This window comes from Callithrix jacchus, chromosome 10 (genome assembly GCF_049354715.1).
Source record: "Callithrix jacchus isolate 240 chromosome 10, calJac240_pri, whole genome shotgun sequence".
Taxonomy (NCBI): domain Eukaryota; kingdom Metazoa; phylum Chordata; class Mammalia; order Primates; family Cebidae; genus Callithrix; species Callithrix jacchus.
The window spans coordinates 15,774,208-15,846,296 of NC_133511.1; the positions used below are offsets into that span (position 1 = coordinate 15,774,208).

A 72,089-nucleotide genomic window follows, 5' to 3' on the forward strand; every position below is an offset into this window, starting at 1 on the left:
CACAAGGTGATAACTCAGCCTTCAGGCAGTCTGGGAAAAGGTCAGCAGGCCAGTCAGGGACTCTCTTTATTACACAAAAAGCTCCCAAGAATAGCTGGACCCATTTGGAACAGGCCTGCAGGCCTCCAACTCTATATTCCTCTGTGGCAGGGCTGCTGAGCTCAGCCTGGCAAATGAATGATGATAGTTAAAGAAAAGGGACATGCAACTCTTCACAGCTTCTTTACTACCTTGCCTTTCCTGGAAGCAGCTCTGTGGTTCATTATCACTCACCTCGAGCAAGGGTTTCTGGTTCATTTATTCACCATCCACTGGACACTTGCTATAAACCTGGCACTGAGCTGGGCACAGCAGACAGCACCAAATGATTGTTATACCATCATTGACCTCAATCCACTTACAACTTCAAAGAGGTGGCTTATCTCCAGTTAGAGTCAAATCAGGAGGTGCAAGAAGCCAAAAATTCTCACCTGAGATCAGTGATGGCTTTTCAGAGACACTTGAAACACAGGTTAAATGTCCATGGGCAAAGAAGAGAAGATAATCAGATACAGTCAAGGCCATGGCAGCAAAGGACAATGCCTGGCATGCTCAAGTACTGGAGGATTCAGTGGGGTGGGCAGAGCCCAAGGTGTGCAGACGGGGGAGGATTCAGTGGGGTGGGCAGAGACCAAGGTGTGCAGAGGGATGTTACAGAATGTGAGACTTGAAAGGTAGGTTGAGGCCAATTCTGAGATGACCCGAGAAAGCCACACCAAAGGGTCTCAACTTATCCTTTAGCCCTTTGAGAGGTATTGAAAGATTTGGGGGAAGGTGAATTACTTAGCTCGTATTTTTTGAAGCTTACCTTGAGAGCAGTAAGGGAGGAGGCCGAGCGCCCAGCCTGCAAGTCCACAGGTGGGCCCAGTCACCTCAGTGGGAGGTCCTGAGGGCCTGAGCAAAGACAGAAGTAAGCCCCACACTGGAGATCCAGTGGATGTTGGGACTGGCTGTTCCATTCTCCCTGTGATGTTTCCAGCTCAGCCTGTTCCCCACAATGATCTGATGGAGACTCTGCCATCTGCATTCTTGGTATTTTCATCTAAGACTCAAGAGGCATTCCAGCACCTTCCATCCATTCCTCACTTTGCTTCCTCTTATCCGGACCTGCTTCAGGTCCTTCACTCTCTCTGACCTGTCCACAGTCAGACTTTTGGGTAAATGCAGCCACGCATCTGGACACAGCCTGGGTGCTATTTGGGTTCCAATGCCCTTTTCAATGTCATCTCTGTGACAGCTGAGCATTGGAACCATGACCTCAGGGGGGTCCCCTCCACCCCTGTCTTCCATCCTTCCCCACCTTTGTCACAGCTCTGACTCCCCAGCGCTCCTGCTATCAGGGCATGTAGACTTTGGAGCCATGGTGGCATGTTGCTACCGCTGGGGCCCGAGTGGCATTTGCGGCAAAAAGCCATGAAGCCAAGAACTGAACTTTCACAGCCCTTCAGTCTCTTGTCATTTTCCTACTCGGCAAAGGATTGTGAGTCCAGTTGAATGATGGCGAGTGTGCAATTAGAGCAAAGGTTACTGCAGAGAAGAAGTTTTGCCATTGTTAAGTGAAGAGACAGGACAGCCAGGGCCTCCAAGAACCTTTTCCTTGGGAGCTTAACCCCTAACTAACCAAGTTGTTTATATACCAAATTTCAGTAAAGCCCTGAATTTTCTTCCTCATAGGCCTTAAGAATTATCTTGCAAGAAAAGAACTAAGCCTGGCAACCTCCCTGACCTCATGCCCTACCAAATCCCCAGGAGCCAGGCACAGTCCAAACCAAGGGAGAGGGAACCAAGCAGAGAAGAGAACCAGAGAGTTAAGAACAACCAGTTTGGGCCAGGCACAGTGGCTCATGCCTATAATCCCAACACTTTGGGAGGCTGAGGTGGGTGGATCATGAGGTCAAAAGATTGGGACTATCCTGGTCAACAAGGTGAAACACCGTCTCTACTAAAAATACAAAAGTTAGCTGGGCATGGTGGCGCGTGCCTGTAATCCCAGCTACTCGGGAGGCTGAGGCAGGAGAATTGCCTGAACCCAGGAGGAGGAGGTTGCGGTGAGCCAAGATCACGCCATTGCACTCCAGCCTGGGTAACAGGAGCGAAACTCCGTCTCAAAAAAAAAAAAAACAACCAGTTTGTTTTATCTTTCAGGTAGTTATCTGATTTTCTGGAATCCTCAGCCCTGCATTTCTTATTTGTAGAAAACAGCTCCATGCTGTCTGATATGGAGAAAGAGGAAAGGACCGCAATGAATTGAGCCATCCAGTTCGCTGGCTGGAGGCAGCTCTGGGCCATGGTAGGGACAAGGAGGAAGGCAGAGCAATGACAGCACCTCCACTTTTTCCAAGATAGCCTTGGTTGCATGTAAGGGTGGAACTGAATATTAGTGAAATGTCATTTAGCGTACATCTCCTTGTGTCCTCAGCATAGAGAGACTCTGTGTTAAACATTACTCTACTTAACGCACTTTTCAAATATTTGTTGTAACGATGTTACCCCCTAGACTCTGGCCTAGTAAAGATTAGACACTGTATCATATTCACCTTTGATTGTCAGTATCTAGCAGAGTGCTGACAGATATGGTTAGTTCCTAGTTAATATTTATTGAATCAATCAGTAAATAAACAGAAAGATAAAGAAAACAGAGGAACAATTTTGTGCACGTATTCTGTACCAGGTAGTAGCATAGGCATTTATTACTCATGAGTCTTACACTAATTCTGTTAACTAGATAGCACCATCTTAGTCTCAGGAAGAAATTAAGCTCCAAGAAATTTAAGACATTTGCCCACATCAGATGGGTATTTGAACCAGTATCCGTTTGGCCCTGAAGTCCATTTTTGAATTGTCTGTTCAAGAAAGAGGTTATAATCTGAAAGTTTTCCCAGCTCCTGAGTATTACTAGTTCCTGCTTCTTTTAGTAACAACAGCACAACTTTTCTTTCCGGAGACACCTTTCCCCGCTATCAGTTCTAGTGCTTCAAATGCAATTGACTCAGTTCCCAGCTTCAAGGGGTCTTGTGACTGGGAGACCTCTGAAGCATGGGAAGTCTCAGCCCAGAGCTTTCTTCAGGAATAGTCACCTAAGCCAGGCAAAGCCAAGAAAACACAATCAACCCTTTGCAAGAGAACTAGTGAGAGAGGGGCTAACTGTTGATACTCAGTACTGTCCCCACCATTGTCAGCTCTTTCCTGATACGTAGGGCAGACAGCCAGGAAATTATCTTTCCCAGATGCCCTTGACAGCCTGGTCCCTTTAAGGGTCCACCAAGAAGATGCACTTGTTCAATATATAAAAGGTGGAAGAGAAGAATAAGCCATTTTTTTTTCTCCAGCCACATGAAGATTTGCAAGCTTCCAGGCATTCTCCTGTGAATCACTCACTTAGGCACTACGGGCACCTGAGATCAGACTCCTGCATCCACATTTCCCGGAAGTTGGCAGCTGCCTTCCTCGTCTTTGTTCCCCCAGTCCTTCCAATGCTTGTGTAGGTTTAACTTCCTGTATTGAATTCATTCCTCCTCCAGAGACCTAAAGTGGCTTTTGGTCTCCTCGCCAAACCTTGCTGATATATTCAGGAGTGCTCTTCTGCTATCACCAGGACTGCTAGCATCAAGGAAGATCTTACGGTTGTCCCGCTAGGAGGCATCCTGAGGAGTCTGACAATGAATTCTAGAAGGCAGAGTGGAGGGATAGAAAAGGACTGAGACTTGGCATCATTTGAGTCCCTGAATCTAGCTTTGCCTAAGCCAGTGCCAACCCAAGCCTTCTCAGTTCCTGACCCTAACTGGATTCCCTTTGCAATTGCTTAAGCCCATTTCCTCTTGCATTTGGCCAAGAGTATCTGCGGCTGAAGATTCTAATGGAATCATCCTTCAGCCTTCAGCTCTTTGGCAGATCCTTAAGGCTTCCTCTGCAGATGCTGGTTCCAGCTTAGAATCACCTCTCAGGCTCCTCCCTAGACCTGCAGACCACCTAAAGCTTCTCCAAATTCCAAAGACCCAAATGCAACGGTTCTTTTACTCCAAGCCTGCAGACCTGAGTCCCACCTTCCCAGCCCTCCTTTCTCCTGATTGGGATTTCATCCTTTTTAGATCAGTTTAGAACAAAATGAGTTTATGCCTGTGTATCATGATTTCAAAAGCAGGGAAAATTATCTCTTTTCCTGCCTGCTATTCATTAAAGAAAACAAAATTTTCTCCTCTTCCCCAATGCTCTACCTGCCATTGCCCATTTTCACCTATCCTCATAGGTAACATTTTAAGATTCTATGATTAGGTAACCTTAGTTTTGTGCATTAATGTAGGATCTCTGGCCACCATTAAAATGCAAATCCCTTGTAAGAGACAACAGAATAATGTTTAGTAGTCAGCACCTCTAATGTAAAGAACAGGATTTCTAGACTCAAATAATGCAAGTTTGGCTTCTACCTAGTGGCCTCAGGCTAATTTCTTTGAGCCTCAGTTTCTCCACTGACAAAATGGGAACAACAGATCTCCCCTCACAGGCTCTTTGTGAGGGCTGAGTAGGATAGCGCCTTTGCTCATTGTGAGATTCTGTTGCTCTGATTGTCATCATAGGTGACTGAATTATTGTGGCCTTGACTGAGAGCTTACTATGTGCTAGGTACCAGTAGCTCCAAGTAGGGCTCTAATTGTCTATGACAGGGTTCAAGATACACTACCTCAAAATATAGCACCTTGGCATTTGAGAAAACAGAAGAGGAATATCATTCCCAAACACCTCCTTCCTCCACCAGTGCCCTTCTTCCTTGAAGCAGCCCATAAAACCTAGAAATAATTTTCTGACCTTCCCCTGAAGTAGATCATAAAACCCTCATGTGAGAGGTGCCCTCTCTACAGCTAAAGAAAAGGAAGATCCTTAACTCTGACGACACAGGGATGCATGAAAATGCAAAGAAGAACACAGATAATAATTTGAGCACACAGGCCTTGCTAAGTTCCAGTTTATTACCCTTAGCTCACACCCGCCTTGCCCAGTCCTACTTCTCCATGATGATTTAATTCTTCATCAAATTTAGCATAAAATATACAAGTTTCTTTATTTCTTTTAGTCTTCATTTCTGAAGGCTCCTATGTCATGTAAAACTTACATTAAATAAATTTGTATGCCTTTCATGTATTAATCTGTCTTTTGTCATAGGAGCCTCAGCCATGAACCTGAAATAGAAAGAAAAGTTCTTTCTTTCTCCTACATCTGCCTATTACACATATGGAAACTGCAACATGGAGAGGTTGATCTACTTTACCAAATAGGAGAGTGAGACAGTATTTGAACCCAAGCAGTCTGATACCGAAAACCCACACTCCTAATCTTTAATGTACATGGTGGCCTGGTAAAATATTTTACTGAAATACTTTGTATATTTTAGAATGCAAAAAAACACATGGTCCCTGGGAAACAGGAAAGGGGGCTTGGTTGAGGAGAGAAGGTGCTGGGAGGTTGGGCCAGTAAGATGAGCTATCCCAGGCCTACCTCCTGGCTCTGCTTAGCCCAGCCCAGTGGGCTTCTATATTATTTCTTTTCCCAATTGAATTAAGTGAAGGTTTATTGAGCAACCACTGCCCTAGATTTTTGGAGAGACACAAATATATAGTCATATAAAGTAGAAGAAAGGTTACTAATAAGAATTTTTTTAGAAAAAGAAACTATTTCTACCACATATGTTCAATAGCTGCTAATTCATTGTGCGTGTGTGTGTGTGTGTGTGTGCATGAAATTGTAAAGTAGCTCATACAAACAATAAAGTATGTATTATATATGGACAATCCCCTGCAGTTTTGACCTGATTCTGAGGGGCAGCCTTCGGAGTAGACAGGGCTGCATGGGAGGAAAAAGCCTGATTGCTGTTAGCTGTGGGGTTGGGCAAGCCAGCCTTCCTGCCCTGCCCCTGGCCCAGCTTTCTCACTAAAGGGCAGGGGCCAGTCCAGGAGGCTTCAGGGACTCTGCCTCCTTCCTTTCATTTCTGGGCTAGTAATAATTTCCGGCCTCTTCATTTGCATCCATAATTGACAGCTCCTTAGCAGCTCATTAGGAAAGTAGGGCTCTTTGTGACGAACAAAAGAGGGGAACAAATCCCTGGGGTGGGGGTGTCCTTGAGAAAACTGTTTGAAACTCTGAAAAGGACAGCAGGCAGATTCTCAGGGACCAACAGTGCCAAGGAGCTTACTGATCACCCCTGGCTGTGAGCTTCAGCTTTTCAGCATACTGCGGTGAGCCTAGAACCTGTACCTGTGGCTGTGCTGGAGTCAGGGAAAGTAGGGACCGTGGTCTGGAAACTGTGGGGCCCTGTAGTTCTGCACACTAAGGGAAGTCAGCTATGATCTCGCCCCTGTCTCCCTCAGGCCCAGTTTGAGTCTTGGGTCCCCATGGCATGGGAAGCAGTGCCTGACCCCTTACCCTCTCTGAAACCCCTTACTGGGGAGACACTGATGGGAGGAGAAAACCATGCATTTGTTCTATAAACATTTATTGGTCACCAACTATTTAATAGCCACATCTTATGCACTAGGTTGTCTTAATCCTCACAATAGGATTATGACACAATAACACTTTATATTCATTTTACAATAAAAGGACATCATAGCACAAAAAGGTTTATTAACGTGCTGAAAGTTAAGTGGGCTCTGAAGCCAGATCTTACCAGCCCAGTAACCTTTTCCCCACAGCAGCGCAATGAACAACCCAAGAGTAGGGTGCTACATGGAAGGAGATGCATGGACAATAAATTCTACGGAAATTCAAGGGAGGTAGAGGCCACTCCGAAAGGGGGAAGCCAGAGTAGGCTTTCTAGAGGAGGTGGGGCTTGAGTTAGATCTCAAAGAATGAGTAGAATTCGGAAAGACAGATGGAGGAAAACAGACATGTGATAAGGGTTGGGGGCAAAGGGTGGGCCAAGCGGTGGTTCCCCAGGAGGAAGGCTCCACATAACCTGGAAGCCAGTAAAGGCTAGAGTACCTGCAGCAGAGGATGTGATGAGTAAGAGCAGAAGGCAAAGCTCCCGTGTGTGCTGTGACCTGAGCCGAGGGAACAGAATTGCTGGGTTAAGAACTGAAGACCACAGCTTCTGGGAGCTGGGAGCCATATAAGATGCTCAAGAAAAAATATGGTGCTTCAGAAATATGATTCCTTACAAGATGGGGATCTTATTCACTTGGGTCTAGGCAGCCTAACGAGGGTTGGCACCAGCTCTGACATTCAGGAAAGGGACAAGCTCCTCTGGGCCACTTCAACCAATTCACTGCTCTCTCAAAGCCCTGCAAGCTTTAGTTCCCTTTGCCTGACAGTGCCCGCTTCAGCTGCCATCTTCTCCTCCAAACCCTCCTTTCAGATGTGCAATGCCCAGCACTGTGCCCCAACATACCCACCCCATGCCAGAGCCTGGCTTTGTACACAATATTCCCTCACGGGATGTGCTCCCCTGCCTGCCTCTGCAGAAAACATGTCACCCATTTCCCTCACCACGGACATCCTCCCTTCCCTAAAGATTTCCTCTTGAAACCCTGGCTATCATCACCCCCTAAAGTTGGATCTTTCTCTCTTCCCCCACTAGAATTTGTGTGTGGCTCTATTCACATTTCCTGACATATTTATTGGTATAAATTATTCCATCATTTTTCATGAATGTCTTCTCTCGCCAAGTAGATTATCTGCCTGGCACAAGCAGGGGCTGATTGCTCTTTTCCCTGCCAATCCTCTTCTGACAACCCCATCCATGGGCCTCTTTCCTTCCTTAGTCCCCACTGCTCATTTGGACACTAAGCAAGCTGTCATGGATATCTGTTTCCCATTCATTCCTTCACTCATTCGCTCACTTATTCTGTGGGGGTAGCAATGATTACAGAGGACATAGACCTATATCTCACTATCTTGAGCAAGTCACACCAGACTACAGTTGCCCCATTTGTAGGATATAGACAAAAGGGAAAAATCTGCCAGGAAATTTTCCAGATATTAAGTAAGCTAAGGTTTATGAATATGTGTAGCACACTCCCAGTTACCAAAGCCAATTGATAAGCATCCAGTGACTAAATTAGTGAATTTCCCTAACCAGCATTCTCTGAGAATCCACACAGCCCCTACGTTTTAAAGGACAGCAGAAAACTCATAAGCCCTGGTACTTACCATATCCCACCCGCTTTTTAATCCCTTTGTCACCCTATTCCCTTTTACAACTGCGAGACCTAGCGCACTGTCATGTACAGAACAAGCTTCAGTGAACATCGGTCACCTTCGTGGAAGTGAGTTTGCATTCCCAGAGCACTTCCCAGGGCACTGATTCCACATTGGCAATGGTGGAGGTAGGAGAGGCACCGGATGTTCTGACCCAGTTCTCCTTCTCAATGGTCATTTCCACTCACTGACAGATCTGTAATCACAGGACAGGATGTGGTTGCAGGAAGGCAGTGATGGGCCATCTTGGCTGGACCCTTGCTTTCACTGCCAGCCTCACTGGCCAGTAGGAACACCACTGCCCCTTCTGTGGGGCTGTGGCATTGGTGCTCAGGCACTCACCGAACATCTCACTTGTCAGATGGCCTTACTATCAGCCCCAAGCTCTTTCTCCTGTGGGGTCTGCAAAAGTTCAGGTGAGCTCAGGCCTGCCTCCCTCCCTCCTCCATGAAGCTGTTTGTGCCCAAAGCCATTTGGAGAACTTGGTCATGATTGGTTTCAGGAGTCCAACCCAACACTCTGAAATTAATATTGGTTGCAAAGAGGAAAAAGCACAGAACTGGGACACCAGCTCTAAGCTCCAGGCCCTGTTCTGCTGATAACTAGCTGAGCAACTATGGGCAAGTTAATTCTCTTACCAAGATTCCTTCTTCTCTGCAAGCTGCAAGGCCATACTGACTGCCCTCTGAGCTATCTTCCAAGTTCAAGGGTGAGTGATGCTGGTATGCTAGAAATATCAGGGTGTTTTTTCAATCAGCTTCAGCCAGAAAGTCCTTCTGAACCAGAACACTTCTTCCTAAAAATTGAATTTACTTTTTTCTGATATCCTCTAGGTTAAAAGCAAATTGTAATTGTATTTATCTCTTATTCTAGTGTTTTTGGCGAGAATAAAAGTGGGGAGTTTGAATCAACTCAGAACTAACATGGATATTAGAATTAGCCCACAATAATATTAAGCCGGTTATTATCGCTGTATTTTATATGTTGAAAAACTAAACAGAGATGGAGAAGTTACCAAAAAATTTTTAAATTGAACTTGTAGAGATAAAAATTTCAATATGTGCAATGAAAAATACACAAGGTAGGATTGATGGCAGATTAGACATTGCAGTAGAGAAGATTAGTGAAATTGAACTGGATCAGAAAAGAAAAAGAAGGCAGCTTAATATAGCCGGCTTCTTCCATCTTTCAGGACACAGACTAAATGTCACCTCCACAGGAAGGCCTTTCCTGACCACTCAATCCAAACTGGGTCCCCCCAACACTGTCAGATACATCCATTATTCTCTATGAGTGCACCATTCGTACTCTATTTATTTCATCTGTAGCAACGAGCACTACCTGTAATTTATTATTTATTTGTTTAATATTTGACTCCATATTGGTTTTCTATTGTTGCTATAACAAATTACCATAAACTTAGTGTCTTAAAACAACATACATTTATTCCCTTGGGATCTTGAAGATCAAAAGTCTGAAATCAATTTTGTGCTAAAATTAATGCCTGCATTCCTTCTGGAAGCTCTAGGGAAGGTTTGTTTCCTTGCCTTTTCCACCTCCTGGAGGCTGCCTGCATTCCTTGGCTCATGGTCCCATCCTCTATCTTCAAGCCAACAGTATGTCATCTTTAAATCCCACTCTCTCAGACTCTGCCCCCTGCTTCCATTGTCACATCACCTCTACCTCTGCTTCCTGCTTCCCTCTTATAAGTACCCTTGTGATTACACTGGGCCAACCTGGATAATCTAGAATAACGTACCCATCTCACAATCCTCGACTGCATCTATAAAGTCCCTTTTGCCATGTGAGGTACCATATTCCTATGTTCTGGGATTAGAATGTGGACATCTATTCAGACTTCACTACACAATAAGATAGGTAAATTATAAAAATTTATCCATCTTATTTCTTATGGAATTCTCAGTGCCTCAGTGCATAAACACTATAAAAGAACAAAAGAATGAAGAAAGAAAAGAGAAAAATACATTTGGTAAAGAGGAAAATAATGGTTTTCGCCTCTGTCATTAACTAAGGCAAACAGAGCAGATCAGTTTAAGTTTCTTTGCTCTTCTTATCCCCCAAACAAGAAGCCATTATGCCACAGAAAATATGGCCTTGACAATGAAGTACGACAGAGAAAGAGAATTCTTGGAGGGAGCAAGCCACCGTGCAGCACTGCTGAATGAACCCTAGGCATCCTCAGAAGACCAGCCCAACATACTCTCCTACTGTAACCTGAGAAGATGTGCTAATGCCCAGCTCTGCTCCTCCTGAAGCCCCAACTGCTGGTGGCATTTCAAAGGATAAAGTAGGACCTCCTCTTCTAGCCAAGATGAAGTAACAAGGAATTTTTCCTGTTGACTATTTCTTTCTGTTTACTATTGGATACAAAAATATCCAATAATCAACAGGAGAAATTCTTAACCTGGAGTCCAAAAAAACATTGAATGCAAAAGAGCAGAAAAATACCACCCATAAGGGGAAGCAAAAGCAATCCACTAGAATCAACACCAATATTAGAATTAGCACACAATAATATTAAGCCAGTTATTTTCATTGTTGAAAAAACTAAACAAAGGTGTAGAAGTTATCAAAAAATATTTAAATTGAACTTGTAGCAATAAAAATTTTAATATGTACAATGAAAAATATACAAAGTAGGATTGATGGCAAGTTAGACATTGCAGAAGAGAAGATTAGTGAACTTGAAGACATAGCAATAAAAACAAACCAGAATGAAACACAGAAAGAAAAGATAATTGTTTTAATGTACAGAGCATCAGTAAGCTGTAGAACAACTTCAAATACCCTAATATATGTGTAATTGGAGTCTCCGGGAAAAGAGACAGAAAAACATATTTGAATCATGGACAATAATTTCCCAAATATAATGAGAACTATACATTGACAGACCCAAGAAGTTCAAAGAACCCCAAGCGTAAGAAATACTTTTTTAAATGACAGCAAGTCACATCAAAATCAAACTGCTCAAACTCAGTAACAAAGAGAAAAATCAATAGTAGCCAGAAAAAAAAATCATTTTATGTACAAAGGAGCAAAGATAAAGATGACAGTAGATTTTTCAGCAAGTGAGAAGACTGGAGTGAGAAACATCATTTAACTGAAAGAAAAAATGCTCCCCCAGATTCTGTACCTAGCAAAAATATCTTTCAAACACAAAAGCAATTTCGACGTAAAGAAACTAAAACAATTTGTGAGTAGCAGATCCACACTACAAGAAATATTGAAGGACAGTCTTTAGATGGAAGGAAACTGATACCAGAAGGAAATATGGATCTGCACAAAGAAATGAAAAACATCAGAAATAATAACTATATAGGTAGATATGTACTTTTTCTTACTGTTTAGATATCTTTATGTAGTAATTGACTAAACAAAACTAATAGCGATCAAGCCTAGGATTTATAACCTAGGTAAAATGTGTGACAATAATGGCACAGAAGTAGGACAAAGTGAAAGTATACTGTTGTTAGTTTCTTATACTGTATCTTAATGGCGTAATGGCCTTTAAATGTCAACTGTGATGAGGTAAGGGTGTGAGAAATCCTAAAGTAACCAACAAAAAGTAAAATAGCCAGGCACCGTGGCTCACACCTGTAATCCTAGCACTTTGGGAGGCCAAGGCGGGTGGATTGCCTGAGCTCAGGAGTTTGAGATCAGCCTGGGCAACACGGTGAAACTCGTCTCTACTAAAATACAAAAAATTATCCAGGCATGGTGGTGTGTGCCTACAATCCCAGCTACTGGGTAGGCTGAGGCAGGAGAATTGCTTGAACCAGGGAGGCAGAGGTGGCAGTGAGCTGAGATCACACCACCACACTCCGGGCTGAGTGACAGAGTGAGAGACACCATCTCAAATAAATAAATAAATAAAGGTTTCTCTGATAAGATAATAAAATTGAATTATAGAAAATAATAAAACAGACTGAAAAAAATAAGCAGAGCCTTCGAGACCTGTGGAACTATAACAACAGACCTGATATTTGTATTATCAGAGACTCCTCAAAAGTAGAGAAGAAGGGAAGGGTGAAGAAACACTCCAAGAAATCATGACTGAAAACTTTCCAAATTTGTCAGCAGAACTAAACCTATAGATTCAAGAAGCTGAGAAAATTTCCCTCTTCAAAACTCAAAGAAATTAGTGCCAGGCCACACCATAATTAAAATTCTGCAGAGTAAAGACAAAGGAAAATTCTTGAAAGCAGTCAAAGAAAATGTCACCTTACCTATGGTAGAGAAACAATTCAAAATACAGCAAGGTTTTGTTTCTTGTCACTGTTGCTATCAGAAACCATGCAGGCCAGATGGAAACGGCACAATATATTTCAAGTGCTAAGTGAAATATATTTTCACCATCCTCCAAATCCTATTGCCCAGCAATATATATCTGTATATTTTGCCCTGTATCTGGCAAAATCATCTTTCAGGCATGAAAAGGAAATAAAGATGTTTTAAGAAAAAACAAAACTAAGAAAATTTTTTGCCACCAGACCTAATCTAAAAGAGTGACCAAAGGAAGCCCTCTATGCAGAAAGGAAATAATAAAACGAAGGGACCTTGGAATATCAGGAAATAAAAAAGGAACACAGCAAGCAAAAATACAGATAAATTCAATGGGCTTTCCTTCTCTTGTGTTCTAAATTACATTTAACAGTTGAAGCAAAAATTATAATATTGCCTGATGTTCTGAATGAATGTAGAAGACCTATATAAGGTAATTATTCCACATATAGGGAAAGGCAGAGAGGTGTAAAGGGAGGTAAGTGACACGATACAGAGCCGGGTAAGAGAAGTTCTGGGAAGGAGAGGGTGTGGTCCCTTTAAATGATACGGAAGTGGGGAAGGGAAGTGCTGGGTAGAGGAGCCCACCCCCAGGCCTGTGCCCAGGGACCTAGGTGAGGACAGGCATTTTTGTTTTTCTGCCCAAATGGTGTATTTCCACCCTGGCCTGCCATGCCCCCATCCAGTGCCTGTAAAAACCCCAAGACCCCAGCAGGCAGACACACAGGTGGCTGGACGTTGAAAGGAGCAAATCAGTGGAGGACCACACAGGTGGCTGGACATCGAGAGGAGCACATCACTAGGCACTGGCACCGCGGCAGGCCTCCGACCAGCAGAACAAAGTGGAGTTTGGCCAGGACAGTCAGAAGAGAGCCTGGGCTGCCAACAGCGCCATTCCAGGGGAAAACCATCCCCTTCCTGGCTTCCCCCATCTGCTGAGAGCTACTTCCACTCAATAAAACCCTGCACTCCAAGCCCACATGTGATCTGATTCTTCCGGTACACCAAGGCAAGAAACTTGGGATACAGAAAGCCCTCTGTCCTTTCGTTAAGGCAGGAGTCTAACTGAGCTAATACAAGCCGCCTACAGACAGCAAAACTAAAAAAGCACCCTGTAACACACTGGTGCTTCAGCTGTAAACATTCATCCCTAGACACTGTGGAGTTGGAGCTCCACGGCCTGCCCGTCTGTGTGCTCCCCTAGAGGTTTGAGCAGCCAGGCACTGAACTCCTCCAATGTACACCCTGTGCGGGGGACAAGGGAACTTTTCCTGTTTCAACTGGGGGCTAGTCCAGAAGCCTTTTTGCCCCTTTAACTGTTTTTCTCTCCCCCCACCGCCTTAAGTGAGAGAGCTCCCCCTCCCAGCTCTATTTCTGATAGAGAAGGAACAACCCCTGCTGGCTGAGAACTGCAAAGTCAGCAGGACACATCTGAGACACACTAAACAGATACAAACAACCTCTAAAATACCTTTTCAGTCCCCAACTCAACTGTAAGCTCCAGGCTGAGGCTCTAGAAAGAAACACCAAGTCTGAGGGAAGCCAGGCAGCAGGCACAATGTAAATGGGCAGGACCAATTCCTGCAGACTGAACTCCACCCCATGGAAGGAGGCCACACTTCATGGCATAAACAGTCCCAGGAAACTCAAAGTTTGCCAACAACAGAAGAAAGGGAGGTGTAGGTGAGGGCGGGTTATTCTTATCCTTCAGATATTCCCTGCTTCATGAGTACATAGCATACTGGCACCTATGATTGGCACCTGCCATCTCAGGCAAGGCTGCAAGGAGCAAGCCCAGGGAATTGATAGAAGCCCCAGAGGCATCCCCAGCAGAGGAGCCAGCTCCATCCAGCCTTGCTCCTCCTGGTCCACCCCAACCTCCCTATCCAGCTTCAGCTTGACATTTGCTCCCCCCTAGAAATCCTCAACCTAAACAAGCCCCAGTCTCACTCTTGCCCCTCCAACAGATGTCTAGTGAATTTGCGCCCAGTAAGGTCCAGGTCTCCTTCTCCCTACAGGACTTAAAGCAAATTAAGAGGGATCTTGGCAAGTTTTCAGATGACCCTGATATATAGAGGCTTTCCAGAATTTCACTCAAATATTTGAACTCTCCTGGAGAGATGTCATGCTACTTTTGAATCAGACCCTGACAGACACTGAGAAACAGGCTGATCTGCAAGCAGCAGAGATTTGGGGCTGAACTTTGCATCACAGATAGCATCAGGGAAGGGGGTGATATTATCCAACTGATAGAGAAGCAGTACCAGTGAATGACCCTAAGTGGGATCCCAGTGATGAGATGGAAGCCTGGAAGAGGAGGCACTTTCAGGTTCGCATAATGGAGGGCTTACATAGGACTAGGACCAAGCCTCTCAATTATACTAAGTTGTCCATGATTGACCAGGGATTGGATGAAAATCCCACTGCCTTCCTGGAAAGGCTAAGAGAGCCCTTGGTAAAGCACTCCTCTCTGTCTCCTGATTCCATAAACTAATCCTAAAGGATAAATTTATTACTCGGGCAGCTTCTGACATCAGGAGGAAGTCGCAGAAACAGTCCCTGAGACCAGATAGTACCATAGAGGACCTCCTCAAAGTGGCCACCTTGGTGTTTTATAACAGAGACAAGGAGGCCCAGAAAGAGAAAGGAAATAAAGGAAAGAGGCAAAAGTTTTAACGGTCATGATGCAAGCCCACAAACCCCAGATCCGTTAACTGTTAAAGATAGGGCAAGAACAGTTCTCTCTTCTAATGTTTATCCGCGCCCATATACAGTTTAATTTCTTTCACCTGCGTGAAACAGCTCAAGGTACGATGCTGTTGCTTCTATATTTCACTTCTTTTCTCTGCAATCTTTCGCACTAAATTCTTTCCTTGTATAATGCACGTTTAACCCGTGCATACTTAACCTTATAAAACTTGTTTTTTTTTCTTGCATGCCTAGAAGCCATCAAACTCCAAATAGCCAGGCAGTCAGAGCCTCAAACGATGGCTCTCTTTTGCTAGGAACCCTTAGGCAGACTTCTGGGAGGACTCTGACTGCCGTTTCCCCCAAAACAACATCCCCTGTCAGCAGGAAGCAGCTAAATCATCATCTAACTGTAGTTAGATGTACCTCTTCAGAGGGAGGAAATGATACAGAAGTGCTGGAAAGGGAAGGGTGTGGTACCTTTAAATGATATGGAAGTGGGGAAAGGAAGGGTGTGCTTTTTGGTTAGGGCTCCACCCCCGGGGCCTGTGCCCACGAACATTTTTGTTTTCCTGTCCAAATAATGCATTTCCCAAGACCACCCTGGTCTGCCACACCCCCATCCTGTGCCTATAAAAACCTCCAATGCCCTAGCAGGCAGACACACAGGTGGCTGGATGTAAAGAGGAGCACATCAGTGGAGGAATACACGGTGGCTAGACATCAAGAGGAACACATCGGCAGAAGAAGACACAAGCAGCTGGATGTTGAAAGGATGTCAAGGGGAGCATATTGGCAGATGTCAGCAGGCCAGCAGGCCACTGACCAGCAGAATGACATAGAGTTTGGCTGGGGCAGTTGGAGGAGAGCCCAGGCCACTGAGCGGCCCAACTCCAGGGGAAAACCTTCCCACTCCATCCCCTTCTGGCTCTCCCATCTACTGAGAGCTGCCTCCACTCAATGAAACCTTGCACTCATTCTCCAGGCCCAGGTGTGATCCGATTCTTCCAGTATGTCAAGGTAAGAACCCGGGATACAGAAAGCCCTTCATCCTTGCGACAAGGTAGAGGATCTAATTGAACTGGTTAACACAAGTCACCTACATATAGCAAAACTAAAAGAGCACACAGTAGCACATACCCACTGGAGCTGTAAACATTCATCCCCCAGACACTGCTGTAAGGTCAGAGCCCCACTTATGCTCCCCTAGAGGTTTGAGCAGCAGGGCACTGAAGAAGCCAGTCACACCCCCATCACACACCTTGAGAAGAGGACATGGGAATTTTTTCCACTTCAACATCAGTAGGCAGTATGTTATGTATAAATGATATAATACCTAGAACAATCACTTGAAAAGCTATACAAACAAATAAACTAAAAAACACTGTTAATAAATAGAAGTAGAATTTTAAAAAAATTTCAAGTAATCCAAATGAAAGCAGGAAAAGTAAACAGGGAAAGAAAAAACAAAGAGACCAAATAGAAAATAAAAATAAAGTAGCATACTTAAACCTCGACATATCAATAATCACATTAAATATAAATGGTATATAAGTACACAAATTAAAAGAATGGGTTAAAAAACATGACCTAACTATACGCTATCTTCAAGAAACTCATTTTAAATATAATTATATGGGACATTGAAAGTAAAGGAATGAAAAATGATATATAAGCAAACATTAATCCATTGAAAGCAGAAGTAGCTGTATTTTGGGTTTTACTATTTTTTAGAGACAGGGTTTTACTCTGTCACTCTGGCTGTAATTGTGGCTGTACCACCTGCAGCCTCATACTCTTGGGTTCAAGGATCCTCCTGCCTTAGCTTCCCCAGTAGCTGAGACTATAGTGTGTCCTTCCATACCTGGCCAAGAAAGGAGCTATATTAATATTAGACAAAGTATATTTCAGAGCAAAGAATATTACCAGAGACATAAAGGGGCGTTATGTAGTGAGAGCAGAGTTAATTTACTAAGAAGACATGCCAATCCTAAAAGGGGTGACCCAAACAAAAGAGAAAAAAAAATGAAGCCAGACTGGTAGTGCTGGAAGGAGAAATCGAAAAAAAAACACACAATTTTATTTGAGGACTTCAACATTCCACTCTCAGCAATTGGTAGAATAAGAGAAAACCAGCAAGGATATAGGAGAACTGAACAACATCAAATAATGGGATCTAATTGGCATTTCTAGAACACTTCACCCAACAACAGCAGAATATATATTCTTTCCATGTGTCCATAGAACATATATGAAAATAGACCATGTCCTGGGTCATAAAAAAAAAAACCTCAAAAAAGTTAAAATAAACTGTGATCTCTGACCACAATGAAATCAACTAGAAATCAATAACAGAAATAGAGAAATTTGTAATCAGGTATGTATCAGAAATATAAATACAAATATGTGCAGACACAGATGCACACACACACACATATATATATATATACTTTGCTCTGAAGTATACTTTATCTGATATTTTATGTAGATAGATGATTGATGGATACAGACATATGTATAGATATAGATATAGGTAACCTGGCATGTATGCATGTACACCAGAAATATAAAAATCACCATGCACTTGGAAACAAATAAGACATTTCTAAATAATCTGTGAGTCAAAGAAGAAGTCTCCAGTGAAATCTTTAAAAATTCTATTAAACTGGGTGAAAATAAAACTGTAAGATAAAATTTGTGAGACACAGCTATAGCAGTGTTGGTAGGGAAATTTATAGCACTAAATACATGCTTCAGAAAAGGAGAAAATTCTCCAATTAATAATCTGAGTTTCCACCTCAAGAACCTAAAAATGGAAGCACAAATTAAACTTAAAGAAAACGGGAGAATATAGTAAAGATAAGAGGAGAAATAAATGAAATTAAAAGCAGAATTAAAAAATGAATAACTGGGTTGTTTGGAAAGATCAATATAAGTAACAAATCTCTAGCAAGACTAACAAAATATAAAAGACACAAATTACCTGTAACAGAAATGAAACAGAGGATATCACTGCAAACTCTGAAGACATTAAAAATATAATAATGGAATGCTATAAACAACAAACAACCCTGCATACAGACATGTGATAAACAAAATGAATGCATTTCTAGGATATTACAGAGTACCACACTCATCTAATACAAAATAGATCTTTTGAATAGCCCCATAACTATTAATAAAATTAAACTTGTTCTAAAAACTTTTCTAAAAATGAAATCTTCAGCCCTAGATGGTTTCACTGGACAATTTTATCAAATAGAATTAACATCAGTTTTACACAGTCTCATTCAGAAAACAGAAAAGGAGAAAATACTTTTTAATATATTTTATGCAATTACTCTGATACCAAACCAGATTAAGATGGTAGAAAAAGAAAATTATAGACCAACATTTCCTAAGAATTAAACACAAAATTCTTTAAAAAATATTAGCAGATAAAATTCAGCCACATATTAAAATAATTATACACCATGATCAAGTGGAGTTTATTCCAGGGATGCCAGATTGGTTCAATAATCAGAAATTAATCAGTGTAATCTACCATATTAACAGGCTAAAGAAGAAGACCGATGATCCTGTTAATCAATGCAGAAAAAGCATTTAACAAAATTCAATGTCCTTAATTATAAAAACACTTAGAGAAATAGGAATAGAGAACTTCCTCAACTAGATAAAGAATACAAAAAAACCTACAGCCAGCCAGCTACCACTATACTAAATGGTGTGCTACTGAATGCTTTCTCCTTATACAAGGGAATACTATCTACTCTCACTCCTCTTATTTAACCAAGTGCGAGGTGTTCTAGCCAGTGTAATAAGGCAAGAAAAAGGAAATAAAATGGATACAATTGGAAAATAAAGAAATAAAACTGCCCATATTTGTAGATGGCATAACTGCCTACATAGAAATCTCAAGGAATTTACAGAAACTTCTAGAATGAGTAAGTTCAGCAAGGTAGAAGGACACAAGATAAACATATACAAATCAAGTCTATTTCTCTATACTAGAAATGAACACACGGAAATCAAAATTTAAAATATAGTATCATTGACAATCACTCATGGAAAAACTTCTCAGATGTAGATCTAACAAAACATGTATGGTGCTTGTATGCCAAAAGCTACACAATGTTAATGAAAGAACTCTTAGATCTCAATACATGGAGAGACATCAGTGTTCATGGACTGGAAGACTCAACAAGATGAATAGAGATGTTAATTCTCCCAAAATTTTAATATACAGTTTTAATGGTATGAATTCCTATCAAAATCCTAGCCATATTTTTGTAGATATAGATAAAATTATTCTAAAATTTATATGGAAAGGTAAAGAAACTACAGTAGCTAAATCAGTTTTGAAAAAAAGAATAAAGTGGAAGAAATAAGCCTACTTGATTTTTAAGGTTTATATAGCTACAATAATCAAGACTGTGTGGTATTGGAAGAGAGACAGACACAAAGATAAATGGAACAGAATAGAGAATCCAGAAATAGACCCATACAAATATGCCAAATTGATTTATGACAAAGGTACGAAAGCAATTCAATGGAAGAAAATTTCCCTTTTCAACAAATTGTGTTGGAGCAATTGGACATCCAAAGACAAAAGAAAAGAAACTCAACTGAAATCTTACACCTATACGAAAAGCAATGTAAATGGATCACAGAATTAACTGTAAAATGCAAAACCATAAGACATTTAGAAAAAAATAGGAGAAAACCTAGGGCTAGGAGAAGAGTTCTTAGACCTGATATTACAGCAAGGTTAAAAAAGAAAAATATGTCAAATTAGATTTCATGAAAATAAAATACTTTTGTTCTGTAAAAGATCTTGTGAAAAGGTTAAGACAAGTTACAAAGTGAGAAAATATTTGCAAACCACATATGCAACAAAGAACAACATTTAGAATATATAAAGAACTCAAAAACCTTAAAAGCAAAAAAAAAAAAAATTATTAGAAAATGGGCAAAATACCTAAAGAGACATTTCACCAATGATGATATAGAGATAGAAATTAAACACATGAAAAGATAATCAATATCATTAATTTTAGGCAAATTAAAACTACAGTGAAATATCACTACATATCCATCAAAATGGCTAAAATTTTAAAAAATAGTGACAATATTTTTTATGATTTGAATGTCTGACCCTCCAGATCTCATGTTGATATGTGATTCCCATGTTGGAGGTGGAACCTGGTGGGATGTGATTGGATCATGAATGATTTAACACCATCCCCTTGAGGATAAGTGAGTTCTCACTCTATTAATTCATGAGAGAGCTGATTGTTTAAAAACCTGGGCCTGCTCGCCCTCCTTTTCCACCACAATTGTAAGCTTCCTGAGGTCCTCACCAGATGCAGATGCTGATATCACACTTCCTGTACACGCTGCAGAACCAAGAGCCAATTAAACCTCTTTTCTTTATAAATTACCCAATCTTTCGTATTCCTTTACAGTAATGCAAATGGACTAATACAACATAAATGCTGGTGCGAATGTAGAAATGCCAGACCACTTGTACACTACTGATGGGTATGTAAAAAGGTACCAACACTCAGGAAAGCTGTTTAGCAGTGTTTTGAAAAACCAACTTGCAATTACCATACAGCCCAGCAAGTGAACCTTCTGAGTATTTATCCCAGAGAAATAAAGACTTATACTCACACAAAAACCTATACATGAATGTGTATAGCAACCTTATTCACAATAGCCCAAAATCAGAATGAACCAAGATGTCCTCCAATGGATATACAGTTAAACTGTTGTATATTCATATCATAGAATATTAATCTGGAATTAAAAAAAAAAAAAAACAAGACAATTCCTACATGCAACAACCTGCATGTATCTCCAAAGAATTAAAGTGAGTGAAAAAATTCTAATCCTAAAATGTTACACACTGCATAATTTTGTTTATATAATATTCTTGAGGTGACAGAATTGTTGAAATGGAGAAGAGATTTGTGGTTGCCAAAGATTAAGGAAAGATGGGATGGGAACGGACATGGCCACCAAAGGGTCCTTCACTGCATGAAGGATCCTCGTGGTGATGAAGATTTCTGTATGTTGATTGCATTAATGTACACAGCCTGATTGTGATAGTGTACTAATGCTTTGCAAGATGCTATCATTGGGGAAAACTGGTTAAAGGGTACATGTGATCTGTCTATACTATTTCTTACAAATATATATGAATCTACAATTATGTTAAAATTAAAATTTTAATTAAAAAATAATGTTTAAAACCCCAAATACAAACACCACATTCTGTATGATTCTATTTATATGAAATGTCCAGAATAGGCAAATGAATATAAATTGAAAATGACTGCCTAAGACTGAGGGTGGGAAGAGAAGTGAATTGGGGTGAATGTCTTTGGGTGATAGTGAAAATGTCCTAATATTAGATAATGGTGATTAGATATCTACACAACTCTGTAGATATGTTAAATATTGAATTGTACACTTGAAATGTGTGAATTTAGGCTGTACAACATGTGTCAATGAAGCTGTGATAAAGAAAGAAAGCTAGAGTGATTATATTATATTAGACAAAGTAGATTTCAGTGCAAAAAAATATTACCCGGGCTACTTTCCTGTAAGTTTATTTCATAATGAAAAGGAGGTCAATTCACTAAGAGAACCCAATAATCCTAAATGTTTACGTACCTAATAACAAAGTTCCAAATGACATAAAGCAAAAACTGATAAAACCACAGGGAGTACCAGGAAAATCCATAGAGTCCAATATTCAAATATTTCTTTCTCAGTACTTGATAGAAAAAGTAGACAGAAAAATCACAAAATGTATAGAATATTTGAGAAGCATTATCAAACAAATGGACCCAGTTGACACTATAGAACATTCTACCCAACAATAGCAGAATGCAATTTTTTTCAGGTGCAAGATTGTTTCATAAGATAAAACATATTCTGTACCAAAAACAAGTATCAATAAATATAAAAAAGCTCAAGTCATACAAAATACATTTTCTCAATTTAATTGGATTAAATTAAAAATTAACAACAGAAATATCTCCAGAACGTTCCCCAAATATTTTTAAACTAAATAACACACTTCTATATAACCTGTGAGTTACAGGTAACTCAGAAAGGAAATTAGAAAATACTTTGAACTGAATAAAAGTAAAACAGAATCTAACTAAAACTGTGGGAAACCATTAAAGCAATACTTGGTGGTGGTGGAGGGAGAACGTATAATATTTATAGTACTAAATGCCTACATTAAGAAAGAAGGAAAAATTAAAGTATCAAATCAGAGAACTTAGCTTTCACCTTAAGAAACTTAGAGTAAATTCAATCCAAAGTAAGCAGTAGAAAAAAAAAACTATTAATAAAAATCAGAAATCAATAAAATAGAAAACAGAAAAATGACAGAGAGAATCAATAAACCAAGATTTGCTTATTTAAGAATATCAATAAAAATTGATAAATATTTAACCAGGCTGATTAATAAAAATAGAGATAAGACATATTAATGATATAAATAATGAGAGACATTGCAACTGCACAAATTCCACACTGGTTACAGAGTAATAAAGGCATATTATAAACAAGTACATGCCAATAAATGTCAATAAATTTAAGAATTTAGATAAAGTAGATAAACTAAAAATTTTTTATTATTAACTCTCTCTAAAGAAGAAATAGATAACCTGAATTTCAATCTATTTTAAAAACTGAATGTGTAGTTAGAATCTTCTGACAAATACAAATTCAGCAGCAGATAGGTTCATTGGTGACTTTTACTAAATAGTTAAAGAAAAATAATACAAATTTTATACCTTCTTCTAGGTCACTGAAGAGGAGAATATACTTTCCAACTCATTCTATAAAGTCATTGTTACCAAGTTACCAAAATCAGACAAAGATATTACAAGAAAAGAAAGTTTCAGATTAATATCACAGATTAAACAAATTTTTGGAAAGTTGAATTCAACAATATGCAGCCATAAAAAACGATGAGTTCATGTCCTTTGTAGGGACATGGATGAATCTGGAAACCATCATTCTCAGCAAACTGACACAAGAACAGAAAATCAAACACCACATGTTCTCACTCTTAGGTGGGTGTTGAACAATGAGAATACACACTGGGGTCTGTTGGGGAGGACTAGAGGAGGGACAGCCACGGACAGGGAGTTAGGGAGGGATAACATGGGGAGAAATCCCAGATATAGGTGATGGGGATGGAGGCAGCAAACCACATTGCCATGTATGTACCTATGCAACAGTCCTGCATGTTCTGCACATACACCCTAGAACCTAAAGTGCAATGAAATATATATATTTTTATAAAGGTAATAATTACAACTAGGTGGAATTTAATCCAGGAATTCAAGGTTGATTTAATGTCTAAAATTTATTAGGGTAATTTACCATAGAAACACATTTTGAAGAAAAGTCATATGATCTATATAGATGCAATAAAGAATTCAACAAAATCCAACAATCACTCAGGACAAAAATTCACAGCAAAATAAGAATGAAGAAACTTTCTCAACCTGATGAAGGGCATCTATAAAAAGATGAATGCTTTCTCACATGACACATCACCAAGACCAAAAACAGCAGCACAAGAATGTTCTCTTCCATTCAGCATTGTTCTGAAGGTTCTAGCCAGTGTAATAAAAATAGGAAAAATAAATAAATGAAAAGGAATCAAGACTGAAAAAGGAGTAAAACTGTCTTCATATATACCCAGCATGATTGTTTATGTAGAAAATCCAGTGAAATCTATGAAAAGCCACTGGAACTAACAAATGAGTTTATCAAGGTTGAAAGACACAAGGTAAATATACAAAATTCAATTTTAATATACTAATGGTAATAATAATCAAAAATTAAAATTGAGAAAACAGTATTATTTACAAGAACATCAGAAAATATAAAATATTTAGGGAAAGATATGCAAAAGTTGTGAAAGATATGTACACCAAAGACCCTAAAATAGTACTTAAAGAAATTTTTAAACACCCAAATAAAGGGAAATGTACATACTATGTTCATGAATTGGAAGCCTCAATATTGTTAAAAGTAAAATGTCAGTACCCTCCAAATTCATCAATAGATTCAATGCCATCCCATTTAACATCTCACCATGCTTTTTAGTAGAAAGTTTTAAACTAATTCTAAAATATTTCTAGAAATTCAAAGAACCTGAAATAGACAACACAACTTTGAAAAAAAAAAAAAAGAGCAAGTTTAGAGGATTAGCATTACCTGTTTTTATGAGTTATAAAATTGTAGTATATGAATAGTGAGGTATTGGTGTAAACATCAATGTAACAGAATGGAGGCCAGAAATAGACGCAAACATATATCTTTATATATATAGCTGAGTTTTGACAAGCTTATAAAAGCAAGTAAAGGGAAGAAGTTTAAAACTTTTCAACTAATGGTATTAGGACAATTGGATATTCACATGTAAAACTACATATTTTTGATCCATTCTGTGCACCACATACAAAAATCAACTCAAAAGGGTAATAGATCTAAATATAAAACCTAAAACTTTAACACTTCTAGAAGAAAACATAAGACAAAAGCTTTATGACCTTGGATTAAGTAAAGGCATCTTAGACATAACTGCATAAAAAAACAACTTGTAAATAGAACTTCATCAAAATCCAAAATTGCTTTTCAAAGACACAGTTAAGAGAATAAAAAGACAAGCTGTTAAGAGAATAAAAGACAAGGCACAGAATGAGAAAATATTTTCAAACCATGTATTTGGTCAAAGATGTGTATCTATAATATATAAATAACCTTCAAAAATAAATAATAAGAACATAAACAATGTTATTTAGAAACAGACAAAAGATTTGCCTTCACCAAAGAAAATATACAGAAAGCAGAGAAACATATGAAAAAAAGAAACAACATTATTACTTGTTAGGGAAATGCAAATTAAAGCCACAATGAGATACCCCTGTACTCCTATTAAAATGGCTAAAATTAAGAAGCCTGAACATACCAAGTATTGCCAAAAATGTGAAGCCATTGGAATTCTCATATACTGCTGAGAGAATGTAAAGTGGTACAACTAATTTTGAAAGCAGCATGGCAGTTTCTCAAAAATTTAAACAACCACCTACTATATGATCCAGTCATTCTCCTCTTAGGTATTTACCCAAGAGAAGTGTAAGTGTATATGGATGCCAAAGCTTCTACGCAAATGCTCGCAGAAGCATTATTTGTAACAGCCAAAAAATGAAAACATCCAAATGTCCATCAATGGGAGAAGAGACAAGCTGTGGTATATTCATATAATGAAATACTATCAGAAATGAACTATTGATATATACTACAACACAGATGGATCTCAAAATAATTATGCTGAGTGAAGGAAGGCAGACAAAATGTGTGCATATTGTAGCTTCCATTTATATAATTGTAGGAAATGCAAATGAATCTATAGTGACAGAAAGCAGATCAGTGTTTGCCTAGGGATTGGGGGTGGGGAGTGCAGGAGAGAGGGATTTCAAAGGGGCACAAAGAAACTTACGGAAATGATGGATATGTTCATTATCTCAAATATACATATGTCAAAACTCATCAAATGGTATACTTTAAATATGTTCAGAATATTGTATGTCAATTATATTTTAATAAAACTTAAAAATAAAAGGTAAGGCATCCATGAAGAGATACAGGAGCAGCAGGGAAGATTGCTTCGTCTCTTCCCTTCTCACAGTCTTCTTTCCCAGTCACAGCCTGGGATGGTGAAGGAAGAGAAAGAGTGAAGATGTGGGGATACTGGGGCTTGGGCCAACCCCAGGAAAGCCACAGCTTCCCTGTTCCTCCTACCTGCTACCCTGCTCACTTCCACAGCCTGTTTCTTAAATCGATGTGTGAGAGCTGGCAGGGACCTGAGAGATGATAAAGTCATATGCAATAGTCAGCAAATGTTTGTCAAACACAGTATTGGTCAAAGAAACAGAACTGATTGCAAATATAGATACAGATAGAACTATATATATATGACTATTTATATAACTCTCTATATATGACTACATATATTTAGTCATATGTTGCATAATAATGTTTCAGTCAACAATTGCCTACATATACGAGAGTGATTCCGTAAGTTATAATGGATATTTTATACTCTACTCTTACTGTACATTTTCTATGTTTAGATATACAAATAATTAGCATTGTGTTACACCTACCTGCGGTACTCAGTACAGTAACACGCTGTACAAGTTTGTAGACTAGGAGCAACAGAGCATACCATATAGCCTAGGTATATAATAGGCTATACAACCTAGGTTTGTGTACGTACACTCTCTGATATGTCCACAATGACAAAATTGCCTAACAACGCATTTCTCAAAAGGTAACTCCGTTGTTGAGTGACACATGACTATAGACACACACACACATACACATACATATATATGAAGAGAAAGACAGAGAGAGAGAGCGATGTTTATTAAAGCATCAGTACATGCAATTATGGAGGCTGACAAGTCCCAGTATCTGCAGCTGGCAAGCTAGAGATCCAAACGAGTTGATGGTGTTAAGTTTCAGCCAAAGGGCAAAGGGCTTGTTCCTTCTCCAGGCATTCAGGCGGAAGTGGTCTCTTACTCAATTTTTCTGTTTTGTTCAGGTCTCCAACTTATTGGATGAGACCCACCCACATTAAGGAGGGCAGCCTTCTTTACTAATCCACTGATTCAAATGTTAATTTCACACAGAAACACTCTCAGAGACACACCAGAATAATATTTGACCAAATGTCTGGGCACCCTGTGGCCCAAGCAAGTTGGCATAGAAAATAATCCAACATGCTCACTGTGGTGACTCTTGTTGAAGATGTGGGCAGGGCTGAGTAGAAGTGACAAGGGATAGCGCAGCACTGTGGGACTAATAATATAAAGGAGATACTGCCACTCTGAGGCTAGGACCTGATGGGGAGCAGCTACCAGCACCTGGACTCAGTATCTACAGGAGGCGAATGTGAAACTGGGGTAGTGGCCTTTTACAGAGAGATGCAGACAATCCACTGACCAGTACCGTGAGAGCAAGGGAAGTCTGTATCTTAACCTTACTCTTCTTCTGCCCCAGTTTCTGTACTGGTACTTTACTTTAGCCAAGACAGAGGGAAAACAAGTCCACTGAGGCAGTTCATACAAATCAGCCTCCTGGGGCCCAGAGCAGGGCAAAGAAGACTCAAAAGTGGCTCAGGAGGGGTCAATGAGAAATATACAGTGCACCCCATTACCAGTGAGGCCATTAAGGCTCAGAACAGTTAATTTCATAAGGAACAATTAGCAGAGCCAGAACCAAACTGGCTTTTCTAACACTGAGTCCAAAATTCTCCCTAATTCTTCCTGCTGGCAGTCTGCTTTTTTCTTCCTCTAAAATGAGTCAAGGGGCTTCTTTGGGTCTCACGACCTAGATATTAAAGGACTTCCAGCTTGATCTGCAGATGTGATTGGGACCCTGGGATCTGCATTTCCCTATTATCCTAAGACCTCCCACTCCTGACCTCTGCCTACTTCACCAAACACCTTTTTTTAAATTTTGTTGAGACAGAGTTTCACTCTTGTCACCCATGCTGGAGTGCAGTGATGCAATCTCAGCTTACTACAACCTTCATCTCCCAGGTTCAAGCAATTCTCCTGTCTCAGCCTCCTAGTAGCTGGGATTACAGGCACGTGTCACCATGCCAGGCTAATTTTTGTATCTTTAGAAGAGATGGGGTTTCATCATGTTGGCCAGACTAGTCTCAAACTCCTGACCTCAAGTAATCCACCCCCCTTAGCCTCCCAAAATGCTAGGATTACAGGTGTGAGCCACCGTACCTGGCTTCACCAAACACCTCTTGTCCCTTTAGTCACTTCAGCTGCTTGTCTTCTTCCAGTCCCACAAAGGCACCAGCCTTTCTCCTGCTTCTGAGCCTTTGAACACACACTTCCCTGTGCCAGTAATGCCCTTCCTCTCACTGTTCTCCTAACTCAGTCCTCTCCTTCCTCCTCTTGCAGAGATACTTCCATTACCCACCCACCTGCCATTTGAGTTCAGCCACCTTTCTATTCACTCTTATTGCCCCCTGTTCATTTTCTTTAAACTCTTATAGAATGTGTAATTATATTTATATTCAGAAATGCTAACGATTATTTCATAACTGTCACTCCCACTGGCTTTGAAGTTCCATTGGGGCAGGAACTGTGACTGTTTGCTTACTCCTGTAAACTCAATGATTTGCACAGTGCCTGGCATACAGTAGATGCTCAGTAAATATTTGTTAAATGAATTAAGCAACTAGCTGTGTAACAAATCTTAAATCCCAGCAAAAGAGAGAATCCATGAGAGGCACTAGCCATCAAGGCGGGTTCCCAGACTCAGGGCTTCCCTTATGAGGAAGCTATCACTTTCCAGTAGAGATTTTGGGAGCACCCCTCTGTTTTATGACAGGCTTATAAAATGCCCCCATTAAAGCACCAAACCTTTAGTTTAAGAAAACTTAGGCATTTTATTCCCTTAAGAAAATGGTAATCCCTTGAGGAGGAATAGAGATTTTAAGCTCATCAGTCACTTATACCTCAGGGTAGATATTTACTGAGTCCTTTGCTCCTTTAAAAGAAAAGTACCATCGAAAGAATGCCGGGAGAGACATGGAAGAAGGACCCCAGAAAAAGGAAGGATAGAGAGTGAGGAGGCTAAGGCAGGCCCTGCCTAGATTCAGATTCATTTGACCATTTGTTGAGCATAAACTATGTGGCAGGCATGTGCCTGGTGCTTTGCAGACATTCTTTCTAACCCTCACGAGCTCCAAGAGAAGCAAGAACACCACCCCCATCTTATCCATGAGGCCATTAAGGCTCATGAAGGTAAAATAACTTGCCCAAGACCACACAGTATGCAAGTAGGGGAAGTGGGATTTTAATCTTGATCTGCCTGGCTCCAAAATGCATGGTTTTTCCCTCTAACTTGACAAGTTTCTCCAAAAATCATGGGATAATCTAGGGAGAATGTCAAAATTTAACCCTCCCTGTGGCAGAAGGCCTGGATAGACTCAGGCAGATATTCCCACCCAGAGCAATAGAAGCCACAGCTGAGATTCTCATGTATTTAATGAGAACAATCACAACAACAGTAATAGTAATAATAATAACTAATAGCAAGTGCTTATGAAGCCCTGTGGCCAGAACCATATTAATGAGACCCTCTCATATATCCCTCACCTCAACCTCAGGAGAAGGGTGCCTTCATGAGCCTCATTTTACAGAGAAGGAAGCTGAGGTTTAGTGGGGTTAAGTTATTTGCCCAAAGTTACACAGCGAATAAGCCAGGAGGCAGGCCCCAGAGTTCCAGCTCTGACTGCTCTACCCCATTCAAGGAGTACAGCTCTTAAACTCTTCATTGGGGTGCTGTGATTTTTCAGAGGGGGGAACTTCCTTCCTAAACAACTGCCACTGTTTGGGCACCTGGGGCACACCATGCCTCTCCCTTCTTCCGTGCACCACCCCACAGCCATGTGGGCAAACACCCTGCCTCTCCCAGGCAGGGGATGCCCAATTTGCATAACTTAATTAAATTCTGCATTCTCGTTTTCGGAGGAGCAGGCCTATGAAGGATGCTGAGTGCATGGTCTTAAGGCAAATCAACACGGATGATGAAAGAGCCTATTTCGGTTAAGCAAATTATGAGGAGGCGGGCGATGTCCTCACTCTAATAATTTCCCGTGAATTATTTATATGGAAACTGCAATTACATCAGGCAAAACAGTGTTGTGTGCATAAAGCTCACTTAATTACCCAACCACCTGTTGGGACACAGGGTCCTCCGCCAGCCCATTTCTTCCCCAACAGGTCCTTTCTTTGGAAGGGCAGGGAAACCAGGGGACCTGAGGCAGGCGGAGCTGGGAGGAAAACTGCGGCTGCAAGACCAGGAGGCGCGACCTCCACTCAGCACTCAGCCCCCAGACACCCAGCCCTGCTGCCTCTGGTCCAGCCTGAAGCGACACTCCCCATTCTCTAGGGCCTGGGCAGCACCCGGACCTTCAGTGCCTCTATCTCATCCCTGAATAACAAGACAGGAAAGTGAGGAGTAAGAAAGGGAAAAACAAGAGAGGAAGAAACACGCTCCACACCCTTCCCAGCAAACCCTGTAACCAAAGCAAACGAGACTCCTTTCATCAGTGCCCGGTTGTTTAACTGGAAATGAGGGTTGCCATGGCAACCATCCTGTCACATAGTATTTCTTACCACTTGCCAGCGGGAGAGGCGTTGATGTGGAGCGGAGAACTCCGACTGGGTGAGGAAGGCCAGAGAGGTGGGGGTTGGATTGTTTGTGATCCATTTGTTAAAACACAAGGTCACACAGGCCTGTCCCTAACCCAGAGCATCTCAGGTTCCTCTTCGTTTCCAGGATCATGTGGGTGGGGCATGGGAAAACAGCTCCTTCTACTCACTCCCTGGGGGAAAAAAAACATTGTAAATGTCAGAAATGTGATGGAACTGTCAAAAATACATGACATCGGTAATACAATAAATGGTGAAACATATATTCTTCTTTACTCTGTGACTGTAAAAATCACAAAATTTTCTCCGAGTAAAAGTAAAAGCAAAGAAAATGTATGACCACCGGGAGAGGATGGACAGGAATCAAGAGTACGGGTCGCAAGACAGGGGCAAGAAGCCCTCCTTCATTCCCGAATTTTAATCACAATATGTCCAGGGCCCAGGCAGTAGATATGGGTCTGATTAAAGGTGGGCAGAAGGTCAGGTCAGTCATGTATGCGCTAGACTTGTGGAGAGGTAGGGTTTGGAGATCAGGGCTGCCTCCTAACTGCTGGTTACTGAACGTTGCTGGAGATCAAGAATCCTGACTTCTAACCCTGATCTATTGCTTACTGCTACACAAGCTTAAGAAACTGATTAACGGGGGAAAAAAAAAACTGATTAACAGAAAGATCTTTTAGTTAGCTCTGAAGATCAGATACAATGACTGCAGCACCCTGCTTCACGTCACAATTAATGATGCACATAACAAGTGGATAAAATAATAAGTGTATTTAGTAGCTTAAAATAATGATAATAGTTGACATGCATGGAACACCACATATATGTCAGCACTATACTGAGCTTCATATCCATTTATCATAAATCCCATCTCAGAGACTGAAAAACAGAGACAGAGAGGATAAGCCATGGGCCCCACCTACAAAGTCAGGACGTGACAAAGCTGACCTGGAAACCCAGAGCTCTCCGACTCAAAACTCACGCTCTTCTTGGTAGGAGGAAGTCTGGAGATCCTAATCCAAGTTTTCCGACAGTCAAGCTCCCAGCCCACGTCTCTACTGCAGTTGGTCTCAATCCAGTCTAGGACCGGCTGCTTAAGGGATGAAATGGAGTGTTTTTTCTCCTTTAAAGATTTACCATGTATAAATGTATGAGAATATTAAAGGCAACAATTAACTTTATTGGAAACCTTATATTCTCCAGCCTCATTAGAGCTGCCAACAAGATCTATTATTAGTATTACTATGCAGATACTGTAATAAAAAGGGTATTTAAAGTGGATGGTTTGGCAATGAAATAAAATAGCTTTTCTCTCTCTTTCTTTTCCTTTTCAAGATATATGTGTGTATCAGAGATGGTCTGGAGCAAGGCAAAAGCCCATGAGACCTGAGGACTGAAGAGCTCATAAAATTTCCCTTTGCCACCATTGCAGACAACTGGTGCAGTCAGGTGGGGGCAGGAGCTAGAGGTCATCGGAGCCCTCTTAGCCTCTCAGCAGGCTCACCCCCCATGCCAGTTGGAAGAGAAGGATTTCTGCCGGAGAGAAGGTCCTGTTTATTCGAGCAGAAATGTGCTGTAGGGTCCAACTGCTGTCTCTGTACAGTTGAGGGCATCTAACCAAATCCTTCTTGGTAGCTTTGGCTTCTTTCATCTCATCCACTCATCACAAAGATGGGAAGTGATTCCCCTCACCCCTTCTCCTCTCTCTTCCTCTATTTACCCCACATCCCTGCCCTGGGTTATGGAAAGTCAAGAAGAAGGAGAGCCTGCCTCCTTGCCTTCTATACCCTGGCTTGCCTCCCCTCCTAGCTCAATTCTTTCTTCTCAACTCAAAGCCTCCCTGGATGAGGTGAGAATTTCTCCCAGGTCTGGCTCAGGAACACAGGAAGCACGGGTTGCTTGAGCTTCCCCACTCCTCAGCCTGCTAGCTTCCATAACACAGAGAAGATGCTGCCCTCCCTCCCAAGGCCACCTGTCCCTCCTCCCTGAGCAGTGGCTGCCTTAATCCCCACTGAGCATCCAGTGATGCCCTTTACTAAGAACCTGGGATGGGTGACAGAAGGGGCAGCTGGCCTCTGACCTCTGACTCCCTGGAAGCACCCCTGACCGCTGGATGGAAAAGTCTCAGCTTCACTGGAGGCTCAGTTCTCCTGTGAAGCCTCATAGAGCTGAGCCCACACTTGTGATGACTACCCTTTTTATTAATGCTAATAGTTACTATTTACTGCATGCCAAATACCGACTCATTTACTCTCCATGGCCACCCTGTAAGGGAAGTACTCTTGTTATGTTCATTTTTTGAATAGGGCAAGTAAGTTTCAGAGAGAAGATATAATATACTCGGCCTTCGTCAGTGCTCACCTGGACCTTCACAGTAGACTTCTCACCGGTTTCCTTACTGCCACTCCTGATGATCTGCAGTTCATTCTCCAGTACAGCAACACCCTGTAAATCTACTGAATGTGTCAGTGTGCCTCAGGGCCTTTGCACTGGTTGTTTCCCCTGTCTCAGTAGAATGTTCTTCCTCCGTATTACCTCTTTATCATCATTCAGACTTCAACTCAAGGAGACCTCACCTGACCACCTTCACAAGCACGCACCTGCCGGGTTTATTCTCCACATATCACCACATGTCCAGTACATAGCATAGTATGTGGCACATAGTAGGTGCTCAGTAAATACTTCTTAAGCGAATATCGATGAACTTATCCAAAGTTACATACTAATCAGTTAGAGCAGAGAGTCAAATGCAGGACTGTCTGATCCTTAACCACATCGCACATATGTGTGTGGTTTGGGTGTTCAGGAGAAAGAAGAGTGGGATGGGGGCTTCCTCGGGCCACTCAAAGACAACTCACCAAGAGTCTAAGCTCCTTTATAGGACCGAACTAGAAGCTAAGCAGTGGGAAGGCCAGGTGAGGACATTAAAGCCAAGGGAGGAGGGAAGGAAGAAGGGTTAAGCATGCAGTCCCGGGGCACTGATGGAGAGGAGACAGGGGCTTTAGATTGGAGGCCAGGGTCACAAGTGAGCACTGCTTGGATATGTGATCCCCACTCCAGGCTACCAAGACCCATTAATCCTAGATGACAATCACTGGCTTTTACTTGCCCCTCTGAAAGAGAGAAGACAGGACTGTGCGAGAAGCTGTGGGAAGCCCCAGGACCAAGTGTCATGGGCTGGGTACCTGGCTTGAAGGACATACTTTATGAATTCTCCAGTTCTGACTTCCCTTAGTGAAGTCCATTTTACCCTGAAACAGCAGTCAAGCTACCTGGAGCAGGCGGGGCTGGGAGGCTCTTCTGTGCCACCATCCCAGTAAGATTTCACACACCCACCTACACCCAGGCAAAACCAGTGGTCAGTTGTGCTTCCTACCTGTGACCCAGGGAAGGCTATTCTATACCTCACTCTTAACTTAGAACAAAGTGTCTAACATGCCCAACAGTAATCACTGAGCTCGGACTATTGAATATCATTTTGAGCTCTGGGAAGATGGAAAGAATGCAGAAAACACTCTCTCTTTTGGGAGATCTATAGTTTAACTGGGAGAAGGACACACACACACACACACACACACACACACACACACACACAAGGCATACTACTTAACTGCTTAAGAGCACGGACTACATCAGGCCAGACAGACTCACATCCAAGTCATCACTCAGCCACTTCCTATTTGGGCAATTGTTTCCAGCTATGTAAGTCTCAGGCTTCCCGTGTGTGCATACACAACAGTGCACGCATCCCTCACACACTATTGTGGAAGCGAATAGCAAAGCACTTCGTGAGCTGTCTGCCACCCACGCGCTCAATAAGTGAGAGGAGTTGTTGTCATTGTCATTGTTGTTACAGGAAACAGCCCACAGGTCACATATTAAGAAGTACAAATTAATTCATTCATTCCAGGCGAATGCAGCTCATAACTGCTGAGAAGACCCTGAAGAAGAAATATCATTGAACGATGCTGTGGGGGCGGGCAGACTTCTTGGAATAGGCAAGTTTTGAAGCTAGGAGATGACTCAGAATATTAGCATATCAAGAATGATTTCTAGGGCTTCTCAACTTTTCCTTTTTTACATTATAGCACACAGATAAAATGGCAATATTTGTTCTGCATGCTGGAGTCAATAGCACAGGCTACTTGCAGTTAGAGGAGACCTTGTTAGGGGCTATCCTGACCCACCAAGGCATCTCAAGGGCCGAGGGACTTGCCCCCTCAACACACAGGTAACTTAGTTGTGACTCAGCAATGTGGCACAGCAACCTAGTGCAGAGCTCTGGTTTAGAACAAGCACATCAACTGACAGATGACCAAACAGACTTGGGGAGCAGAAGTGACTTGGCTGAGGTCACTCTGGACCAGCACCAAGCAGAGAACCAAAGGTCCTATATTATATTGTCTCTTCGCAAAAGATAGGAGGACATCAGATCATGTGAGAAGGTCAAGTAGCTCAGCCCAGGGCAAAGGAGTGGGGCTAAATAGCATTAATGGAAGAGACCTGACCCAGTAAATAGTAAATCTATCAGCAGCTAAACCAGGCATCCGGGGTCTCTGGCACTGTGCTAAGTGCTTGGCATGCCTTATCTTGTTCATGGTAATGGCCCCATGAGAGGTCGCTGTGTTAATCAAATTGTGATGTCAGCTTTGATGGTCACCAGAGGGGAAAAACCAGGGGCGGGGGCTGCCTCCAGGGCCATGCTAGTCACACTTACCTGGAGCAGGAAGCAGGCTGATCCTTTAGCTTCAGACCTCCACAGCCAGGGTCAGAGAAGACAGCCCAGAGAAGAATGGCAGACCTTGCTTCACTTGAGCTGAAGGAAGACCCCCCACCCCACCCCCTCATTCTCCTCCTCTACCTTCCTTACCTGCTGCATCCATGGGAGCAACATGCTTGCCCCCTGTCACCTTGCCATATGTGTCTTCAGCAGCCCCTCTCCCAGGTGAGAAGTGTGTCAGCATGACACGCACTCCACCACTATTTAGAACCGACCAGCCAGGACTTCTGAGGGCACCAGCTGCATCCAGGGAAGTAACCCACAGACACTCAGCTTAATCAAGGATACGCTTGGCTCAGCCTGAGGCCCAAGTCTGGCTTCTTCCATCTGGATCTGTTAAGGCCCTGGCTGGTTAGACAATGCCTCTTGGCCTCAATCCTTGGATATACTTAATCCTTTCTGGACAAACCACCCTCTCGGTTGCCACCTGACAGCCTTGGTGCCAGTCTCAAAGGTCTTCCTCCAAGGCTTCTTTGCTTGTGTCCCCTCAGTGTCCCCTCCCTTGGCTGAAGGCAGCTCTATGCATCCTATGTCCAACCCTTGTCTTCAGAAGCCCTCTCCTTCTCATGCTAAGTCCCTGCATTTACAGGCTGTGTCCTGCTCCTGGCCTTCCCTGACACTGTGCCGCCTAAACACACACAGCTACGACTTTTGGACAGCATGGCAGAAATGGGAATGAAATTGGCATTCTTCCACTTGACTCAGGGAGGTCTGCTGCATGACCTTGCCCTTGCCTCACCTTCACCCTTATCTCCTCTCGCACCCTACTCAACCACGCTGATGTTGGTGGCGGATGGCTGTTTCTTCCATGACACCAAACTCTCCTCCTGCAGGGGCTTTGTGCATGCGGCTCCCTCTGCCTGGAACACACTTGACCTGACCCCTGCTGATCCTGCTTATCTAAGCTCAATATTATCGCTTATTCAGATGAGCCTTTTCATACCACCCTCTCTAGAGACTAAGGCCCCACTCTGCTTTTGTCTCTTGTGTCATCACCCAGATATTTTCCTTTGTACCACTTGTAAAAATCGAGGATGATATGTTCATCTCCCGCACTCCGAGGCAAACTCCTTGAATGCAGACCATGTCTTCTCACTCTCCGTTTTCCCCTTGGCTGGCATCATTCTTGGTACATACTGGGCATTTATTTTAAATGTATGGAATGAAGGATTGAATGAGTTATATATCCTAAATTTCAATTCCAACCTCGCTGCTGACTAGCTGTGTGAACTTGGCAAGTCGCTTCCTTCTTTGGTACCTCAATGTCTCCTCTGTCGATGGGGATAGAGAGGGAGATGGTTGAAGTTATCCCAAAGTTCTTCTGGCTCCGCTCCTGCTACAGCCAGGTGGTAACCTAGAAACTAGCCTTCAGAGCACAAAGCACACCTCATCCAAGGAAAGATCTCACTTCCCCATGCTCAAAGTAAAGAACCAGTAGGCAAAGGGTACGAAAAATACTTCCATTATAGGAGAAGTAGCTTGCACCAGCATGAACAGCCTGAAATGGAGGCACCCCTGGGGCTGGTAGGCCTTGGCAGAGGCCCCAAGACCCAGTGGGCCACAGTGTGGGAAAAGATGGGGGCTTGCAGGAAAAGTGCCCCAGGCCTTGTCCAGAGCTGGCTGGCGAACAGAGGAAGCCTCTTAGCCTGGGTCCCTGCATTCAACAGAGCTCTGAACCTCTATGAGGGAGCTCCCTGGGACCCAGGATAGGCACAGTACTTGTCATCAGAAAAAGGAAGCTGTTTAATCTGTGTTTTAAATTTTAAATGATTCCACCTGAGACTTACTGCTCCTGACCTCTCTCATCTCCCAACCCAGCTCTCAATACTTCATTCAAATTCCATTACAGTGCTGACACCCTCCTGGAGTTGAGTTCGTTGCAAGGAGTCCCCCACTTTTATTTCCATATAAGCCTCCCACTCTCCATCTCTGCAAAGTTCCTTGACCCAAAGGCAGCTCCAGAAGCCATGCTGGGATAACTCACTCACTGTCTAATAGGGATGCTGGGCATTCAACAGGTGAACTCCAACCTGTTGGAGTAAAGTATCTGAGAGGCTCTGAGCTTCTCAGGGCTCCTGAAATTTGAGATCTAATGGCACATACACTGTTTTGTGTCCTCCTCCTACAGCCCAACTCTTAGAATTCTTTTATCATGCTGAAGTTTGGGGCAGACATCAACTGTAGGGTTGTGTGTTGGGCCTAGGGTACTGCAAAATCTCACAGACAAGCCTCTTCTACATTAGTTCTCTAAGCTTCAAGTGTGTGTCCAACCTCGCCACACGGTCTTGAGCCTTCAGTGGCTCTGTGGGTGGTTTCGCCAGCCACCATGGTGTCAAAAGGCTCTGAGACTTGGGTAGCTTTGACTTTCCAAAGATCTTCCTTTCTCTTTTCATATTTGATCCCCACAGCACCCCCAGCAGCAGCCTGCTCTGGTCAAAAAACCAGGATGAGGAGTTAAGGGCCTGATTCTGCCCTTCACAGCCATGAGATCAGGCAGGTTACAGCCTCTGCTCCTCCCTCCATCAGGTGAAAAGTGGGCCAAGTGAAGATTAGATCTCTTGGTTCTAATATTGTAGAGAAGCAGAGCAAGTTTTAACAAGAAAAAATGAAACTGGGGTTCAAATCACAGATATGATTTGCCTGAGATCCCAGGATGGTTGGCTTAAGAACCAACCCTAGAATTCCTTTCCCGACTCCCATTCTTATTATCTCCAGGGGACCACAGGAAGTTCATGGCTACTGCACTTCCTGTGGTCAGCAAAGATAGAGAACATGTCCATCAAGGCAGAAGGTACAAAGAGTGCCCGTTTGGAAATCATCTACATATGCCTTCCTCCCCTCAGTTAGATGGTTCTCCTGAAGGGCAAGAACCTTAGTCTCCTCATCTTAATGCCTCCAGTGCCTAGCCTTGTGCTTGGTATCACAAGTGCTCTAACATACATATCAGATGGAGCTGTTTGCTGGCAGAAAGCCTCACCACCCAGCTAGGAGCTGGTTCTCAAGCTCAGCCTAGGGAACACTGCTGGAGAGTGGGGTCTGTATGGGATGGAGCATCCCCATCCTCGGATGGGGTAGCCAGGAGCCTGGGTGCTGGACAAGAGGCCTCACTAATCTATCTGCATTCTACAAGGACAGGTGAAGAGAGCACCTGGTACCAAGGGGGATCCCAGGTGGAAGGGAGCAGACACCACCCATAAAGGAAGCCAGCAGAGGGCGCCACTTCCTCCACCTACATAGACAGTCCCAGCTGGGTAGCTGCCTCGTTAGCACCAGGAGGCAATCCTGCTAATTACCAAACCCAAACTCAGGATTTGTATTTTTCTGAAATGCTCACCCAGGAGGCAAATCTTCTGCCTTAAAAAAAAAAAAAGTCAAGATGGATAGGGGGAGAAAAAGCTCATACCAGTACATACTAATTCAATCTAATCTTGGTCATTTCAGTTTCTATAAGAGAGTGCTTTCATAAAGCTACAAAGCTAACATCCATAACTCTCCAGTTTCCCCAGATAGGATACCTCTGCATTAAGTTTCCCATTTATCTTCGGAGATGGCAAATCATCCATTTATAATGGGATCTAATAAAGCGAGCTCCCATTGCAGTCCCAGCTGCAGGAATGCACCTCAGATCCAGAGACACTGCTTCGGAGCCCGTGATGGCTTCACCTTCTAGGTGTCTGAGCGCAGCTGGGGCATCAGCATATGACTTAATTATGGTGCCATGTGTGTGTTTTGGGGGAGGGTGTGGTCTGCAGGAAGCAGCTACCCTACTCTCACCAGCCAGCCCATAGATCCTCCCTGCCAAGACCAATGGAGGAGCTGGGCTGGGCTTGAGACTAGCTCTTTAAGGTAGGCAGAGCTTCCTGTAGGGATGACAATTTGGAAAGGAATAGAGTTTGGCAGGCTGACGCAGAGGCTTAGCTGAGTAGGTGGGGACGATGTCCCACTGTCACAGGTCAGGTTGCCTGAGAGCAGCCCCTGAGATGGAGTTTTGCCAGCGGGGTGTTTAATAAGAAGTGGCATGGGACCCACAGCAGCGGTCATGCAGGGTAAGAAGTGAGCCTGGGCAGAGGGAGGAATCCAGCTTTTATGCAGCCCAAAGGCAGCTTTGGCACACCCCACAAGGAGTTATGGAGCTGAGAAGGGCCCTTGGGGGCCATCCTGAATCCAGCCAAGATGGCCAGGTCTTTCTATTCCCATATCAATCTGTCAGTGGTTGTGGGCCACCCCAGAGGGGCACAACCCCGGCACGAGGCTGTCTGCAGCTGAAGTGATCTCTGTAGAGACCGATCGTGGAAGCCTGTCTGCTGACTTTCCCAGCTGGTCAACATGTTCTTCATTGTCAGGAGATCTGGGCTGGGCTGCGTATGATAGTGTCCACCACACCTGCTGAACAACCTGTGTTCCTCTCCTCTCCACCCAAAAATGTGGTTTTTATTGTCTGTACCTGTGACCTATGGTGCCAGGTCTTGGGCAGTAGCAGACAATGAGCCCAGCTTGATACTCACTCAGTTCTATGCCCTGAACTTTCTCTGGACAGGTGTCATAATAAAGCCCATAGACCAGCCCTGATTGGCTCCTGGCTCAACATCTGTGGGAAGCAGAAGTACCTTGGCAGTGAAGGTGTTGAGGGCCCAGCCCTGGCTAGCACTGGCACAGGCTAAGGGGATGCAAAGATCAGGCAGAGCCACATCAACAAACTTTGATGAAGGGTTCTGGGTTCAGAAGATACAGCTCTGCTCTGATGGAGCACAGCAGTCTGCTAAACCCCTTTTGGGGTAATCCCAAAAGGGGCTTAGCAGACTTCTGTCAGGGGGCTTACCCCAAAAGGGGCTTAGTGGACTGCTGTCAGGGAACCTCCTGACCTGGTAAGGAGGCAGGTTTGGCATCCTCTGCTGTCTCATATGAGTAGGAAATGTTCTCTGCCCAATCCCCAAGCTGGGACAGGGAGTTCTGGGTTGAATCTGGTGCCATTTCCAAAGCCCAGTAGGAGTTTGGCAGTTATCAAGTGTTAGAACTGGAAGGAGGGAATCCTCAGAGGTCCCAGAACCCATACAGAGCAGGGGTCCCCTTGTCTTCCTTTGGGGTCTCCCAGAAGCAGACATGGAGATGAAGATCCAAATGCAAATCATCATTTTGGAGGTGTAATCAGGAAACGTCAGAAAGGAAGTGGGGAAGAGGTACGGGGCAGGAAGGCAGCCAGTGAAGGATTCCTTATCCAGCAAGTTTACACTGTGGGGAACCCCTGCTTAATCCTGCCGGGAAATCTGAGAAACAGTGGAAAACATTTGCCTTGGTGTGAACCCATCCAAGGGACATGGGAACTGGGACATTTGTGTACCAGCTCCAGTCAGTCATCACTTGAGGGCTCCTTTCCCAGGGAAAGGGTGTGGGCATTAATTCCCTCGCATTTCCAGTTGATGAGTGGGCAGCAAAATAGACTCTGGGGGCAGAGAAGCCTCTCAGGCAGAGAAATGCAGGTGCTGGCTGCAAAAAGCTGGCCAGTGCGCACTGCAGAAATAAGGGAAGGGGATATGGGCAGCCATAGGATCTGCTCCCCCTCCTCTGCATCCCCAGGTATGCTCATGTTGCCTCTGATCAAACTCTTCCTGGAACAGGGAGCTGACTACCTCACACGACCACACATGACACTGCTGGACAGTTCTAGTTCTCAGAAAGTCATTTCTTAGGTTTAGCAAAAATCTGCTCACTGGTCAGTCTTGGTCCAATGCCTTCCACTAGAACCAGGGTAGGAATTTAAGTCTCCGTGTTTCACGGCTGTCTCCCCAGCATCTATAAAAAACACCTGGCACGTATTAGGTTTCATCAGCCCCCTGCCTCTTAGGAGTCTGTGACTCTTTCCTGTTTCTGGTTTGCTTTTCCACTTATACCCACATGTTTAAGCACACAGCACCATGGCTGGAACAAAGCTGATCTCCAGTGCTGGTACTCACCCATTCGACAAGCAGTTGGTGAACTCCTACTACGTGGCAAGCACTCTTCCCAAGTGCTCTGGGTTCTGGCTCTCTGGGACATAAAGTATTAAGACAGAGGTAGAAGGAAAAACAAAAAACACACTGGGGATTATGCTTTTAGGAAAGATGGGAGGTGTTGAGTTCATCAGGCACGAGTCAAGGCATACACGGATACGCCCCCCGCTCACAGCTCACTACATATTCCTTTTAACAAAGCTGACTTTCCCAGTGTGGCCACTGAGGCCCGGCCAGCCCTTAAAACACAGTCTTCGGGAAAATCAGCCCTTCAGCTCTCCCACCAAACCCTTCAGGAGAAGGCATGAAGAATGGTTTTCCTCACAGTCGCCAGGACGCACTTTCTGTTGCCCATTAGGTCTGGGGAGCTTGGCTCTCAGAGCCCCTCCCAGAAGGAGCCACAGCTCCCTTTGCCATTTGTGTTTCCTTTGAAATGTCTCTGTGTGTGCAGTTGGGTGGGGGGGCGGATTAGCTCCCCTGACTGAAATATGGCTCGGATGCCAGGAAGAGCAAGCTCGAAGCAGCACGGCGAGTTAAGCTTTTTGCCTCTAGCCGAGGGCTTAGCGGTGCAGATTACAACAGCAGGTGATGAGCGACGTTAGCCGCTGCTGTGGAGACTGTGAAAATCCTGTTACAGGGCAAAGGCGTTTTAGCTACAGCTCCAAATTTCAAAGAATGATTGAGTTGGAAAGTGGCAGGCAGGAGGCAACTAGGGACCAAAATTATTTGACTTAAACTGAGAACCAGGCCTAAGGGGGCCGCTGGGGTAAAGAATTCTGGAGAGGGACATGGGTGTACTGCCCCCTGCCCACCACCCCCTGGGTAAAGACTTGCTCCTCTCTCCCCAACAGCATGCCCCCACTCCTCCTTTCCCCCTCCCCCGTCCTTCCCTCCCCTCCCCTTCCCTCCCTTCCCTTCTCCTCCCCTCCCTTCCGCTCCAGTCTGCTCCTCTACCATCCATAAGCATAAGGAGCTTTTTCATCTGCCTTGAATCCTGTCTTCCTCACCAATCTATAAGCCTCTGGAGACCAGAGCCCATGTCTTCAGCCCTGTGGAGTTCAGCACAGCTCCTGGCACATATAAGTGCTCAATAAAGTTTATCAAATGATCAATTGGTTACTGCCTAAAGGTGTATCTTCCTCGCCTTGTTCCACCTTACCACATACCCCACACACACACCCGGCATACACACTGAGCACTCCTGGGAACCCTCGTCTTTACACAGCCACCCCTGTTTCCTTGAAAAAGAAACAGCACCTGGCTGCAGACCAGAATCCAACTGCAAATGACTCACTTAGGGCAAGGGAGCAAGGGAAAGATTTGTGAAACCAGTAAAAGAATGAGGCTTGAGTATTTGCTTTACCCTGTGTAGTGGGAAAACGATAAAGTCACAGGATTTAAGAGTCTTTTCGGGACAGGCGCGGTGGCTCACGCCTGTAATCCCAGCACTTTGGGAGGCCGAGGCAGGCAGATCACGAGGTCAAGAGATCGAGACCATCCTGGCCAACATGGTGAAACCCTGTCTCTGCTAAAAATACAAAAAAGTTAGCTAGGCATGGTGGCGCGTGCCTGTGATCCCAGCTACTCGGGAGGCTGAGGCGGAAGAATCACTTGAACCCAGGAGGCAGAGGTTGCAGTGAACCAAGATTGCACCACTGGACTCTAGCCTGGTGATAGAGCAAGATTCTGTCTTTAAAAAAAAAAAAAAAAAAAAAGACTCTTTTATGCTGGGTGCAGTGGCTCACACCTGTAATCCTAGCACTTTAGAAGGCCGAGGCAGGTGGATCACGAGGTCAGAAGTTCAAGACCAACCTGGCCAATATGGTAAAACCCCATCTCTACTAAAAATACAAAAATTAGCCAGATGCGGTGACGCACGCCTGTAATCTCAGCTACTTGGGAGGCTGAGGCAGGGGAATCACTTGAACCTGGGAGGCAGAGGTTGCAGTGTGCCAAGATCGCACCACTGTACTCCAGTCTGGGGGATAGAGCAAGATTCCATCTCAAAAAAGAAAAAAAAAGTCTTTTCCAGAGTCTTTGAGTCCAACACCCATCACCATGACCACATCGACCCTTCTACTCCTGCATGACCCATATTGGCCTTAAGGGAAAGTAGCTTGAAGTGGAGAGAAGATTATTTGGGCTTGGAGACCATTGGGAACCTAGGTTCAAATTCTAGTTTTTCAAGTCACTTAACCTTTCCAAACCTCTGTTTCATCATCACCAAACTGCCCACCTTATAAACTATACCCTGAAACAACGTCTGTAAAGAAATGACTCAGCAGTTAACACACAGTAGACATTAATCCAATGATAATGGCATTATTATTTCGGGAATCCTGATTCCCCATATGCTAAACCTCTATTCCTAAGGAAACCCAGTTTACAGAGGACATGAGGTCCCTTGATCTGATTTTATCCTCACAACAACCCTATATGAAGGGAGTGATGATTATTCCCTCTTACAGAGTGGAAACTGGGGCTCATAGAAATAGCTTCCCCAAGCTTGCTGGGTTCGAAAATACAAAGGCCCAACTGGAACCCAGTTAGTGAGGCTAAAGCCCAGAGCTGTTTTCTATGCCAGAGTACCTGCCAGACAGGAGCAACAGACTGCCACAGGGAACCCTTATCTGGGTGGGACCTATTGTCTGGCAGACAAAGATGTTGAGGACAAGTCTTTCCTCCCTCCCTCCTCCCTCCCTTCCTTACTTCCTTCTTTCCACCATGCAGTGATTAAGCGCTTGCCATCTGCTCAGCCGCTAGTAGTGAATATGTGGGTAGAGACGGTCTGGTCCCCGCTGAAGGCAGCTAGCAATCCAGCTGAGGAAATGAAACAACAATTACAAGTAATCACAGAGCACTGGGTCACATTCCCAGAGGACTATCATGGCGCTTCACGTCAAATGCACATGTGGGGTCAGAGGAAAAGAGGAATGGTCAGCAGTGCCACAAAGCAATGACAAGAAACACTACAGGGCTCCGAAGACCCTGGAATGATGAACAGAAGATCCTAGGAGACTGCTGGCCTAGGAAGGAGCTGTGCAAAGATGAAATGAGCTGCCTTGGAAGACAGTGAGTTTCCCGTCTCCACAGGTATTCAAGGAGTGTCTGAGTGATTCACTTTGGATCCCTCCAGCCCAAGACTCTCCATATTGATAACAGTGCCTGTTAAAGAGTCCATTATAAGAGGAGCAAGGGGATCCAGAAAGGTCAGCTCACACTCCCTCCAGAGAAGCCGGAGCTTCTCTGAGCAGGGCGCAAGTCAATCACTTCACAGCTCAGCTTAACACGACTTCAGTCTCCTCATCTCACATAAGCCATTGCCCCTCCAGCTTCCTGTGCCTGACTCCTCCAGACCAACATTTAGAAGACCCACAGCCGCTGCTGCTTCCCGTAAGAGAAAACAAAGGAGAAAGCAGCAAAGACCATCCGAAAATCCCCTTGTTTGCCCTCCTCTTTGGAGTCTCTGCAGAACACAGGCTAGCTATGTCCCAAGCAAACAGGAGGCTGGGCTCCACTTCTGCTGTGCCCTTTGCAAAGGCTCCTGTCTACATCACCTCTGCCAGCAAGATCTTGCCCTCCCATAACTGGGGGAGGGACTGCAGACCGTGAGACTCTGGGGCAGCAGGCCTCTCATTCCTCTACCTCTCCCTTTCCTTGATGCTGCAAAAATGAGGTGCCTCGGGCTACCTGCTCTGGAGATCCTCCTGCGTCATGTCTAGGATCCCAGACCTGGAAAAGATGGCCTTCAGTAGCCATGTCCCCCAGTTTCTTCATTCATTAGCTACTGAAGATGACACAGCAATGTCAAACCTGCAGTGACCCCCCCCCCCCATGCTGGCTACTAGCTGGGCAGAGCTAAATTGTTATTGTTAGAATTATGTTGAAACTGATTATTGCCCTTCTACCTTTAGGCAGAATAGATCATAGAGCCTGCACAGGCACATAACAACCCAAGATGTAGCAGAAAAAGGAGGGTTTGGAATAGATCAGTGCTGGATTCAAATCCTGGCAGTTTGCAGCTATTTGACTCTGTGCTTGTGACATCAACTCTCCATGCATTAGTGTCCTTGTGGTTAAAATAGAGCTGAGACTGACTGGCCCATGCTAGGTGTTTGTGTAGCTTACAGGATATGATATGCTTAAGCCTCTGGCATCTAGTAGGTAGCCCTCTTCCCCCGATCTTTGAGGCCCCTACTAGTGACTCTTAGGGACAGGGAACAGAGACAGAAATGAGCCTTCTTACTTCCTTCCTCCAAAGATCAGTCCCAGGATTCTTATTGACCTCAATCACTGTGACTTCTGTGATTTACCAAGAATGGAGAAGAGCCCTCCTCCCTCAGTCATTTGTTTTTAGATCCAGGCAGAGGCCAACCAGCATCACCCTCTCTGGCCACAGCACCCTGATGTGTGCCAGCCAAGCGCCACACCTGGATGTGCTGGGGGAGGGAGGGCAGGGCAGATGGCCCCTCTGGTCCAGCTGAGGTAAGGGGAGCCAGCCACTGCCCTATGGGGAGAGGCAACTGAATGGAAATTGAGGCATCTTCCAGCTGGGGCACCCAGGCCTCCTCCTAGGAGCAGTGGGCTGAGCTGGACACTGGGGCCCCTTGAGGGCTAGCCCTCCCTAGAAGACCAGATAAGGAAGACTAGGCTAACTGGGGAGCAACAGAAAGAAAGGGTGGTGGTTAATTTTATGTGTCAACTTGGCTGAGTCACAAGGTGCCCAAATATTTGGTTCAACGTGATTCTGGGTGTTTCTGTGGAGAGTGTTTAGGGATGAGATTAACATTAGAGTCAGCAGCCAGTCAAAACAGATTCCCTCCCCAACGGGAGTGGCCTCACCCAATCAGCTAAAGGCCTGAATAAAGCAAAGTCAGCAGCCAGTCAAAGCAGATTTCCTCCCCAACGGGAGTGGCCTCACCCAATCAGCTAAAGGCCTGAATAAAGCAAAGTCAGCAGCCAGTCAAAACAGATTCCCTCCCCAACGTGAGTGGCCTCACCCAATCAGCTAAAGGCCTGAATAAAGCAAAGTCAGCAGCCAGTCAAAACAGATTCCCTCCCCAACGTGAGTGGCCTCACCCAATCAGCTAAAGGCCTGAATAAAGCAAAGTCAGCAGCCAGTCAAAGCAGATTTCCTCCCCAACGGGAGTGGCCTCACCCAATCAGCTAAAGGCCTGAATAAAGCAAAGTCAGCAGCCAGTCAAAACAGATTCCCTCCCCAACGGGAGTGGCCTCACCCAATCAGCTAAAGGCCTGAATAAAGCAAAGTCAGCAGCCAGTCAAAGCAGATTTCCTCCCCAACGGGAGTGGCCTCACCCAATCAGCTAAAGGCCTGAATAAAGCAAAGTCAGCAGCCAGTCAAAACAGATTCCCTCCCCAACGGGAGTGGCCTCACCCAATCAGCTAAAGGCCTGAATAAAGCAAAGTCAGCAGCCAGTCAAAGCAGATTTCCTCCCCAACGGGAGTGGTCTCACCCAATCAGCTAAAGGCCTGAATAAAGCAAAGTCAGCAGCCAGTCAAAGCAGATTTCCTCCCCAACGGGAGTGGCCTCACCCAATCAGCTAAAGGCCTGAATAAAGCAAAGTCAGCAGCCAGTCAAAACAGATTCCCTCCCCAACGGGAGTGGCCTCACCCAATCAGCTAAAGGCCTGAATAAAGCAAAGTCAGCAGCCAGTCAAAGCAGATTCCCTCCCCAACGGGAGTGGCCTCACCCAATCAGCTAAAGGCCTGAATAAAGCAAAGTCAGCAGCCAGTCAAAACAGATTCCCTCCCCAACGGGAGTGGCCTCACCCAATCAGCTAAAGGCCTGAATAAAGCAAAGTCAGCAGCCAGTCAAAACAGATTCCCTCCCCAACGGGAGTGGCCTCACCCAATCAGCTAAAGGCCTGAATAAAGCAAAGTCAGCAGCCAGTCAAAACAGATTCCCTCCCCAACGGGAGTGGCCTCACCCAATCAGCTAAAGGCCTGAATAAAGCAAAGTCAGCAGCCAGTCAAAACAGATTCCCTCCCCAATGGGAGTGGCCTCACCCAATCAGCTAAAGGCCTGAATAAAGCAAAGTCAGCAGCCAGTCAAAGCAGATTCCCTCCCCAACGGGAGTGGCCTCACCCAATCAGCTAAAGGCCTGAATAAAGCAAAGTCAGCAGCCAGTCAAAACAGATTCCCTCCCCAACGGGAGTGGCCTCACCCAATCAGCTAAAGGCCTGAATAAAGCAAAGTCAGCAGCCAGTCAAAACAGATTCCCTCCCCAACGGGAGTGGCCTCACCCAATCAGCTAAAGGCCTGAATAAAGCAAAGTCAGCAGCCAGTCAAAACAGATTCCCTCCCCAACGGGAGTGGCCTCACCCAATCAGCTAAAGGCCTGAATAAAGCAAAGTCAGCAGCCAGTCAAAACAGATTCCCTCCCCAACGGGAGTGGCCTCACCCAATCAGCTAAAGGCCTGAATAAAGCAAAGTCAGCAGCCAGTCAAAGCAGATTCCCTCCCCAACGGGAGTGGCCTCACCCAATCAGCTAAAGGCCTGAATAAAGCAAAGTCAGCAGCCAGTCAAAACAGATTCCCTCCCCAACGGGAGTGGCCTCACCCAATCAGCTAAAGGCCTGAATAAAGCAAAGTCAGCAGCCAGTCAAAACAGATTCCCTCCCCAACGGGAGTGGCCTCACCCAATCAGCTAAAGGCCTGAATAAAGCAAAGTCAGCAGCCAGTCAAAGCAGATTTCCTCCCCAACGGGAGTGGCCTCAACCAATCAGCTAAAGGCCTGAATAAAGCAAAAGGCTGGCCCTCCTCCTAGTAAGAGAGAATTCTTTCTGCCTGATTGCCTTCCAGGACATCAGCTTTTTCCTGCCTTTGGACATAAAACATTGGCTGCCCCTGGGTCTCAAGCCTGTCAGCTTCCAAACTGGAACCTATACCATCAGCCCTCCTGGTTCTCAGGCCTTCAGACCCAGGCGGGAACTTACAACCTCAGCTCTTCCATTATCTCCAGCTTGCCTACAGATGTGGGACTGCAGGCTTGGGACTTGTCAGCCTTCATAATCATGTGAGCCAATTTGTTAAAATAAATCTCTTTGTAACACACACACACACACACATATACACACTATTGGCTGTTTCTAACCCTGACTAATACAGGAAGATTCTTATTCAACAGTGGAAAAGATATTTGAACACCCTGAGCTGCCCAACCATGGGATGAGCCATAGATGGGAGAAGGAGGGAGAAGCCCCAGCCTGGAATGCAGAAAAACCAGGCCCTATCTGGCATACATGTGGATTCTTGACTTGGATGAATCCCAGGACTCTCCAATGTGCCCTCCCTGTTTTCCTCCCCAAGCCCCATCCAGCATCCATCAAGGGGATAGTAGGAAGATGAGTTCTGTTTTCCAAAGACCCTTCCAACTCTCAGAGGCTATGATTTTAAGACAGAGACAGTGAGGGTGTGATGTGGTCATTCTCCATAGATGTTGTCCCGTGCAGTGTCCCCAGGGGGAAAGGAGCCTTAGGACATTCGTCATCGCCATAAGCCTTCCTTTCTGCCTTTACCCACTTAGATCAATGGCAGGCAAGGTGAATTCTCTGTTTCCCAACCCTGTGATCTCTTCGTACCATAAAGCCAAGATGTGTGTGAATGAGGAGGGAGGAAGACAAGACAGGGAAGGCACACTAGAGAAACCTGGGATTCATCCAAAGCAGGAGTGGCAAGAACAGGGTGTGGGTCACCCAAAGGAACAAAGAGAAAGATTCCCAAAAGCCTGGCCCAGCTCCATAATTTAGAGCCATGGTGCAACTGGAGGGCCTCCTGATCGCAATGGTCTGTGTTCTCCATCTCCAGCAGGAAATGATGGGAGAATTATAAAGACATGAGGGCTACTCAACCTAGAAAAGAAAATTCTCATCTTTATGTACTTTAAATAAAGATTTAAAAGAAAACAGTATCTGTCTTGTTTGAAATGTTTTTGCAATAAACCTATTATGAAGAAAAAGTGGGATAAGGGTTTTCTTCCTGGCTGTGACAGCAAGTTTGGGATGAAAGAGGATCTAATTCCTACTGGTCTCTTCTCTCACTCCTCTCCTCCACCTCTTTCCCACTTCTATGTCCCTCCCCACATGCCCCATGCCCAGCAACATCTAAAATGTGCTCCTTCTCACTCTCCAGCAGGCTCTGCCCAGATATCTTCAGGGAGACCTACAATGACCAGCTGAATGCTGTGGTTCAGAGATGAGTCAGCAGGGGTAGTTGGAAAGCTGACAGCACAGGTGCAGGAATGGCAGCAGGGAGTGGAGCTGGTAAGACATAAGATGGGACTGCTGAGCAGAGCCTGGGGTGCCCACGGGGTTCAGCCTCGACACAGGGAGCTCCTGAGGGGACTCTGCCCACCCCTTCCCCCAGAAAAACCCAGCAGATTGTTTCTGTGAAGGGGGACACATTTGAGCCACCAACCTCTTTTGTAATGAATTCCAGGGTGCTAGAGTAAGCCAGGAAGACCCAGAGTATTAGGAGTCGAATTGTCTCCCCAAAATTTGTATGTCAAAGTCCTAGTTCCCAAGGCCTCCAAATATGACCTGATTTGGAGATAGGGTGTTTACAGAGATCACTAAGCTAAAGTGGGGTCATTAGGATGGCCTCTAATCCCATATGTCTGGTGCTATGGACTTTGGATGTGTCACTCCTCCAAAATTCATATGTTAAAAGCCGAGCTCCTAGTGTCACTGTATTTGGGGATAGGGCCCATGAGGAGGTTGTAAAGATTAAATGAAGTCATAAGCATGTACCCCTAATCTGACAGGGCTCATGTGCCCCTAATCTGACAGGGCTCATGCACCCCTAATCTGACAGGGCTCGTGCGCCCCTAATCTGACAGGGCTCATGCCCCTGTAAGTAGAGGAAGAGTCACAAGAGCTCTCTCTCCATTCCATATGAGGACGCAGTCAGAAGGCAGCTGTCTGCAAGCCAGGAAGAGTCCTTGCCAGAAATGGACCCTGATGACACCTTGAGCTTGGATTTCCAGCCTCCAGGACTGTGGGAAATAAGTTTCTCCTGTTTAAGCCACATAGTTTGTGGTATTTTGTTACAGCAGTCCAAGCAGACTAATAGAACTGGTGTCCTTAGAAAAAGGGGGAAATGTGGACACAGGGACACACACAGAGGAAAAATGATGTGAAGAGACATAGGGAGAAGATGGCCATGGGCAGCTGAGGTGAGATCCTGGACCAATCCTTCCCCTAACACCCCTTGGGAGGAACCAACCCTGCTGACACCTTGATTTCAGACTTCTGGCATCCAGACCTGTGAGACAACACAGTCCTATTATGTAAGCCACCAGTCTGGGGTGCTTTGTTAGGCAGCCCTAGCCAACTCATACACTGGGCTAGACAGGTAAACCACAGGTCGGAGGCAGGTAGGATCAGGTTCGCCCCCCATGCACCCCTCTGCTCTCAAACCTCCCCTTGGCCTGGAGGGGAACGGATTCTCAGACAGCAGGGTCTTTCTTTCCTATTGATTGTCCTGGGACCCTGGAATTCCAACTTTCTGTCTCACTTTGGGGGTGGACTCCAGGCAAGGCCTTAGTTTGCTATGCAAGAAGAAATCATTTTTAATCAGGAAACAGTGGCTCTCAGAGAGAGAAATCCATGGAGACAGAGCAGGCCTGGTGCCAGGGAGAAGGCCAGTTGCCAGAGCCCAGTTCCCTGTTTTAATTCCACGGCTCATGGGGGAGGGCATCTCCACCCTGCTGAAGAGGAGGAGAAAGACAGGGGTACTTATCAGCAGAAGCAGATGCCCTCCCAGAGGCCTGGCTGGTGCCCTCCTCTCGCTGGACCTGCCCCAGCATGACGGAAAGCTGTACTGGAAGGAATTGGAGGCAAAAGCAAGCGGAGGCAAAAGGAAACGGGTGGGCTCAGAAGGGAAAGGTGGTGGCCAGCACCAGCTGCCTAGCTGTGCCCCGCCCCTTCTCCTCTCCTTAGTGTCTGCTCCCCCATCACACAAGGAAGGAGTCCCTACCATGCAGTTCCAAGGAGGGACAGAGACAGGGCATGGAGTCACACAGACAGGAAGGAATCTGGTGGGCATACAGAGAAGGCTGGCATGAGAACAAGGGACAAAGATGAGAGTTAAATGCACTCACGCGAAGCTGCCTCCAAAGGCTGCCGGGACGCTTCAGAAAGCATGTCGGCCCGGCTTTCTAGCTGTCTCCAGACTGCAACACCAGCGCCTTTGGGATTCTCCCATCACTAGACATTAACGACAATGCGGCCATCTGCCCCCACCCAGCTGAAACGCTCCTCCCATCAGCCCTGAAAGCAGTCCGTGCAATAGCTGAAGAAAGGAGCCCACTCCCAGGGGTAGGGAAGGGGAAGAAGGAACATGGATTTTCAGATCATAGAGTGAAATCCCTAAGCCATCAGGTTGATTTGGGATTCTGGCAGACAAGCAAATCTGCAGAGGGGAAGATGCTAGGGCGGCTTAACAAACAAATTCAAAGCAAAAGAATGGCACTGACAACAGTCCTCCCCACCACGGGCCCTCTTACAAGAGCTTTGAATTCTCAGTGATGGATCCAGAAGACGGAGCAACATCTTAGCCAGTGGTGGCAGCAGCCTGTGTTTGCAGGAGCCAGGCACATCAAGTTCAGTTCCAATAAGTGCACTGAAGACTCTGAAGCCTAAAAATCCGACAGTATTTTTCAAGGCACTGTGGAAGACAGATATACTTGGAGCAGGCAGACCTAGGTTTCGATCCGAGCTGTATTTCCCACTAGCTGGGTGACATAGACTAGTGACATAAATATCTCTGAGCTTGCTTGATTTTTAAAATAGGGGTTTGAGCATCTACATTATGGGTGTGGCGAGGGGATTAAATGACATTAGTATAGAGTCAGGCGCACAATAGGTAGATACTTGATAAATATTCTTTGTGACCCTCATCCTCATGCACTTCCTTCCTACCTAACATACCCAGGTCCTAGATAACCCTCATGGGAAAGGGTTGCCCTGGCTCTGTTTGAAAATCTCTAGTGGCAGAGAACTCACCACCACGCAAAGGGTGAAAGCTCTCCTGGTCAAAATGTTATTTTGCTTATTATAAAGTAAACCAAAATCAGCCTCATTGGTCCTTATTCTGCCCCGCCCCAACACACTGTCACAAATACGCCATCCGAAGAGAAGGAGGATGCTCTCCTTCACCTTTGCTAACAATTCCTGTTATCATGTGTACCTTCCACAGTCATGCCTGATTCCATCTATTCACTTCCTCACCTATTCAGCAGGTGACTAGCTAGCTCCCCTGAGACACTGGAGGACACAGAGACAATTGTCCTGAATTCATTGTGAACCAGGAATCCCCAGCTGGCTAAAATCTCAGAGTGCCTTTACAAACTCTCTTTTCCCCTCCGGAGGCAGTGCAAAGGGAAGGAAAGGCTTGAACTAACTTTGGCAGTGCCTCCGGAAGGAAGGCCATGCTCGCCGAGCCTCCAGAGAATCTGAAGGTTGGCCACAGAGGAAGCATGGTGATCCTAATTTCTCGTTCCCAACAGGGCCTAAACTCACCTTACAAGGCAGGAAACCGCTCTTGGCTTTGAAATGAGCCAGCTCAGTCTTATTTGCAAAGTTGCCCCCAAAGTCTGCACAGGAAGTATAATATCACCATAAAGAATCGTTATCTTCTCATGTGACTACTTCTCCCTCTTTAAAGAAATAGTCTGAGTTTGCAGTGAGCAAGCCTCCTCCTCTCCCCCTCCTTCACCTGATACTATTTTGGCTCCCGATAATTACATTAGGTATAGAAACTGACTTTATGTTTCTAATAATTATACAGGCTTACAAAACAGATGGGTCTGGGGATCTAGAGGGGGGAGTGTTTATGGACTCGGAAATGAGATGTTTTGTTGGTAGGAAACGGATAGTTATTTCCAGGTTTTATTGCTGTGTTTCGTAGGACTCTTCTTAAATCTTGTTGATAATACTTTGCCTGTATTGCCTTCCGTGCATTTTCTAAGACTTAGATCATCAATCCTGAGTATGTGGGGAAAATGGCATTAACTGCCTGGAGCAGGAGGGGAAGCCAGAAATGTCAGGGACAAGCCGGTGCCACCCAGAAGAGGCATGCACTGGGGAGTCAAGAGATTCTTCTTACCAATGGAAGGCATTTGGAAAAGGGGGGATATCCCATTAAATATCTGAATCAGAAGGAACTGTAGAGGAAGTCGCCTGGTCATGCAGTTCGTATGGTCCCCAGACTGGCAGGACCATTATCAACTGGGAAACTACTGGAAATGCAAATTATCAGCCCCTTCACAGAACTCTGGGGACCGCCTCCAGGAATCTGCCTTTCTCCAGGGGATTCTGAGATTGCTAAAGCTTAAACATCACTAATCTTGCTCAATCATTTTGTGTTTAAAAGTGAGTAAACTGGCTGGGAATGGTAGTTCACGTCTGTAATTCCAGCACTTTGGGAGGTCGAGGCAGGCAGATCACCTGAGGTCAGGAGTTCGAGACCAGCCTGGTCAACATGGTGAAATGCTGTCTCCACTAAAAGTACAAAAATTCGCCAGGCATCATGGCAGGCATCTGCAATCCCAGCTACTCAGGAAGCTAAGACAAGAGAATCATTTGAACTTAGGAGGTGGAGGTTGCAGTGAGCTGAAATTGTGCCACTGCACTCTAGCCTGTGAAACTCCATCTCAAACATTAAGAAAAGAAAGTGAGTAAACTAAAACCCAGAGGGACTAAGTGGCGTGATGATGTGACCCAGCCAGTTAATAGAAAAGCAGCGCTAGAATTGACAACTCACCACATTAGTTATCTCCCCAAAACACTACGTTGCCTCCTAGGCACTAGGCACAGGATCTACTTGATGCACTTCTCAAACATCTACATGATGTCACCTCTAGGTGACAGGCCCTCCCTAATGTCACAGCTGGAACAGCGAGGTTCTGGGATGAACCAGTTGTGGGACTTTAGGCAAGTCTCTTCCCCACTTCAGCCTCACTTTCTCCATTTGGATGGAGAAGGAGCTACAGCCCTTGAGACACCTTCTGCAAGATGAGTCTATGCAGCAGTGACTGTGTCCACTGCTCCCTCAGGATCATTCTCTATGGAGCTTTGGTCAGTGGACCTCAGCCCAACCGGTCCTTTGTTATCCCTCTCCTCTCCAGGCTGCCATGTTAACTTCAGGAGGGCTGATCATCTCCCATATTCTCCAGAATCTACATGACACACAGATAATAGGCTCTGGGAAAAATGAAATGTGTCTCCCCTTCTCTCAAAGAACTCTTGGGTAAAAATCTCAGGACCTGTTCTTGGTCTCCCTGGTTTGTATTTCTCTTTGCTCACTGGTAATGAGTTCCTCATGATATCTGACCTAAATCCCTCTGGCTTTAAACCCCCCTGTCGTTTAATTATTCACCCAACAAGCACTTTTTCAGTGCTCTCTGAGTGCAAGCACTGGGATAGATATTAGGCAAGTGAACTTCCTCTTCCCTACCTTCTTTCCCCATCATTTGGGGCTCAAAGTGAGCTAGGTTCAAACCCAAAACTCCAGCGAGGACCACTTCCTGCTGGACAAATTTACTGAACATCTTCTAATTTCATCTGACTGACTTCTCCCCCTCCCCAACCAGGTGGACTCACCTTATCCTCCTAATTGGGAACACCCCATCTTTCCAGCCCCAAACACACCCATTTGTCAGCTGCCAGCAGGCTCGGCTCCACCTCTTTCATATCCCATTTCTCTTGGAATCTCACTCCCTCCCCACCAGGTCCCTTTCTTTCAGACAAACATTGATAATGAATAAATCTCTTTCAGAGTAGCGAGTGGGCTGGCATGTCCACAGGGAAGGCCCAGCAGACACAGGCAGGATGGATGGCTGGTAGGAGCGGTGCCGTCGGCTCTAATTAACGTATTGTTCTCTGGGCTCCTGCAGGATTATGGATGAGCTCCACAAAGCGGCCCACTTAACCTGAGCATCCTAGTTTCAATCTATTACTTTCTCCACTGGCTTCAGCCTACAGTTTGGCCTGGTGTGGAGGGGCTGGGTATGGGCAAAAAGCCAAGAGAGCTCAATTTGAGGAGCTCCCCAATGTACACACCCAGCTTGCTTCTACCTGATAGGTTAGCTTGCTGGAGGCCTGGGCTTATTCCCCCAGTAGGCAAAGAAAGTACCACCAAAAGTGCCATGAGGTTCTGATTTGAGATCCCCTCTACATAACTTTGAAGACAGATACAGAGGGTTACCAGCTTGCCAAGATGTGGGAGCTGTCTCCTGATTGCTGGCTGACAGGAAGCAATCAAAACAACTTTAATGCTGGCCTCTAAGCCAAACCTTTCATTTGCGTAGCACAAAAACTCTCTCATCTTCTGATCATTCTTTCATGTGTTAACTTTTGCCTGAGGACGGTTCTATCCAAAGGTATGAACTGTGCAAGACTCAGCTCTCACCCTCATGAAACTCACAATCTAGTGAAGAGGTTAAGACACATTTGTAGATGTCCCCATCACCAAATGAGCCTCCAAGGGAAGTGCTGTGTGGAGGCATGGAGCATTAGTGCAGTGACGTGAGAATGAAGATGATCGTGGTGTTAAGAGAAGGATCTTAGAGGTGTAAACAGGTAGGCAGGAAGGAGAACCACCCTGCAATGAGGATCCCCGGGGAAGAAAAAGGACAGCCTGGCAGGAGCATTTGCTGTGCTCAGGGGAGTCAAGGATGGATCATTTGGACAGGTAAGCTGGGGACGGAATATAAAGAAAGGGCTCCACGAAGGAGTTTGGGCTTTATGGTAATAAAGAGTCGTGAAGTTGTTGAGCAGAAGAAAGACACGGTGAAAATGTATGTGTGCAACTGAGACGACTAATCTGTCAGGGATGTGCAGGAAGGATTTGAAGAGGAGTTATGTGGTGCTGGGAAGACTAATCAGGAGCCCATCGCAGCTTGAAAGGTCTGGAATGATGATAGTGGTGACAATCTCCAATTCACAGGGGAAAGAGGGTGGTGGTACTGAACCCCACAGACTTTCAGTGAGATGCCCAAAGGTACATAGTTAATTATGGTTAGAAGGCTCTTGACTCCTAACCCAGGATGCTTTGCTCAAGGTCGTATAATGAGAAATCGATTCCCAGCACCACCAATATTCCAGGTATATGGTTATCAACTAAACCGAGCTACAATGGCCTAGGCTTGCACATGGTTTCAAATGTTCCCCAGAGCTGCAAGGACTCTGCCCACTCCTGACATTATTAGCATCCTACTTAAGTTTCACCAGGAATCTCTGCCTTGCCGGGCAGAGAAGGCTCACTCTCCACCTACCCTACCTCCAACCCCAAACCCAGTGGGAGCCATAGCAACATAGGAGATAGATGGGAGACGGGAGCCAGGAAGTTCTGGACTCACCATCTCTCTTTCCCACAACCTCAGACAAGCTGCTTAATCGCTCTAAGGTAGATTAGAGAAGGTAGTGTTATCTACATACCTTACGGGGTGGTGGAGAGAATGAAATGAGAGAGTGTACACAATAGAATAGATAGGAGCCCAATAAATCATTAGATATTACCGTCATTATCATTACATTCTTATAAATGTAAGAGCTTCCAGACCTAGAACATAGACCAGGAGCAGTGTTCTGTTGGTAAAGCTTTACACTTCAAAGAAACATGCTAGAAGGGGAATGCACAGTCACCGGAATGAAAAACTCAGGTCTGAGAACTGATTCCGCCTCCATTAGTTGTATAATTCTGGGTGTAGTGGAAACTGCCAGGGCCCACCAATGTCTGCATTTCCCTCTTCTTCCTGAACTACATTTCCCAGGCTCCTTTGTTGCTAGCTATAGCTGTGTGTCTCTAGTCTAACCTAAGGAATATGAACCGAGGTAATGTGTGCTGCCTCCCGACCTGGCCTAGAAAAAGCATTCCACAAACAACCCTCACCTGTTCTTCTCCACTGATCAGCCAAATCAAGAAACTGCAAGTGGCTTGAGGACAGCAGAGTCGCAGGCAGAAGCAGCCTGGTTCCTGGACTCTACTGCATCAAGCAGAGCATCCCTGCTGAGTCTCACTGAAGAGGGCATATTTGGAAAACTCTTACTGAGCTAACCCACTGAGATCTGGGGATGTTTGTTACAGCAATTAGCCGACCCTGACTAATACACTTGGCAAGTTGCTCACCTTACCTGAGCCACAGATTCCTCATCTATAAAATAAGCCCTTTAGTTAATACCTGTCCCATTTTTATTACAAGATGATTGTGATGATAGAGACAGCCTAATGAAGGAAGAAGCATTTTTGCAAACAGCCCAGGATTTGTGAACATCCATTATTGGTACTGTTGGCATTGAGCAGTCTTGAGCCTCTGATCCAGCAACTCACTTGTGCTTTGACCCCTAAGTGTGAGTCAGGATAGAGGCTGCAACAGAGATGGGCATCAGAGTTAGCTATTTCTTCCTACTTTCTTCTGGAGAAAAGATTCAATTGCTTTACCTACATCCTCATGCTCCCATTTCCCTATCCAATGTACATCCATACAGAGATCTTCTATCTCCCTTGAATGAACCCAAGGCAGGTGCCAGGTGGGTCTGTTGAAGCCACTGCACCCTAGTCTGGGATAAGGTAGGCACCCTTCAATCATCTGTGTAGTAAAGAAGCCACAGGGGCTGCCACCCCATGTTTGATTCTTTCATTGCAGAAGTCAAGAGAGAGGCAAATCATCAAGCACCCATATCCTTACGGCAGGAAGTAGATGAGAGTGGACACAGGTCACTAAAAAGTGACTAGCACTGCTCAAAAAGGCACTCTTGCAAAGGAAAGGGCATATGCACCTGTGTGCATGTGTATGTGTGTATTTGTGTACGTTTCAGATGTGTCGGTATGTGTGGATATATTTGAGCGGTACATGTGGGTATCTGTGAAAACCTATTTGAGATGTGCAAACACATGGGTTTGAGTGTCCATGTTTACGATGTGTACACACGTTTGCACTTGAGGACTGCATGTGTTTGTGTCTATGTCGATAGGTTGGAGATGACCACACACGTGTGTGTGTCTGAGAGGTGCATGTGTGTGTAACTGCATGAGTGTGTTTGAGGTGCATGCATATATACATGTGTGTCTCAGGGGTGCATGTGCATGCACCTGTGTGGACGTGTGTAAAGTGTATGCACTCATATGCCTGAGGACTGCATGAGCATATACTTATGCAGATGTGTTCGTCGTGCAAGCATACACAGGTGTGTTCATGTGCATGTACATAGGTGGATGTGTTAGAGATGCATGCACTCATATGTATCTGAGGGGACCATATGCATGTACATTTGAGGTGTATGCATTTTTGTTGTTTGAGTGGTGCATCTGTGCATTCACATCTGTGAATGTGTCTGAGGGGTGCATGTGTGTGTATCTATGTGGATGTGTGAGGGGTGTGTGTGTACCTATGTGAATGTGTCTGAGGGGTATGTGTGTGTACCTATGTGGATGTGTGTCGGGGGGTGTGTGTACTTATGTGGATATGTGAGGAATGTGTGTGTGTGTACCTATGTGGATGTGTCTGAGGGGTGTGTGTGTACCTATGTGAATGCATCTGAGTGGGGGGGTGTGTGTACCTTTGTGGATGTATCTGAGGGGTGTGTGTGTGTACCTATGTGGATGTGTGAGGCGTGTGTGTGTGTGTACCTATGGGGATGTGTGAGGGGTGTGTGTGTGTGCGTACCTATGTGGATGTGTCTGGGGGGGTGTGTGTGTCCTATGTGAATGTGTCTGAGGGGTGTGTGTGTGTGCACCTATGTGGATGTGTCTGAGGGTGTCTGTGTGTGTGTTTACCTATGTGGGTGTGTCTGAGGGGTGTGCATGTATCTATCTGGCTGTCTGAGGTGTGTGTGCATGTACCTATGTGGGTGTGTCTGAGGGGTGTGCGTGTATCTATCTGGCTGTCTGAGGGGTGTATCTGGGTGTGTCTGAGGGGTGTGTGCGTGTATCTATCTGGGTGTGTCTGAGGGGTGTGTGCGTGTACCTATCTGGCTGTCTGAGGGGTGTGTGCATGCATCTATCTGGCTGTCTGAGGGGTGTGTGTGTACCTATGTGGGTGTGTCTGAGAGGTGTGTGCATGTATCTATCTGGCTGTCTGAGGGGTGTGTGTGTACCTATGTGGGTGTGTCTGAGGGGTGTGTGTGTACCTATCTGGCTGTCTGAGGGGTGTGTGTGTACCTATGTGGGTGTGTCTGAGGGGTGTGTGCGTGTATCTATCTGGCTGTCTGAGGGGTGTATCTGGGTGTGTCTGAGGGGTGTGTGCGTGTATCTATCTGGGTGTGTCTGAGGGGTGTGTGCGTGTATCTAGCTGGGTGTGTCTGAGGGGTGTGTGCGTGTACCTATCTGGCTGTCTGAGGAGTGTGTGTGTACCTATGTGGGTGTGTCTGAGGGGTGTGTGTGTGTATCTATCTGGGTGTGTCTGAGGGATGTGTGTGTACCTATGTGGGTATGTCTGAGGGGTGTGTGTGTGTGTGTGTATTCTGTGGATGTGTGAGGGGTGTGTGTGTGTGCTGATGTGCATGTGTCTGTGATGCGTGTGTGTGTACTCTGTGGATGTGTTTGAGGTTCTCTCATTGTGTGTCTGTGCATATGAGTGTTATCTTGGAGGGGAGGCGACAGGGGAGAAAGGTGTAGGGGACACCTTTCTATAAGTCCTCCGAGTCTCACTCCTAGAGGAGCAGTGATTAGAACCCCAGGGATTATCATCACTTTAATATTCTGGTCCCCCTTCCTAAATCTTTTTCCTGGAAATTTTAGAATAGGAATTTCTTCCCTCCTCCCCCCGAAAAAGGCAGAAGCATTTGCTTATTCATCTGCTTTTTCATGCCTTCGCTAAATATTTGTTCTGCTCCTACCTGCACCAGGCCCTGAGCAAGGCTCTGGGCTCCAGCACCTGGGGCCCCTCAGCCCATCCAGGCTCTCCTTTACAGCCCTGGTTGAGTGAAAAGTATGTGAGAGAATTTTCTTAGAAACAAAGAAGGCTGGGAGGCCAGGTAAGTGGAAGAGTCGGGTAGGGAGGAGGTCTACAGCCCCTCCTGGGCATTGAGGGGAGCAGAACTGAGCAGACTCTCAATTCTCAGCCCTGCAGGAGGCCAAGGGAGAAGGGGCTCCCAGCAGGCCGGTGCTGCCAGGTTAGTAACAAGCCCCTGACACAAGGGGTTTGCACAGGCGCACAAACGAAAGAAAATCAGAGGAGATGAAACCATACAAATCTCGGGTAATAGAAAGAGAGGAAAGAGATGTGCGTGTGGCCTGGGTCTCGGCTCAGAAAGGTCGATTCCAAGAAGACGCTGCCCAACTTTATATTACTTTTCAGAAAGCCAGTGAGCTGAAAAATAACTCTCACCTTTTTTTATATATATATTATTATTCGGGTTTTTTTCAGAGCTTCTTCTTCGCATTGTTTTGTGCATCTCAGTTGTTCATTTCTCCCTGGCCTGATTTCATTTGGAGATTTGGCCTGAAGCCTGGAGGGGAAGATGGCCTTTTATTTCAAATTCTCAGCAGCCTTTGCTGGGTCTGCTGAATCTGGGGAGTGGGGGGTGGAGAGGGAGACTATCAATCCCCTCCTCTAGTTCACAAGAGTCTGTGTGTTGTCTGTGGTGGACACAGGCATGCATGAATGTGTGCATGTGTGAGTGGGCCTGAGGTTCCTGAAAAGGCATGCATGTGTGTCTGTACATAAGTGGCAATGTGCCTACTGGGTTTGCAAGTGTGAGGGGATCTGTAAGTGTGCAAGTGTGAGTGTGTGAGGTACTCTTAAGTATGCATATGTGTGTGTAAGGAGGACTTGTGAACATGCATGTGTGCCTGTGTGTGTGTGAGGTACTCATGAGAGTGCATTGGTCGGGGGAGCATGCATGCGTGCATGTGCGTGAGTGTGTGTGTGGACCCAGCACCCCTTCCAGGTAGGAGGGACCTTGTGTAGCTAGGTTTTCTGTTTTACTTGAGTCTACAGTGGCAGTAACTGGCTCTCTCACCTTTTGCCCAGCTTGGCAAGGCGCAGATGTTGTTTGAACCAAGGAAAATGTCAGCCCCCAGGAGGAGCCCAGCTTTAACTCACAGTGAGCCCCTAGGAAGCGTGGCAGTGTATTCTGGGTATTGTGCTTTGGATCCATTTGCATTTGCTCTTTCCAGTAACCAAGGGCTGGTAGGTGGTGTGAAGAAGGGGGGAACTTCTCCTCAGTGTGCCCTGCCCCTCCCAGCCTCCCGAGGCCCTGGTGAGCTGGCACCAAAGGATGCCATCGAGTAGCGAGAAAAAGAGCCCTAATGAATCCCCATGTCCGCATACCCCAAGGCAACCTAGAAGGATTCTTCTAGTAGCCTAAAGAGCCAGCTACTGGGTTTCAGATGGGAGCTCTTACAACAGAAGCTGGGTGCTTCAGGTTAGTCACAGTCCCAGGGCAGACACCTATGGAAATGTTAGTCACAGTCCCAGGGCAAACACCTAAGACTGTTTTATGGGGCAGGTGGCAGAATGCCTGAGCTTTGCTGGAGCCAGCAGAGGGGAGGATACAAGTGCCTTCCCTTCTCCATTGCCAGTATGATCCTTCTCCAAGCCCCAGACTTAGAGACTCTATGTGATGCCCACCCCCTCCGAAGGAGTGCCCAATGCTGCGCAAGAGGACAGCACTTATAAAGGGTGTCCCTTGCAAACGAACTGCAACTCCAGGGCCCCATCACCCCAGGGACTAGGATTCATTAGGACCACCCCTTCATTTAAGCAGATGGGGAAACTTTGGCTCAGAAAAGCTAAGTTACTTACCTGGGGGCACACAGCCAGTAAGCAGAGGAGCTGAGTGCAAACTCTGCCTGGGTCAGTCTCATCAGTGAAAATTGATATGTAGGGCTCACTCCTAGACCAGGGAAGCTGGGAGGAGACAGAGCTCAGAGAGAGTCAAAAGGAGAACTGCTTTAAGCTTGGATTTTACCAGGTCACAAGCAGACCTGGGCCCAGCCCCAGGGAGCCCAGTGGCTGGTGAAAAAGGACCTTGAGCAGGGCTGAAGTCACTGGCGTCTCAGCCGCAGGAGGCCCGCCGGGCTGCTTTCCAGTCTAATACTCAGTTGCTGTCATCAATCTATATCCACTGAGTGCTGAGGGAGGCAGTGGGGTGTAATGAAAAGATTCTGTGTGACCACGTTCAAGTCACTTAAACTCTCAGCATCTGCAAAATGATGAAGCAGATGGAAGCCTCCTTCACAGGGTTGGGTGAAGTTGGAATTTGCTGATAGGTGCAGAAATACCTTACGAGTTGCCAGGCGCATGGCAGACGGGGTACATTTCTCTTCTGCTTCAGTGGGCCAGGGTAGCCCATGGGTGAGCTTCACTTGTGGTCGCCTCTCTGTTCAGCCCCTGCAAACCGCTCACCAACATCGTCACCATCAGAAGCTGGTGGGGAGGGCGTGGCAGCCATGGAGGTCGACTCAGTTGAGGCGATGCACTGATGTGGGCAGTCCCTGGTCCTTCCACTCGTGGTGCCGATTCTATGGTGTTACCAGGCAGGAAACCTCTCTCCATATCCTTTCTGTTCAGGACCAGAAGCACCAACAGCTATATCACAAAGGTTCCGGTTTGCCCTCCAGAAGGTCTGAGAGAGAGGATGGCCTCAGAAGCCTGCCTTTTCCTTAGCACCCTGGACCTCTACACACCAAATGTGACTCTTCCATTTGGCAGAAATCCCCTAATCATAACTGACATTCTAAAGCTCATTATCATTGAAAAGCATCTTTGCAGCATAGCAAGATATTCAGGATATGGGTTTGGGCTGGAAAGAACTTTGGTTAATTGGGTGATGTTGGCCTGTTCTCTGCTATGTAAACTGACTGCAGTGAATCCTAACCCAGAGGGATGTTGAAATAATTAAATTAGGTAATAGATGAATTCATGTGACCCAACAGCCTAATTAGTCTAAAATGAACATGATAGCACTAGCTGTGTGACCTTGTGCAAATTACTTATCTGTAAAATGAGGCTAATAATAGTATCCACCTCATAGGGTTAAATGAGTATTAAATGAGGATTAACAGAGGATTACTTGAGTTAATATTTATAAGGCACTTAGAAGAGTACCTGCCACATGGTAAGTGCTCGACTAGTTATAACCATAAAACTTCTAGAATTGTTGCTGCCATCACAACTACCCTTTGAAATAAAGAGTATTGCTATTCCGTTTCACAGATGAGGAAACTGAGGTTAGAGAGCTCAGTTCCTCTCCCAGGACTTGCACTCTGGACTTTCTGGGCCAAAGGAAGCTTCTTCACCCTCCCCTCCCTCAGTGGCTTCAGTGGCTTTTCCTCTGTGGGAGACTATCCAAGAGGACTCTGCCTCCCTCAGTGTCCCTTACAGCCCCGCCAAAACATCCTCCCGCTGCCACCTCCTGCTGAAGCCACCACCATCCAGATGGACGGCTGGGTCAGGCTTCCCCTTAGGGAGGCAGGGACATCTGCTTTCTCTCCAACAAGGCAGCAGCCTCAAAGCCTGGGGCCACCAGGCTGGTTTGGGATGACTCCTGCGACAGTTAGTGTTTTCCAATACCCTCATTATCAATAATGGTCCTCTGGATCTCTGTCCTTTGGCAGATCAGAGGCTGGGGGTGAGAGCTGACACTGCGGGCATACACAGGTGTGTGTTGGGGTGGGGAAGGTGGAGATGTGAGGGGGCTCCTCTTCCCAAGTCACCCCCAGGCGCTCAGCTGCAACTGGAGCCCTCCGTGAGGGTCTGGATGACACAGCGTCTTCAAAGGCATCTCCTGGGAGGGGTTAGGGTCCCTTCCCCGGCCGCCCCCATGCACCCCAACACACATGCGCGCACGCACACACGCACACACACAGCGCACACACAGGTGAACACAGAGGAAATGATCAAGCGCAAAGAATCCTCATGTGCTACTTTATATGGCAAATAATTGAACCGTACCCTTGTGGTCTCAGTGAGGAGTTTCATCCATATTCATGCCTCGCGTTTCCTGTGGAAACGAACACGCCAGACATTCTGGCACAACGAGGGAGCAAGAAATCTCAAGCACTAATTCAACGTCTCTCCATTCCCCGTTCCCGGCTGCGGCTCCACGGAGAGCAGATTTAGATAGTGTCTAACCAGCCGGGAGGCAGCGCGATCACCACGGAGCCTTGTCCGTCCTTCTTTGTCCCTGCTCTCCCTTTCTCTGCCTTTGTCTCCTTTCTCCTTCCTTTACTCTCCCGCCTTCTCCATCTGCTTCCCCTGCCTCTCTTCTCTCCCCCCACTACCCGATTACCTCCCCTCCTGCCCCCTTCCCGGGTCTTCTCCCGCAGCCTTCCTCCTTCCAGCTCTCCCTCCGCCCTCCCCGGCCTCCCAGGCCTCCTCCTCCAGCTCCCGCAAAGTTCCCGTCTGAGCTTGGAGTTTCACTTTTCCGGGTCTGGTTTTGATGGGGAGGGGGTGCGGCCTGGGTGCTGGGAAGCCGGTTTGGCGAGTGCGTGTCCGTGAATACCAAGCACGTTAATAGGTTAAAGTAAATCTAAAGTAACATTTGAAAGCAGAGAGATGAAAGCAGATCACAGGCCAAAGATCAAACAATCTAGAGCCACTTCTAAGCCTTTTACAGCTGGAGATTATTAGCATTTGAAAGTGAAGAGCATTAGAGGGAGAGAGGGAAAAAAAGTTGGAAGGAATTTTTGTTGTGGAGATAAAAACTGAAATAAATGACAGTGGAAAGGGAGAACTAGAAAGAGGCTGACTTATTTAAAAAAACACATTAAGACAGTGGAAGGGGGGGATACCTGTCGTTATATTTTTAGCTCATCAACCAGCATCGGGGCTCAGTACTGAGTGAGGCTTGAGGTCGCCCCGCCTTCCTCTCTCCTCCCTTCCTTGCCTTCTCTGGGGGAGGCGTCCAGTTCTGCCAGGCTCTCTTCCTTCCAGTGGTGAGACAGAACCCCCTGCTCTGCGTGGGGAGTGTGGCAAGGACGAGGGGACAGGCACTGGGGCCGAAAACAGGCCTTTTCTTTTTGCTTCCAGGCACACCAGGACCCTCAGACCACCCCCTCTGGGAGCTGTCCAGCCAATCTTTATAATCCTAGAATTTTTAAGTTGGTGCGACCAAGAGGTTATCCACCTGTGATTCTTTTTCTGCAATCACAGACATAATTCCCCTCCTATCCACAGCTGAAACCCCTAGATTCCACCCAGCCTTCTTATTTTACAGAGGAGAAGACTGAGGGCCCTGCCTCCAGTGCAATAACATCGTTAAATAAGAGAGCATATAGAACCTCCCACTGGCCATACTTTTAATTTAGCTGATATCTATTTCCTAAGAACCTCATACGTGCTGGGCACTCTGCTAGGTGATGGAACAACTGTGCTGAACCAAACAAGCAGGGTCTCCATCTGTGGGGCTCTTGTAGGCTAATGGGGGAAGCAGATATTAAATAAAGACTTCAGGTGAAACAATGGGAATGGATCCCAATCATTTATCACAGTTCCCTCCTGAAATTACACTAACATGAAATTCAAGCTACTAAAAACCCACCAGGAAAGAAAGTGGAAGAAATGACAACAGCAGAGGAAAAATGTCTTCCAATTTGAAGAAGATGAAAAGCAGATGCAAGAATGACAACTGGATGGGACGTGGTGGCTCATGCCTGTGATCTCAGCACTTTGGGAGACCAAGGCTGATGGATCACTTGAGGTCAGAATTTCAAGACTAGCTTGGGCAACACAGTGAAACAAAAAAATATATAAATTAGCCAGGTGCGGTGGCATATGACTGTAATCCCAACTACTCAGGAAGCTGGGGCAGGAGAATTGCTTGAATCCAGGGAGCAGAGGTTGCAGTGATCCGAGATTGTGCCACTTCAGTCCAGCCTGGGCGAAAGAGTGAAACTCCATCTCAAAAAACAAACAAACAAAGAAAAAAAAGAGTGACAACTCACTTAACAGGATGAAGAATGTTTAAATGGCCAGGCCTGTGGAAAGAGGGGTCTAAGAAAGATGATATGGCCCTTGTGAATCCCCAGGAAACCTGAGGGAGTCAGGGACACTGGCCATGGCAGAAGGTAGGATGAGGCATTGGTTAGACCTCCAGGTTCCCTTACTCAGCCTACGCAGTCAGGCAAGAACCCTCCTCCTAACCTGGATGGGTCAAGGGGCAGGGTAGGTGACTCAGCCTCTGAAGGAAGTGATCAAGAGAGGACCGGAGGACACCATGCCCGTCAGCAGGTGGGAGTACAGTACTGGACATAACATCAGAAGATGGTGCTAAGTTTCACATCCTGGGCAGGGAGACTCTCAGCCCTCTTCCCCAGTTGTACTTTTTTGAAGGAGAGTAGCTAGGATATCACACAACTTCCATCCCTAGCCCCAGGCAGAGGCAGGAGAATTCTCTGAAAAAAAACCAGAATAACCTATGGGAGTAAACAACAGTACTGATTTGGGAGGAGTCCTCTAAAGAAAGTCTGCTCCCTGTCCATTTCCCCGACAATGCAGCTCACAGGTCATGGGATGCAGTCATGCCCATAGAGCTGCCAATCAGGGTTTTTTCTTTTGAATGGCTCACACTCTGAAATATAGACAACTAGGGATCACCAGACATTTTCAGAAAGCCTCTACCAATAAAACCATACAAGCTAATAGGCAGAGAAAAGGAACTTGGAGGAAACAGAGACAAGGTCAGAAGTAGAAGAAAACTTCAAAAACATGTATCATAAATACCTTCAGAGAGATAAATGCAGATATTTCACCTGAAAGAAGAGCAGGAGAAAGACGATAGACAGACAGATAGATGATAGATAGATAGATAGATGATAGATAGACAGATGATAGATAGATAGATAGATAGATAGATGATAGATGATAGATAGATAGACAGATAGATGATAGATAGATAGATAGATAATAGATAGACAGATAGATGATAGATAGATGATAGATAGACAGACAGATAGATGATAGATAGATAGATAGATGATAGATAGATAGACAGATAGATGATAGATAGATAGATGATAGACAGACAGATAGATGATAGATGATAGATAGATAGATGATAGATAGACAGACAGATAGATGATAGATGATAGATAGATAGACAGATAGATGATAGATAGATAGATGATAGATAGACAGATAGATGATAAATAGACAGACAGATAGATGATAGATAGATAGATAGATAGATGATAGATAGACAGATAGATGATAGATAGATAGATAGATGATAGATAGACAGACAGATAGATGATAGATAGATAGATGATAGATAGATAGACAGATAGATGATAGATAGATGATAGATAGACAGATAGATGACAGATAGATGATAGATAGACAGACAGATGATAGATAGATTGATAGATAGATAGATGATAGATGATAGACAGATAGATGATAGATAGATGATAGATAGACAGATAGATGATAGATAGATGATAGATAGACAGAGAGATGATAGATAGATAGATAGATTGATAGATAGATGATAGATGATAGACAGATAGATGATAGATAGATAGATAGATGATAGATAGACAGATAGATGATAGATAGACAGATAGATGATAGATGATAGAAGATAGATAGATAGATAGATAGATATCAGATTTATACTACCACATCTAAAATCAAAGCACAAGAAAGAGCTTTTGGCTATTAAAAATAATAGCTAAAATTCAAAATTTAATAAAAGTTTTGAAAGATAAAATAGAGGAAATTTCCCCGAAAGTGGAACAGGAAGAGAGAGAAAGAGAGACAGAGAAAGACACATAATGGGAGAGAAAATGAGAACATTAAAACATCAGTTCAAGAGGCCCAGCATTTGACTGTTAAGAATTCTACACAGGTTCAGAGAAAATGGAAGGCATAATTATTGAAGAAATAATAGAAGAAAATTTCCCCAGACTGAAAGATGTTGGTCTGCAGATTGAAAAGGTCACTAAAGGTCTAAGACTTGATCATGATATCTTAGACATCAGAGATGAGAGGCACTTAAAGCCCAGAAAGAGGCAGGAGCAGAGCCACTCTCCAAGACTGGAGGGCAGTTTCCCTGCCAAAGAAAAAAGAGTACGTTATAGATTAGCCGATGCACTTGCTCATGTGGCAAATAATATTGATAGAGGTTTTCCGGTTTTCCAGTTCCGTTGAATCACAAAGAAAAAAGTACGAGACATGCATTGAAAAGAAAGCAAGCCAAAAACAAGGAAAAAGCATCAAGTTGTACAGGAAAGGAAGCACAATCACGGTATGACACGGTATCAGGAGTGAACAGCTTTCCTTATTGTTGCATAAGAGAATACTGACTTAATTTTTAACAGTGTGACATCAGTACGTTACGGGAAGGAAGGCAGAGCTATGAGCTAAGACTCATTCCACGAAAGGAAGTCAGTAGATAAGGTCAAAAATCGTTTGGTCAAAAAATAGAGTCAAGAGAGAAAGAGAACAAGAGAACGGTGGCTGCCTGCCTTATGTGGGTACTGGTTGGCATTTATTGAGAAGGTATGTGAGGGAACTCCGTGGGGTAGTCGCAAAGCTCTGATTTTTGGTGGCAGTTTGATTAGACAGATGCTTTTGTCTGAATTCATGGACTGGTACACTTAAGATTTCCACACTCCACTATGCGCAGAATTTACCTTAAAACATAAAATAAACTGCAAGCGAATATGGAATTCTAATGATATGCACAGTGAAGAATTTAAGAATGAAGTGGACTCATATCTACAACTTACTTTGAAATGCACCAGATAATCAGATGCATTGATGAATGGATGGAAGGATGGTAAATTAGAAAGATATGTGACAGAACACAGACAGCGAAGTGTTAGGTGTAAAAGTTAGGCGATGGGTTTAAGGGTATTCACCGCAAATTCTTTCAACTTTTTTATATATTTGAAATTTTTGTAATGAAGTTTTAGGGGGAAAATGTTAAAGTCAGTTGTTTCAATTAAGGGATTTAAATACAAGAGAAACAGCCCAGAGTTCAAGGTGGCTGTCTCTGTAGGGCAGAAAGAGATGTGACAAGGCCTGATAGATTTTCCCAAGCAAAACCTCAGGACGTTATTTGATTTTTAAAAACTATAACCCAAAAAAGAAAAGAGGACTTATTTAGTGATATGTATATCAAAACATGCAAACCATTTGCACCAGAGTATACGGTTTCAGAATTTGGGAAGTGCTATGGTTTTCCAGGCATCACAGCAGTGAGAGGAATGCCAGGGGCTCCTCAGGACTGAATGTTCTGGAAGGCAGCTCAGAGCTCCATGGAGCAGAGGAGTGCAGTTCCAGGCAAAGGGAAGAGCAATCACAGAGGCCCAAGGTGGGAACTAGAGAAGGCACCTGTGTACTGGAGGAGGAGGAGGAGATGAGGAAGAAGGGGTCTCTACACCCCAGATGTCCAGCAGGATTCAGGGCAGAAGAGGGCTTATCGACCATTTGCTTAGTGTAATTGCTACTCATTAGTCTTCCACCAGTTTTGCTTTGTTTTTATAAAACCTGTGCTATGAAAAACCAGAAAAGGGGTTTCAGGCCCTCACCTGTGTGCCCAAATTACAAAGGATGGAGAAGGGGCAGCAGAACCTGGCCATGGCATGGGAGGCAGGGGGACTCCTGAGCGGGGCTCCCTCTCCCTGCCCCACTACCATCTGCATCGCTCTCTCAGGTCTCCTCTTCTGCTAACCTTAGAGGTCCTGCCCTTTGTTTTAATAAGGACCACTGTTGCCTCTTGCATTTCCACCCACTGTGCAGGTTCATTGCCTGAGGGAGAATGGGCAAAGAGTCCAGGAACGTCTATTTCCTTGCCCTTGAACAAGACCAAGGTCCTCATCTCCAGCAGTATTTTCCAGGGTCCCTGACTTTCCCTGGGTAGAAAGAAGTTGGAGGTGGAGACAGGGCATCCTAGCTCAAAGGGAAAAGAGAATTAGAAAAGAGGCATGGGGGACAGGGAGAAACTTCGCCCAGTAATGCTGCAAGGGCAGAATCTTTCAGTCAGAAAAGTGGAGGAGACTGGGGCATCTGAGGCCCTCCTGGGGATGGAAAAGTGCTGGGGGCAGAGGTAGGGGGGCCATTTGTCCCTGGAGAAGAGGTTTGCAGGTGCCAGAGCAGGCTGTGGGGGTGCTTAGAGCATCCCGCTGAAGATGCTGAGAGTCTGGGGAGCCTGGTATGAGAGACAGCCATGCACTTCTAGCTGGCAGGTGCCCGCCCCCGGTGACAGTGAATGGCACTGAGCAGGGACGCCCAGGGCTCTGGCACAGAGCCGGCAGCTGCCACTGCAGAGGTTTTTATGCTAATGCCACTTGTCAAGCCGCCAATGCTCAGGGCAGCTGGACCTGGCAGGGAAGCCGCTGGGTCCCCTGGGTTTTGCTTCCCTGAGCCTCTCCCAGGTCTTCAGAGATGACCAGCAGGAGCTCAGAGCAGACTCATCAGAAGAGTTGGAGGGGGAGGAGAGGGGACACTGGGGGCCACAGTGAGGGCTGCAAAGGAGAGAGGGAACCATTTGGCCTCCCAAGGGGCTACGCTTGAGGAAGTTCCATCCTCCTCTAAAATTCCACCCATTCTAAAGTGAGACCTCAGCAGTCAGAGTGGGTGAGACAACTGGATTTTCCCTGTAGGAGGGAACAGAGAACTCATTCTAGATCATTCAATTGAGCTCCAGGGGCCCTGCCTGGGGTATGTGAGGGGAAGTCACATGTTGCAGAGGGGCAAGCCCAGAGCAGGGGAGATAGAGATCTGGGTCCCAGTCCTGGTTCTGTCACTCTTACTGTATGACCTTGGACAAACAACTTTGCCTCTGCAGACTTCAGCTTCCTCCTCTGTAAAGTGACTGCGGATGGTGGTGACTCTATGCATTTATTGAGCATCTATTCACTGAGTATTTCTCATGTGCTAGGAAGCCTGTTAAATGATGTAAAGATAAACCGATACAGCTCCAGATTTCAGACAGATCGCATTCTGGTAATGAGAGGGAGACATTCTTCAGTTCTAATGGTCCAGGACTTGGGTTTGAGCTATCTAGGAGGTCCCAGGTAAGGCTGTGCCCTCACGGGACGTGAATCCAGCATGGAGGCAATGATAGCATCTGCCCCAGTCAGCACCAGTGGCCCCACCTTGGCCTGGAGTCTGCAGGATTCCTGAGAATTACTTTCGGAGCAGTGTGGCAGGCAGGATATGTGGTGACATCTGCTTTCTGGCCTGTGTGTTGTATTTCCTAGCCTGAGCATTGGTACCCTGTGAAACACTGGACTTAGGGTCGGGAGACCCACACTAGTTCCCAGCTCTGCTACTTGGGAGCCCTGAGACAGAGTCAGAGTCAAGGTAAGAGTAAGGACTCTCCCTGCGTCAGAGTTTCGGTTTTTCCCTTGGTAGGATGGATCCCATCCATCTTGAGAACTCACTGCTTCTAAAGGGCCTAGCTCACTGCTGACTCTTTCTGGGGAGTGTCGTGTCCTAAGAAGGGAGCCAGCCAGGGTGCCACCAGCAGGTGCGACCCTCCAGAACGCCTGAGGACTGCAAAGGTACACTTGCTCATTACCCACCCAGCTGCCCACCGGTACTCCCTGCAATGTGTGGGCAAGTTTCCTATAATTGGTTTATGGATGGTTCACTTGGTGTTGTGTCTGGCCATAAAATATACTCACTTAATAGTCTCCAGGGAACCACGAGGCCTTCCAGGCTATAACTCCCAGCCCCTAGCCCTACTGCCTGGCGTGACACCTTGTTTGGTGAATCTGATTTGATTTTGATCTTAAATCTACCCTAAATGTCTCAGTGCAGTAGCCACTAGGAGGGGGTGGGAATGAGGGAGAGGGAGAGGGTTGCTGAGAATTATGACCCAGGCCTATTAGGAAAGGACGACTGCT

General features: G+C 45.2%; 1 long non-coding RNA gene across 5 annotated transcripts; it reads right to left on the minus strand.

The window, feature by feature from the left end:
• Positions 1–23,591: 23,591 nt before the first annotated feature.
• On the minus strand, positions 23,592–51,535 carry LOC103796040 (uncharacterized). 5 transcript variants are annotated; one of them, XR_623707.6, is made up of 6 exons: positions 51,388–51,535; positions 32,862–44,087; positions 31,483–31,590; positions 30,465–30,673; positions 26,056–26,117; positions 23,592–25,962 (listed from the first exon to the last, which is right to left on the minus strand). It is a non-coding gene; the product is annotated as an uncharacterized LOC103796040 (long non-coding RNA). The 5 variants fall into 5 exon arrangements; XR_008474993.2 differs by having other exon boundaries at positions 31,449–31,590; XR_008474992.2 differs by having other exon boundaries at positions 31,483–44,087.
• Between the last annotated feature and the right edge of the window lie 20,554 nt (positions 51,536–72,089).